General features: G+C 41.5%; 1 protein-coding gene and 1 non-coding gene across 2 annotated transcripts; both read left to right on the top strand.

Moving 5' to 3' along the window:
* The first annotated feature begins 13,546 nt into the window (after positions 1-13,546).
* On the top strand, positions 13,547-13,630 carry TRNAA-GGC. Its single transcript is given in 2 exon segments — positions 13,547-13,584; positions 13,595-13,630. It is a non-coding gene; the product is annotated as a tRNA-Ala (tRNA).
* A 6,085-nt stretch (positions 13,631-19,715) lies between these two features.
* On the top strand, positions 19,716-47,717 carry LOC104275051 (opsin-5-like). Its single transcript, XM_009870892.1, has 6 exons — positions 19,716-19,836; positions 28,093-28,298; positions 41,185-41,284; positions 43,347-43,451; positions 46,395-46,618; positions 47,277-47,717. The coding sequence occupies exons 1-6, from the start codon at positions 19,716-19,718 to the stop codon at positions 47,715-47,717; spliced, it is 1,197 nt and encodes a 398-aa protein (XP_009869194.1).
* The last annotated feature ends 20,664 nt before the right edge of the window (positions 47,718-68,381 follow it).

Raw genomic sequence — 68,381 nt, 5'->3', positions numbered from 1 at the left:
TCTCCAGCAGAATGCTGTGGGAAACGGTGTTGTTCAACAGCTCTGTTGGCTGCCTATAGACAATTCTGCACTCTTACAGATAACTCCCAGAACAAATTTTACCTATATAGCCAGTTGTGTTTTTTTCCAAAAGTTTTGAAAAGCCTATTTAAATAAGTATCTGAAGAATACAGAATGTATTTCAATGGACTCTCCGTTAATGTTATCTCTGAACTATTCACAAGCATATTTCAGTCATTAGAGCAGTACCAGGAATATGAGATGAGGATATACTATGTAAGCCGTACCTTCAGCATTCTGTTCTAGAAGCTTGTTCCCTGGAACAGAGAAGCATTCTCCTTCTCACAGCTGAAAGCAGTGACAGAGTGTAGACGTTGCAAGGTGTCCAAAGGTCAGGAAACAGCTATGTTCTTTTCCACTATGGAAGAGCTCAGGAGCAGGCAGAGATCAGCTGTGGATGGATGGACCTCAGAAGGTAAGACTAGGTAGACTCAGTATTATCAAGAGCAGGGACTGACTCAGGAGATGAAGCAGCAAGAGGAACTGGAAGATCTTTTCTGCTTCCATCTGGCCTGTACCTCTTGTGAGGCTGTTTCCTGGACAGGGTCGAGTCACGGTGGCCAACTTTCTCTGCCTTTGGCCATGGTCCTTTCCCTGTGGCCCTTCATGCCCCTTCCCTTGCCTGTACTCCCTCTCTCACCTGCTCCTGCCTGTGTGCCTGAGGCAATCTCTGTGGTAACCCTTATTCCCTGATTCTGGAAAAGGAACAGGATGGGCCAACTGTCTTTCTCCCAGCTTACTCCAAACCAGTGCTTTTTCTTTTCCCCCTTTCTCAGCCTGATGACTTGTCATTTGTGTTAGCAGCTGTAGGCCCCTTCTCCCTTTTAAATACCCCATGGAAGTTAAGACTCATATCCTTGAAGAGGGGAAATTCATGAGGGAGCTGAGTGTTGAGGAAATTGTGTCTGTGTAAGTAAAGAAGCATCTCAGAAACTGAGCAAGTATGTATTGGGGGTGTTGACAACACTAAAGACAAACAGAGTTGCAGGGCTGGCTGACTGTGGTGGGCTACTTGCTCAGGGGACCACTGTCTGAGCCAGAGGCAGCCTCTGACATGGTGGGCATGGGGCTGATGGGCAGAAACACTGGCTGCTGCGAACTACTGAGCACTGAGCCCAGAAGAAAGGAACATGCTGTTAAGAAGGAGCAGGTCCAGGTGGAAGAGAGGAGGTTGTCAGTGCATGACTAGAGGAGGTGTGCTGGGAGACTGAAACTCCCATTTTGTCTGTGTTGGTGTAAGATGGTTTGTGGAGGCTGTTACAGTCTAGTTCTCAGCTAGAACACTGTTTTTTCTGCCTGCTCTGTCATCACATGCTAAGGATAGAATGAAGCTGGGCTGCCTGTGTGTCTGTCCTGCTGCACAGTCCTGCTATACTCTGTAATAGCTTCTCACTATCTTCACATAGACTTAACAGTTCAGAGATGATGCATGTCTTGTCAACCTTCCTATTAGGTTTAACAATCCAGCTGAAAGCCTGTTTTACTGAGGTCTTGGGCAGCACAGGTGAAGTTAGTAGGAGGTAAGTGATATTTACTCTTCTGTGAATTGGACTTGGGCCCCCGCAGAACCTAGTACCTCCACAGTGGAAGAGACTGTGTCCTAACTCTTTGAAATTGGAGCATACGTGATCTGGCATCAAAGGCAGGAATCGTGCAGGTAACCTTGGTGCTTGTGAATTCTTCCTAGTGGTGTCTAAGGGCTTGTATTATGAAAGAGTGGGAGCCCACCTAGTCACAGGATGCAAAGGTTGCTAAATAGTGTTGTCACTCCTGCAGTGTGTTGCTTCATGGCTTCTTCAACAAGAGGATGCAATTTGGACTGTGAGGGGCACGTGAGTGTGGGAAGTATCTTGCTAGAGGAAACAGTGGGTGACAAGGTGCAAAGTCTCGCAGGGTCCACGCTGTCGCAGGACCCAGTCCAAGGACACAGCACGGTCTGCCATAAGAAACAGCAGCCTTGCATAGGATACCATCTAGTTTTCAGTCCCTGTGAAGTCTTTGGTTCTCCAACAAAAACACAGTTCCAGAAATCTGGGTCTCAGCTGTGGCCACGTTTGTCAGAGCCTGCAGAGTTTCAGACCTCTTGAAGCCTCTCTGCTTCTCTTTGTTCCAGTCTGGCTTGGTGTCTCAGTCCCACATCATGTTTAGTTTAAGCCAAGGGTGAGATTCTGCAGCTGTAGCTTCTCCAGGACTGGGCGATCACTCTACTATTTCAGAGGGTTGAAGTTGTGTTCAGGTTGGGATCTCTCAAGCCTTCAGTTTGCCTGTTTCTGAAGTCTCCAGCTTATCTGGAGTTAAAATTATGTTGCCTTAAGTCTACAAGTTCTCACATGTTTTCTCAGGTGCCTGGATCTCACAACTGTGTTAAAGAAAACTGTATTTCGCTCCCAAATACTAAAACTGGGGGCAAGATGTAAGAAAGATGTCAGAAAGGAACAGCCCATTGGTCATCCACCGATTTATTGATATTGCCCCCTTCCACTTTAGATTCCGTGCTAGTAGCAGTGCTAGGTGTTGTGTTTGGATGCAGTCTTTGCTGCAGAGGGCTTACATTATTTGAGCCACGTGATGGCTTCCTCAGTTGACGATACCAGCAGAATTAACCATCTGAAACAGGGAGATCTTTGTATTTACGTGCATTCTAGAACTGACAGTGTGATATAGTTAGAGTTATAGGTGAATTAAGGTTTTCATCCTTTCTGAAGTTAGACCACTGAACATGGAAATACCTTTGCATTGAAAAGAGGGACATGGACTCCTTCTCATCTGGTCCTTACTCTGCTTAGGAGAGAGTAGTTTCTGCTAGAGACGCTGTAACAGCCCATGGCTTTCTAAGATCTGAAGACTGCCGTTTACAGAAGTCTAACTTTCTTTCTGCGGCATTTGAGAATAATCTACTTTGGTAAGAATTCTTTCTAAAATGACACCTTTAAAAGAATCTTCTCTCTGGAAAATGTCAGTCTGAAATACATATGCCTGCCACAGGATGGCAGCAATCAGTCACCTTTGACTCCTGGTTTGATGTAATTCATCTCGAGATGAAGTGCGAAAGACAAACTAGATCACTCAGTGAAGATGTCATGAAAAACGCAGGAAAGCTTTTGTGTATTCTTATTAATTATTAATGAAAACTATGTTTTACAAAATTTATTATAATATGATAATTCTCTTAGCAACAAAATCTGATCCAGGGGATGAGCTCTGAATACCTTGTCATATAATAGTTTGCATGGGAGTTCATTCTTTGGGGGATTAGATACTGAGAGTGAGGTATACAATCTCTTCTTAATGCTCCCCAGTGAATATGTATTTAATTCTTACCAAAACCTAAAGGTGTTTCCACCCTTAGGTCTGAGTTTCCAGTGCCTATGGTCATCTAAATGATCCATCACTGGAGCATGACGGGGTCACTGCAGTGTGATGCCCAGCAGCGATGTATCTTCAGTCTCCCTAGAATTCAGCCCCTGTTTGAAGGCATTTAATGCCGGTAGCCAGTCACCAGCATTTTAATCTTTATATACATTTACTTACAGCTAGTTTGCTGTCATCACATCTGAAACTATAAATTACTTTTTTTTACATCCATGCTTCTTTTAAAGTCAGTTATAGTGGTCCCTGGTTGGTTCTGAGGCAATGTCAACAGCTGTTATCAGTGATGTGCCTCAGCACTGACTGGTAAAACCATTGTATTCTGTAAGATTGTATGTGACACCTAAAGGGGATTTATAGTCTTTATGTGTAAGAGATTTTGTGAAATTAAATTGGAAGTCCTACTTTGTGAAAGCTGAGCGTCTTTGTTAGGAAAGGCAGTTTTAAAAATCAAAAAGCTCAGAGGTAGAACAGCAAGTGTAGACAGCGAGCTCTCTGCCCCAGCGGGCAGTACATCCTGCTGCCTCCAGCCAGGGACTCGCATCCCCATCTCCACCACTGCAGGTGCATGGCCCAGAGCTAGAGTTCAGGGCCAGCCTCTCTTGACTCCAAGGCTAACAAGGTTCACAACTAAGAGTCGTGCTAATTGGGATGGTGCTGCTGAAGAGAGATTTTTGCTGCTCACAGAACCAGTGGGGGAGCAGCCAGAGATTCAGACTCACTTCTTACCAGCTTGGGTACTGACACTGCCAACTGCAGATGTGTGTTCATACAGGAGCAGTGGCATGCCGAAGGTGAGGCAGCCACAGTTGGGAACTGAAAACCAACCTGAGACATGTCCTCTGCGGGAAAGAAAAGAGGCTACCTGAAGCCTAGGGAGCACCAGAAACTCTCAACAGGGCATAAAATCAGGGATAAGACCATCAGCATGGTGGCTGATATGAAAGGGGATATGAGGAAGGCAAGTGACAGAGACAAAGCCCTGGACTTCTGGAGACCAGACTTGGGATCCTTCAGGCAACTTGTAGGTGGGGTGATCAGCTTCACAGCGATTACAGTAGCAAGGTGGAAGAGTAACATGAAGGAAAAATCTCAGCCTCACAATGGGGGGGGGGAAAAAAAAAAAAATGCTATAAATTTCAGATGTCTTGCTAACACAATGAACTAGTGTGACTCTGGAGAGCCTAGTACCAGACAAGACATGAGACTCTCTCAAAGCTGTTAATAGGCACTCTGGCAGGTAGACTTTCCTGGCTGCCTCTGCTAGCCCACATAGTGATGTATTAATTGCTGTTCCTGAGCAGTCCACCAAAAATATGCTTGTTTTTGTCCATTCTTTTTTCTGGATGGTGAACATCCTGAGTGTCTTTGCCCAGCTGTTTGACGTCATGGCCCTTTAGAATCTGGGAAGTCATTTGCAGTATTTCAAGGAAAATATCCTGAGACAGTATAATACTCTAATGTCACAGTTGAGGCTATGCCAGAGAGAGTACTGAGAGAAGAAGTGCCTCTGCTTGTTTTTACTGCAGAACCCTTTTTCCCATAGTGTAGGAGACAGACTCCTTCCCAAAGCTGGCTGCATATGATGGGGGTAGGTTGAGGCACGGCCACATCTAAAATGAGAGAAAGCATACCCTCTTGTGACTGGTGTGCAGGTGTTTGGTATTAGAAAACAAAACCACATGTGAAAAGCCCTGAAGGGGGTAGAAAAGGCACAGCCCATATCTACTGTCATTGAAGGTGTCACACCAGAGGTAGGATGAAGGACCTGTTTAATAAAGCATAGCTCCTGCTCATCCCTGAGCTTTCAGCAAGTATATGTAAAGAAAGGGAACAACTGAGCCATTTGCAAGATCTGCGTTATTTCATATGGGACACAGATTTAGATTACAGATTTAGTTTTAGGAAGATGATCCTGAATTAGATGTTTTCAGTCAGAGCTCTCCACTTGTCATTCCTGCATTGCCTGTGCAGGCATCTGAGCTGTGTGCTGTGTCAGAGGTATGGCTTGAGAAAGCATAAGAAAGACAATTTTCCTCTGCTGTTCACACAGGTCAGAAGATTTTCATTCTTGGCTAACAGCTCGTTGCAGTCTTTGTATTTATCCATTCTCGGTTTCCTGCTAGCAGTGGCTTTTCTTCCCAGAAACCCCAAACAGGGTGAAAAAATCCAGCATTTCTGCAGAGAGCCATCTCAGCTGCCATGCTGTGAATGCCTTGCCTTGCTGTTTTGCTGTGGAGGGAGAAGGAACGTCTTAGAGAACAGAGGCATACCCTTCTGTCTATGATCAATCGCTATAATTTCTTTTACTTGGAATAACCTGGATGTCTTTTACTGTGGTTTTATCTTGTCCCAAGTGGAACTGAACATTCAGAAGTAGTACTGCCACAGTATGGATAGCTCTGCCAGCTCCTCTTTCTAGCCGGGATCTTAAAGGATCAGTTCTTGTAGCCTTCTAAAGAAAACTCTAAATAGCCTTGAGCTTTACAATGCTCTTTCTCAAGCGACACAGTACGATTGAAAATGTTACAAGAAAGCAAATACATTTGATCTCTGACCTAGGATCAGAAAGGATCCCTAAAACTCACCATTAGGTGCAAACAAGGCTCATTCAGTTGATGTGTGACTAAGCTCTGAGTTTGGCAGGGATCCGTTGGGTTTCCCTGGGCAAATAAAATCTCTTTTGTGGAAAGCTTTGGCACCCTAATGGTGAAAAGTGCTGTTCAAATTTTAGGCTTTATTTTTCCAGTTTGCATTGGTAAAGTGACCCAAGGACTGGCTGACAGCTTTTTGAAAACTCACTTTTTGTGTGTCTATGAACAGTGATGGTCTCTGTTTTCCCCTGGCTGACCTGCTCAAAGGATTATGAGCAAAAGTGGGCAATGTGGTGCAGTGCCTGACTCCTTGTCCATGTTGTCAAGCTGAACAGTTTTGATGTGAGTAACCCCTCACCTCTTCTGACCTTGCTCAGTAATGTGTACTCTTGCCCAAATAAGCATCCTGTTTACTTATACACCAGGTAAACAGCCCTGAAAAGCTGTTACTGCTCCTTTTGAAGTGCTGAAGAACTTTGCCGTTCATTTGTAAGATCAGAGAGGCTGTATTTTTCAGGCAAGCCACTCTGAAATCCCTATCAGAGTTGTTTGTTCCTGTTTCTTTGAGAACTCATCCATTTCCATCCTTTCCCTAAAGTCCTGTTAAAGCAGAGTCCTTGCAAAAAGTACTGGTATTTTAAACTTTCCAGGGAAAGAAAAGATGATGTTTTCTCTTCTGTTGTGCTGAGTCTTTTTCTCTTGTAAGAATGCTACAAAGCTCTTCGTAGCTGGTATGGTTCTTCAGCAGAAAATACTGATATCTATTACCTATCCATTGTTGTCATCCTTTTGATTTAAAGTTGCAGTGTCCGTAACATTTTGTAAAGTAGATCAATTTAGAAATGTGAAATGCTTCAAAGTTTTTAAAAACTATGAATACTTTTGTCTTTAGGTATGTCTTGCCTCAATGTTTACCATGAGAAAGGCTGTCATCTATAGCCATCCTCTGTACTCCCGTGGCATTTGAAGGTTGCTGAGGTGATGATGTGTCTGTCTTCTGTAAAACTGTTGCTCTTAACCTTGCAGTGAAGACACAGGCAGACGCCACTATTGCTGTTTCTTAACATCCTTTTAACAGAAGAGGTTAGGAAAGCATGTTAGTAACTCTCACCTGGTGTTATTAAAGGCTGAGAAAGCTTTTCCTGAAACCTTTTGTAATCCATACATTTGAAACTACTTCTTTGTTACAGGTGGTTGGCACATAGCTTTAGATTTGGCAGGGAGGAGCAGGCTGGTAGATTGATGCCACGCATGTGTCTTCTTTAGGAAACAGTGCTGAAAAGCAGTCAGCTTCCAAAAAATCCAATGAAGTGAGAGAATCTGCCCTGTGGTTTTGTACAAGCCCTGGATTTTGCATGGGAAAGAAAATACATAATATTTCAGCTCTGTTAAATCTTCACAGAAGAAACTGAAAGCAGAATCAGCCTTTCTGTACATGCAAAAGGCTTGGAAAGAGAGAGTGGGGCAGGCAGTAGTGATGGGGGAGATACAGGCTGAAGTGCTACAGACACAGGTGTCTGCCTCTGTGCCCTCATCATCCCAACATCATCTGCGTACTTTGGCAATGTGGGTACATTTTACCCATCTTTAAGTAAAGTCTGGAGCTCTTGTACTGAAAATTCAAGAGGCATGAGATGTTTGTTGGAGATTTTTGAGGTGTTTTGTGGCTGGCGGTGGCAATGGGGCTCGGGTGTTAGAAAGTCAGTGGAGCAGCAGTGCTGCTTCTCCTCCTCTGACTCTGAGTTGCGCTGGTTTGAAATCATCAACTGGTTGTGTTTTATCTATAGAGTAACCGAAAATGTGTCTATAGTGCTTCCAAAATGTTCTTAAGCAGAGGTAGGGAAGCCTAAACACTAACATTTGACAGAGTTTTCTGGCATTGCAAAACATACAGAGATCATGACATTTTTCATTTTCTCTCACTCGTCTTTTTTCAAATGAGCCTGAGTAAACAGAAATTTAATGAGGTCAAAGTTTCTACTGTAAAATCCCACTTCTTATATGGATGTGCAAATTCTTTCTCTCTAATAGAGTGAATATACAGTAATTTGGTTATAAAATATTGTATACACAGTATATTGGCAGAAAGCTGTCTGCTATAAAATGCCAACTTAAATTCTGAGCCAGAATGGAGTCCCTGCACAAGACGCTTGTATTCTGTGACATAATGATGTTTCTGTTAAAACTGTTCATGTAAGGAAATAATATCTGTGATGAAACTCATGTTCTGTACTGCATGGCCCAGATACATGATTTATACAGAATTCCTCTGGCAGTCACACAAAAGAGCCAGCAAGTACCTAGTAGTAATCTAAATCTCAGTTTACTTTTCCAGAAATTGCACTTCTGATTTCTTACCCAAGTTTGGAAGAGAAACTGAAGTGGCTTGTCCAAGAATAGTAGTCCTACTAACTTTCCAGAACATGGCCATTGATTTTATATTCATATATCCTGCTCAACAAGGGACCTTTACCATTGTTAAGTAACAGAACAATGTTTGGATCTTTTTAATATATTTTTTATATATGGAAAAGTACTATCCCAAAGTAAACTAATTCATATAATGGGAAGGAGATTTCTATTTTGCTCTTTCTTGGGAGTTAAGACATAAAGACTTTTCTGGGTGCCGATATTTTAATTTATAAATCAAAACCTAGCATAGGAAAAAAATAAAAGGTAATATTTGATGGTAAGGAACAATTCATGGGAAGTAAGGAAAATTGTCTTGTTTGCCATAAAAACTTTATACTCCTGATTTGATTGTGTATAGCTTGATTTTGACTTGATTGTATGTAGCTTGCGAGTAATTCTCTGACTGCTTGTAACTGTTTTCGAGTGATCTCATAACATGTTAGAAGCTTTCCAAGCTCTGATCTCATTTGAGGGAGTGACAATCTTGGTGCTCTGGAAATGTCCATTAGTTCTCTTAGTCCATGGGATGTGCAGGAGGATGAAGTATATATCAGGGAAAAAAACCCACATTTTCCCTTGTCATTATCCTGAGAGGATGTGTTTTTTGTGATTTCCGAAAGAAAAACAGTAAACGTATTACAGGAAGTCCAGAAAGAGCAAGAGCAGAGGAAACCACCACTCTGTCTAGGATTCCTCTGCTGTAACAGTCTCCTAAACTGGTTGTTGTGAGACACTTCTATTATCTGCTCCCACACCTGCTGGAATGCTAGTATTAAAGGCTTCATATAAGTCTATGGTATATTCATAATAGCAACTGGCACCTGGGAACAATTAAGTGTGAATCCACACTGATGGAAACATAAAGCCAGGTTAAGATTATCTATGTTTTCAGTGATTTCCTTCTCCAGTGTTTTGTTCTTTTAATCCAGGATTAAATTCTAATTGTGGCTAAATCCTTGGAAAGCTCATCAAATTGAAGGGAAGTTTTAGTAAGCCAACATATCTGAGGTTTGAATGGGAAGTTGTAGGGTATGAATCTTACTACCTTGTAATTCCCAGATATTTTGTGCAAGGCAAGCACAAATTAAACAAAAAGAATGAAGAGAGAATCCTTGCAGGCTTTGTTCTCAGATATAATGGCAAAAGCAGTGGAATGAATGCACAGTGCCTTGAGTTTTGCCTCCATTTATGCTGCCTGCACATAATCTCATATGAACACGTCAAGATAAAATTCTGTGTTGTTTTGCTAGTTTGGATGTTGGAGCTGAGCATATAAAGCAAAAGCGTTGTCAAAAAGGAAACTCACACTTTTTTCAAAGTGGTCAGAATCAATCCATGCATAATTTGATGCAGGACATGAATAGAGGGAATTATGCAGGAATTTTGCTTTGTTCTCTAATTTTTATAGGAATGAACAAAACTTTACTGAAGCCAATGCAGCTCCATCCAGTCACTGCCTGATCTGTGTAACCTGTAGCTCCACAAATACAGTTATTGCTATTGCTAGTTCTACGCCACAGGCTATGTACTAACATTGCAGTGTTAAGGCACGTCAGGTTTGCTTTGCCTCATATTGCCTTGGCCTGCCTGGAACTTTGTTTTTAGCTGGCTTAGCTGTGACAGCATTTTTTTTTTTTAATTGCCAGGTGACTATTTCCTGATTTGTTTTACTTGTTTGTTTTTTTTATAATCAAGGGATATAACCACGATTTCTGTATACCCAGGAGTAGCAAGTAGTTATTTGGCACAGAATGAAATAGTTAGGACTCCATCTAATGTTTTAATGTAAGAGAATATAGGCTGGCCTGGCAGTGGAGGGCTTGCCTATGGGTGCAGGGGAGAGGAGTGCAGACATGAGGGATAAGAGAAGAGAATACAGAATGTCAGTTCAGGGCTAGGAACAGCTCAGAAGCAAGCAGTTAAATGTAAATCTGGGAGCAGGACAAAACAAGCTTATAGGTAGCAGAGAAAATAGGTAAGTATGCAATGTATGTAAGATGTTTTTTACAGAGGACATTCAGACACAATGTGGAGTTGCAGACCAAATAAAAAGAGCAAGGTCTAAAGCATGAAAGAAAACGTACAAAAATAGCCCCAAGTGGACCTTTGAAAAAGAAGGAAGAAATCAGCAGCTTCAACAACATGCTCCTCCTGGCAAAGAGGAGAGAGAAGCCTCTACCACCACCATCATACTCCTCTCAGCAAAAAACAGGGAAAACCGATTACGCTCTAACCATTCCCTCCTCCTGACTGAAGCCAACAACCCAGAGACTTCAAGAGAAAGAGTGAAGGGTAAGTGTAACACCGGGGAGAAGGGCAGATGCTAGGAAGTGTGTGTTTTATTGAATTATTATTGAGACTTTTTGCCATGTTAGTGTTACTTATTTATTTTCTTTTGTCATAAACTAAACACCTTTTGAGATGTGTTATGTTTCCCTTTTTTCCCCCTGTATAGTTCCCTAATTTGCTGAATTTGCAATAGCTTGCTTAGTCCCTAGAATGCAACTTTTAAGATTCTTCTGACATTAAAGTCCTGCTGACACATGACATGTTGGGGTTTTTTCCTGCCTTTTCTGCAGAGAGTGATTTCTTCACATGAATCAAAGTGACAGTTCATTTAGTACACCTGCCTCTTATAGTGTACTTCAGAGTTTGGTAAGCAGAAAAAAACCACAGTACAGTACATTTTGTCTTTCTGAACCAACACCCACGGAATTAATTTCACATCCTAAAAAAAAAAAAAATGTTTGTTCCAAATAATTTGTAATTAGCAACCAGCAAACATGCTCTGTATTAAACTTACCTGACTGTGAAGGGCAGCTTGGGGTCTGATCCTGTTTGTAGGTGGTAGCACCTTCAGTTTTCATGGTTCACGATATTTGCAATGTCCATCAATTCTGCGTGAGATTGTGTTGCACATAGAGTAACACACTTGACTTGTAAGAGAGAAACAGCAGTATGTTTGTTGATATAAAAGAGTGATTTCATGAAATTTTATAGTAAATGCAACACTCAATAGCAAGGTACACTTGATTATTTACTGCAGAGAGGACAGGGACAGACAAAACTGTCAGGGAGAACCTCTGTTGAGTCACGAGGTTTAGAGAGGACTCTGTTGTGTTCTAAACCCCTTCTCAGAGGGGAGTTGAGGTGCTGCTGAATTCAGACTTAGTCCCAGACTTGTTCAGCTGTTTATGTCTGAAGGGTTCCATGTTCTAATCTTTTATATCACTTAAGATTTCAAAGTTTCAGCGCAATTATTCCCAATTCACTTCCCGAGTACCTGGCATGATAAGGACTCTCTCAGCTTCAAGAGGTACCCTTGAGAGGTGTCCCTACTCAAGGGGCTATCTTGAGATGCTGGCATGCAGCCTGCTGCTGTGCTGGAGAGCTCAGCGGGCCCTGGGCTCTCTGCTATTTACAGAGTAAGATAATTGACTTATAGTCGTATATAAATACTGGCTACAGATGTTAGTTTCTTTCAGATTTGGCTTGAGTGGGGCACTGACCAGCACCGTGGTTAGGTGGCTGCATTGCTCAAGTTAGCCTTCGGCTGTTGTGTTATACCTGTCTCCCTGGATTCCACTTTGAGCCGGATGCAGCCATCGTGACCAGACGAATCCATTACGATCGCCACAGGTGATTAGCACTTGAGCAGGGTTACAGGGAAATACAGGTCAGGTTGGGGCAGGGGGATGCAGGAAGAACGTTGCCATAGATTGTAGGTGTGTGATATGATCAAGCCCATATTCGGGGGAAAATTATACTCTAGCTGGGTTTCCCTCTCAGTGCTGCTGCAACAGAGAGAGTAAAAGTGTCACAGTGGCAGAACACTGTAGAAGTGTCACAGTGGCAGAACACCAAGTCAGCTGCTGCTTTGAAATAGGTTTTTCTAAACCTGCTTCTATAATGGCTTGCCAAGGATGACCAGAAAGCTTTTAAAACCAAAAAGACAAGTTTTGCTAGAGCAGGAAGTACAATAACTTTTTTAACACAAAAAAATTCAGTGCAATTCATGAAGATAAGTTGGGATAATAGTGCTCAAATCTTGAGCTCCCCAGTGCCACAGAGAGGGTCCTGCCTTCTGCGGAATTTCTCTTTCTCGGGAGTTCCTGATCTCCACTCTTCTTTAGAAAATTCTTCCTGTTTTTTTCAGAAGATGAACTTCCCACTCTTCACAGTGACCTCTCATGAACTGATTCATCTGTCCAGAGGGTTTTAGTTTTCTTTAGCATCACCTGCCCTACTCAGTGTAGGTTCATCTCAGAGCAAGGAGTTCAAACGCTACGAAGCCTCAGCCACCTAATCTGCACAAGCCAATTTTCCCTTCTCCTGAATCATCTCTCGATACGAAATTATATATTTGAAACATATATTTGAAGCTGCAAGATAGTCTATTTTCATATTAGCATCAATCTAAACATAGTATTCCCTGAGAAATTGTTAATTTCAAAATGTATATTGCAATAATAAGCATCAACCAAGCATTTTTTCTGACAGGTAATTTTCTAGATCTGTCAAAAGCTACCAAACATGATTCCTCAGAAAAACATTAGCTTTCAAGATAGATGACAATAAAAGTAAATCTACTCTGCTTCATACCTAAAACCCTTTAAAATCATGGCAGAAGCCATGATGTAATCATTTTCTTAAACTGAATTTGGCAAGTAACCTAACACAGGAGCTGAAACATGGTTTGGACCTTCAACTAGAAAATGCATTGAGACCATTTGTTCTTATGCTAAAATGTCACAGCAAGGGAACAGTGTAGGGTTAAATGGGCATGGTTTGAAACATATGTTGTTGAACATGTTCTATATTATGATCACTCTTCAGTTTAAATATTTCAGATATGGTTTCTCTGCTCTAAAACTGGAGATCACTCTGTTACCATCAGTTGAATCTCAGCAACAAGAGAGCAGGTTCAAGTTTGCTTTTGTAAGAAAGGTAAGCTATTCCAAGTGACACACAGCTAGCACAGTCATTCCCATTCATCCATTGATATATTTTAAGCATTACTGACCTTATCTGTTTGTAGGACTATTTTCTTTTAATTCAGTGGTCAGTTAGAAAAGACCTTGTGCATATAGTTTCAACAAGTGTATTTTGGGGGGCCGGTTAGCTCAGTGGTTTGAGCGCGGTGCTGGCAACAAGGACTAACACCGAGGTCGCGGGTTCGATTCCCGCTCGGTCCCCATATGTTGCCAGGTCTAGTCGAGAGGTGGCGTCCCTGCCCAAAACAGGGAGGTTGGACTAGATGATCTCCAAGGTCCCTTCCAGCCTATGCCATTCTATGATTCTATGATTCTATGATTCTGAGAAGCAGTGAACAAATATGTGATCTGATTTTGGAAAAATCATGTTACTGATATAAAATACATTTTCTGACTACCTCAATGAAATCCATAGGCATAACCGAGCGTTGCATGATTATTCTTTGCAAGATTAAGTGATGCCTTGTCAGATATTGGCAGTTTTCTCATTTTATATTGGCAGTTTTCTCATTTTATATTGGCAGTTTTCTCATTTTATAATGAATAATCTAACAAAAAACGTGAAGTGGCTGGTTGACATGAGAAAAGCCACTGATGTCATTTACCTGGACTTGTGCGAGGCGTTTGACACTGTCCCACATGACATCTTTGTCTCTAAGGTGGAGAGACATGGACTTGGTGGCTGGACCACGCGGTGGATAAAGAACTGGCTAGAAGGTCACACTCAAAGAGTTGTGGTCAATGGCTCAATGTTCACGTGGAGACCAGTAACAATTGTAGTTGCTCAGGGGTCTGTTCTGGGTCCAGTGCTGTTCAACATCTTTATCAGTGACATGGACAATGGCATCAAGTGCATCCTCAGCAAGTTTGCCGATTACACCAAACTGTGTAGTACAACGGACTCACTTGAGGGAAGAGATGCCATCCAAAGGGACCTTGATAGGCTTGAGAAATGGGCCAGTGCAAACTGCATGAGCTTCAACAAGTCAAAACGCAAGGTCCTGCACCTGGGTCAAGCTAATCCCAGGCACAAATACAAGCTGGGCACTGAGTGGGTTGAGAGTAGTCCTAGAGAGAAGGACTTCGGGGTGTTGGTAGATGAGAAGCTCAACATGAGCCGGCAGTGTGCTCATGCAGCCCAGAAGGCCAACCGCATCCTGGGATGTATCAAGAGAAGCGTGGTCAGCAGGTCAAGAGAGGTGATTCTCCCCCTATACTCTGCTCTTGTGAGACCCAACCTCGAATATGGTGTCCAGTTCTGGTGTCCCCATCATAAGAGGAACATAGATCTGTTGCAGTGTGTTCAGAGGATGGCCGCAGGGGTTGGAACACCTCTGCGACAAGGACAGACTGCGGGAGCTGGGGTTGTTCAGACTTGAAAAGAGAAAACTCCGGAGGCACCTTATAACTGCCTTCCAATACCTGAAGGGAACATACAGGAAGGCTGGGGAGGGACTTTTTACAAGAGTGTCCACTGATAGGACAAGGGGAAATGGGTTTCAGTTAAAGGAGAATAGATTTAGATTGGGTCTTAGGAAAAAATTCTTCAGTATGAGGGCGACAAGACTCTAGAATAAATTGCCCAGAGAAGCTGTGGATGCCCCCTCCCTTGAGGTGTTCAAGGCCAGGTTGGATGAGGCCTTGAGCAACCTGGTCTAGCTGAGAGGCGTGGAGGTTGGATTAGATGATCTCTAAGGTCCCTTCCAACCTAGGCCATTCTACAAGTATATGAAAATAATTTATTTTTTAAAATCAGTGTGAAGATGTAGCATACCACTGGATTTGCCTCAAAATGCCCCTGATTAATTTTTCTGTAAAATTTCACAAAATTGTATGCCTTCCAGATATGAAAATGTGTTTTTATTCCACAGAGCCAATTTCTATCTGCTTATGGTTTATTTTGACTATTCCCTTCTGCATGTTTTTCCTGTTGCCTCCTCCCTCTTTTGTCCCTTTCTTTAATCCATGTGTAACAGGTATCATGCAAAAATAGTGCTATGAGAACATATGCCAACTTTCTGACAAAACCATTCCTTTGGCAACTGCCAAATTCTTGATGCTCCTCGGGGGAAACAGGTGCTTGTTAGGGACATGTTTCCTGTCACACACAAATTTTAATTCTTAGGATTTTTCTGTTACAATGTAGTGGAAATAGTCATTAAACTGAACTCTAATGTAACTAGCTCAAGTGTCTCAGGCCAGTTAATGCAGCTGTGATACTTGCCTTATTGTGCTGGTGTATATGTCACTTTGAAAGCATTCACAGAGGTGGATAGGAATTAAAAGGTAGTTGTATATTTTTAGCAGCCCAAACAGGGGTTACATGCTGGCTCATATCCACTCTAAACCGGCTTTGCCTGACACCTCAGAGACCACCGCTCGGTTTGGAGTGTTCATAAAATGGACTTTATAACCTGTTGTGTCATAACCTGGTCATTTCATCACTTGCTTTAGTCAGGCATCCTGAGGTACCAGTGGTTTCAGGGGGTTTCTTTCTTCATGAAGCTGCCAGTAACAGCTGCATTAAACTCTCAAGTGCAGCCATGAGTATTAATTTCTTATATTTTTTATATGTAGCATAGAAGTTTTGGCTTCTGTTGGACTTGGAACCATGCCTTACTGATGGTCTTAAAATCCAAATTCTGCTTTTACTGGCTATGGTGAGGTCACTAGATTTCAGCTGGCAGGGTGGTGTGTGGGGTTGACCCCAGCCGGCTCATGCCAGTCCCTTCCTCAGAGGTCTGTGGAGTGCAGGTGGCGGGAGGACTGACACATCTGCCTACCTATTTAGGAAAGAGGTGATTTAGGGTCCTTTCATATTCAAATAATATTTTTCCACATGCCTTCCCACAGTCATAGCTATGCCAAACACGGTAATTTCTCCATACCACCAGAGCATTTTAGTTTTCTCCTCCTTTTTATAGAACTGCCTGCAGCATACACTGCTATAATCTTTTCAAAGCATTTTGCAGAAAGTAGAGGCACCCGGAGATGGTCTCAGTGAGGCCAAAAATTTGTTCACCACTGAAGCACTGGGAGACATGAAACGAGAAGACTGTAATCTGCAGAGGGAACCTTCCTCTTGTTTGGAAGTACAGTGACTTGCGGACACATGAAACAAACCACCAGTTTGCAAAGCCTCTGTCATTTATTGAAAGATGCCACTGATGGGAGTAAGGAGAAAACTGCAAGCAGGCCTAAGTTATCAGTCACACAGTTGTGTGTGAAGACCAGAAGGAGAAAAATGCTATCAAAGGTGGTACTTGACCACGGAGAACCGTTCACCCTGATAAATTTCTTTTTTTTTCCTTGATATCTAAAGGCTCTATTTTCTTTTTTATTTTTTAATAATTATTATTGCAAGGTGCAAATCTTGGCAGAAGACTTTCTCATTGAAATGGAAAGTTAAATTGAAATGTCTGTGGACCTGTGGTATTTATGTGAAACCAAAAAAACTGGCAGCTGGGTAAAGTCGAGATTCAGGTTCAGTATATTAAGGCAAATGCTATGATTTGTATTTTACTGTAGCCAAAAAAAAAGGAAATAATTATCATTTTTATGTCATTACTGTTTAAAGTGTTTATGCTCAAAGAGGTCACATGCACGTAAATCATACAGCTTCCTTGAATGACCCACGTGGAAAATACTCTCCACTGGCTGTCGTATTTAATCAAGTCATGGGCACTGGCATTTCTGTGACAACAAATGCCAAACTCAGACTTGGAAGATCAGGTCTGTGCCAAATGCCATAGCAAAACTGCTTGTGCAGTGAAGGGAAGAGGTTAGCAAGCATGCTCTGTCACTTCTACACTGCCAGTGGTGTAGCAGAGCAGCCTTCCCTATACTTTCTGTGAGCATGACTTCCTGAGAGGTGTGGACCAACACTCGGTTCATGGACACCAGGTCCCAGTTACACAGAAGAAGTGACCTGCATGGGGTCACTCAGTGATGGTGTCACTGTGATGATACGTGCCTCGCTGCAGGAGGAAACTCATCCAGGAGGTGTTCTCTTCCCTCTTACAAGGCTGAGGGACCTTGCCCAGAGGCTTTGGGCTTGTCCCATGAGCGGGCTTTTGGATGGCTGATTCATTTTCAATGAGAGAGTAGAGGGAGACACTTTTTGTCCCAATGTAAAGTGTCATCCTTTTCCACATCTTTCTCTTGGTAGGTTGTGAAACAGACTCCAATATTAGCATCCACAGACAGAGACTTTGTGATGAGCTTGCAGCTGAGGACCTCTTCTTTGACCCAAGTCCCATGTCCTGAAGAGCAGATGATATTACTGGGCTTTGTTGTGGAGCTTCTTGAGCATTTGTGAGTGTCCCTGAGCACTGTCTCCCAACTGCCTCCTAACTGCCTCCCAACTCTCCATCTGAACAGGCAGTCTTCTTAGAGACAGGTGGATAACTGGCTAGAAAAGGTTGCTGTAGCTCAGTGTTGGAAAGTCTGATTGTGCACATAGTCCCTATGAAAGCTGATGCACGTCCAGGGCTTTCCTGGGGACCACAGGATGCTTAAATGGCAGCCTCAGAGAGCAGCACTAGGGCACAGAAATGTGCACGTGCTGGGCATGACGGAGAGCCTTGTGAAGGGTGTGTGCATGGCCAAGCAATGCCTGAAGCTGGGGTGGTGGTGGGAATGCTGGGGGGCAATGTGGGACTGTCACAGGAGCCCAGCAATGAAGGACTTTGGACTTGAGAGTACTGCTTTTAATTCCCAGAGTGGTAAGTCCCAGGTCTCTGTGTCACAGTCTGCTAAGGAGAGTGTTTTAAGAGGCTTGTCAATGTTAAACTCCAGCTTTCTATAGACAGACTTTGGAAGAGGTCTCCACAAAAAAGTCTATAGGAGGTGGGTTGTGGCTAATGGTTGGGAAAGCCAGGGCACTGAGCTGCTTACATGGGATCTGTGGGAGCTGCCAGACCCATGCTGCAGACTTCAGCTTGGAGAAAGGGAGAGCAGCACTCCAGAGACCGGCACGAGAGCCAGATGGCTGGAGACAATTCAAGCCTAACACCCTTGCAAGAGGCTTCAGTGACACAAGTGGGTGGGTCACTGTCCGCACCACCAGCAGGAAGGTGAGAAGCTTCTGTCTTTCACCGCAGTGCAGCTATTTTCCCCTTCTTCTCAGTGCGAAGTATTGCTCTCCTTTTACTCTCCTCAAATTGCCATTATTCCTCCTCTTGTGGTGAGGCTATCATAACAAACAAGCTTGATAGGAGGAATTAATCCACCTCAGGAGGGATAAAACTAGACAATTGTGGTCCTCAGTTGAGATGCTTTGCCTCCTTTGGCCAGCTGCCACCACCAGGGCTGATTTGCTGCCCAGGGTGGGATGGGACAAGCCAGTCAGGGAGCCCAGAGGAGCACGGGATTTCAGTGTGGTCAGAGTGTGTTGCTCACCAGTAAAACTTTGCTGCTCAAGATGAATTAATTTGAATACAATTTTTTTTTAATTATGACTACAGCCTGATTGGCAAGAAAGACCGTATCTGAAATCATAGAATCATCTGCACTCCAGACAGACTGATTTAAATCACATGTAACATGTCTTCACAGCCAGATAAGAGCTCATTTCTTCAGCACTTTGTGAAAATCCAACTATACTTGGACCATACTAGATTGGAGGGTGCTTAGCTCTCTAAAAATATGATTCAAAGGACTTTTTGTTTTTCAGCCTGTACTGGAAATTATCATCCTTTCTTTTTAAATTAGCAAATATCCTGCTAGTAAAGTAACATTGTAGCTGATCTCTTCCTCTATGTTAAAATCACATTCTCCTGTGGTGTCAGCTCCCCATTGTTTTTTATGATGCCTTTTCTTTTTTTAGTCTCTGTGAGATTTTTTCTCAATTTCATTTGAACTAAAATTCTGTCAGTCTTAAGTGAAGCCAGAATCATGAAAGTACTGCTGTTTTAGCAATGTAACAGTATGCACTATGTTTGTGGGTAGGCCTGTGAGCCTGCAGGTTGTGTGGTATCACCCTATTTTAAAGAAAGTTGCATTTTTGTCAGATACACGCTCTTCATTAAAGAATTCTGCAGTAATAAGGATATGAGGAAACCTGCTGTCTTGGGCTGGCCACAGATTCACAGGCTGTATTAGTAGATAGGATTAGTGAAGAAGAACAGGTCAGAAGGCTGCAAAGCTCCTGTCCTTTCAGATTTCCGTCTTTAGATCGTTAGTCTCACTGAAGAGCTCCCGCAAATACAGGGAGCAGAAAGCGGGGAAAAGGCTGGAACGATTTTATTTGAAAAGGACAATTTCTGGGTCAGAAGCTCCACTGAAAATGTCTGTCCAGTTTTCTTCACAGGCACCCTGGAGGAACAACAACATCAGTTATCTGAGCAGAGAGGCAGCTGTAACAGAGCAAGGAGAGACTATCATAGGTTTCTACCTACTGGCTTTAGGTATGTACTTGGCTTGGATGTGAAAGGAAGCTCCTACTTAGAGTTTGCCATAAAGTTCAAAGTGATTAATTTGGGTTTCGTCTCTAATGGAATAGCATGTTGGAGAGTGCAACTTTTTTTTGGCTATTACAAGATCAAAGAAGTGCAGCTTTCTTTTGTTAAGAAGAGATTAATAATCAGTGCAGAAATCTTGAGGAAAAAAAAATAGTCAAGTCTGTAAACTTTCAGCTAATGTTCACTGAACTTAATATGTGGGAAGATGGAAAAGTACCTCATCAGAAGTACAAAATATTTTGCTGGTTCTGTGATTTCCAGAGTTTCGACTGCCAACAGTCAGTTGGCATTGTACAATTATCTCCTATAGAGACTGAAAATATGGTTCTTTAATTTTCAATTTTTTTTTCAGTTTTTTGCAGTCCTCTTGCTTTAGATGTTTGGTGCACGTAGAAATTAACTTTTTCAAACAAGATCTGTGAAAGATCTAAGTATTAGAACATCATCCTATGCTAGCTGTCACAATATCTTGTGTTTACTTTGATTCTGCTGCAAGACAGCTATTGTAAGCATGTAACAAGAATTTGAAAATAGAACCCAATATGAACTCACTTTGATGCTAGTGTAATTTCATTTTGTTTATTTAAATATTGTCTGTTTATGAAATTTCAAATAATGCAAGTCTGCTAGGTAATCAAAATTTCTAACTGTAAAACCTCACAGGAAAACACAAGAAAATATAACTTTTATTTATCTATTCTTCAAACAGCACATACAAAAATGTTTCTGTTTCTAAATAATTGATCTAAACAGATTTTTTCTTTTTCTAACACTGTCACATACTGAAAGCGGCCTATTAGCCCTTAGGGTATGCTTGAGAAAGGTCTATGGAAGTTACAATGTAAAAAGCAGAGTATTTTAATATGTTTGCATGCGACTATTTTTTTTTTTTACCTATAGGAACTAGGGAGGAAAAAGTTGTGTTTAGAATAAAAACAGAGATTCTAGTAGAAAAATGTGTCTCTTCTGTCTTAGGAGACTTAATTAGCCAAGTGGCCATGAGCTAAACCAGAGTTATTCCAATTTATCCCCAATCTGTTCACATCTGCGAATCCCTTCATGAATGGCTGGGAAATGGCCGCATCATCAGCTAATGAATTAAGCAGTTGCACTTAAGACTAGAAAGAACGTCTAAGGCCAGTCCTCTGCTATGACAACGTATAATCTCATTTACAAAGCTATCATGCTCCCTCATGTAACTGGCTAGGGCCTTTTTGGTGTTGCTGTCACTCTTCTAAATGACTGCTTGTTCCTGATTTCATTTCTCTGTTGGGTAGGAGCCTTTCCCTAAATCCTTAGAGAAAATGGTCACACCAACTTTATAGCCATTTTGTCACTCTCTTTAATTGAAATATTTTCTTTGCCTGAAGTTAAGTCTTGCAGCCAGTCTATGTTCCTGAAGGAAAGATCAAATGCTTTCCCCTTTTCCCCTTTTCCCCTTTCTTTCCCTTTTCTTTTTTTTTTCTTTTTAAAAAAGCAACTTATAACCAGAACTGAATACAGAATCTAAGAAAGGTCTTGCCATCACTATTCACATTAATATTTATACTTCCCCAGCTCTACTGATCCCTTCTAGTGTTGTCTCTTCATCACGCTGGTAGTTCAAACTCTTTTACCAATCAAAACATAGAGAGGTTTTCCTCTGCTGCTTCCTAATAGTGACCCTACACGCAAATACTTTTTAAAGTAGCTAGGTGCCTGAGCTTTTAGGTTATATGTCTGTTGGGTTTTGATTGCTCAAGAACCTTCTGCCAAGCTTACAAGTGCTTGGCATGTCACAGCTACTCTTCTTGAAACCTCCAAATTCAAAACTCAAGTTGCATTTCCTGCAGAGTATATATAACCAGTAATAGCAGTACTCCACGTTAAGTGTAGTGTGGATCTGGTTAAAACATGATGGAAGTAGATACATCTTTTGCAATAGGAACTTTTGAAAAAAGTTTGTAATGCATAAATCAGAAAATTCCTTACATGTTTTTCTCCTCAAAGGTCTACTGCCACACTTCAAGCACTAGCCATAATTATTTACAGCTATTAGGTTTTTCTCACACCAATTACTCAAGCCTATTTGAGGAGCAATGATGTGGCAGAACAAAGCCCTCTGTTATGCAGACACCCTCTTGCCCTTATGGCAGCAGAGGACAAAGGCCACTCCCTACTTTACCTTCCCATGCCTGTGTTTTGTTAGGGATCTGGAAAGGCAATCTCCATTTGCAGGAGTCTATATATACTTCCTTAAACGAAGTCCAAATGATGTAAATATTTCATAGTTTGGGGGTTTGTCTGGTTTTTTTGATGCCTTGGAAAATGCCTTAATCATTTACACTTCATTAACTGCTACATATTTTCTTCTCTTTCGAATCTAAGTACACCAGTGCAGCTTTTTGCAAATTCAGATGAATATTTCCAGCACCAAAGGGTTGTATGTTATTGGTGCTACCACTTACCCAGAAGAAGGGGTTCTATTGAATCTCTTCACCTTTGTGGGATAACTTCTGAAAAACCTAACTGTCTTTGGCCAAGCCTTCCCACAGCCACACATCTTGACAGAGGATGTGCATATCCAAAAACCACGACCTAACATATTTTGCTGAGATGAGGCCTCTTTGCACACCTCTTCTGCAAGTTCACCACTCCATCGTTCTCCTTGCTCCCATAGTGGTGAGCCATTATAGTGTGCTTAGAAGGATTATCTGCTGGTGACCACAGCCACCACTACCTTTTGTCAGGTCAGCTGTGTCAGCATCCCCTTTCCGAAGGCAGCACTCTGTTTCCAGCTTTCCCTTCTGTGAGCTGAGAACTGTCTTTGACAGGCAGGTGGGAGCTTGTCACCTTGCTAGCATTACATCTGATCCCTTTTTGTCTATGCCCTGAGTGGAAAACTCTTGTATGATTTAAATTATTAGGTGTAATTTAAAATTGCTGTCTGTAGTTGCTAGCTAAGTCAGACTCAGACCTGGTGGGAAAAGAAATGAAGTATTTTTTCATTGTAATTATTAATTGGAATTCTTAAGTAAATTGTTCTTTTCTGTATTTATACGCAATTTATTCAGTGCTCGTTTTCCCTAGTTTCACAGTTAACTAGGACTGCTAGAGTGAATGCTTGACATAAAAGGAAGTTTTAAGTCAGTAGGAGAGAATATTTGTTAGAGAATAAATTCTGGCTTTTTGTGACTGCTTATATCAGAAAGGCATGCTGAGAGCATTACCAATCCCGTGAGAAAACTGGAACAGACTGCAAAACCCAAACGTGCCTTTTTAATGGCACGCACTTACTAATAGTGATAGTAAACTGTTGTTTGAAAAGTGACAGAATGAGCATTATTCTAGGACATAGTCTGACAGATAAATCTGGGAAAGGAAACAATCTGTTCACAAAATATTCATCCACAAACTGATCATGTTTATTGAACAAGTGATTTCTCCACACTTCATCAAGTCTAAAACATGATAACTCTTCTTCTTTATGCCAAAATTGGCAATGTGCCCTGGATATTGTGTATGTGTTATTAGGAGCAAAAACTCAAAACAAAGAAGGGTCACTTCACGGTTGCAGTCGTTGATAACAGCTTTGCAAGTTCTCCAGATTTTGTCACTGTTTTAAATAAAGTTTTTTGTCTGAAAATCTTTTACAGTAAAACCTCTCCAGCTAGACATTTATGCTTCTGTATAGGTAACTGAGTCAGTAATAGACTTCACTCATGCCTGCTCTATATCTAGATGCTGAATCCAACATCTGTCCCAGAGATAAGGTTATTTGCTGAAGGGAAAAGAGCAGCTTGTCTTGTGACACTAAGCCTTCATCTTTTGCTCTCATTTCTTGAATTCTTCCATTTAAGGCTCCCTGTATATTATTAAACTGCAGATGAGTGAGTTTTAACACCTATTTCTCTAATTTGTTCTTGTCAGATTTTGCAGGTAAAGGCCATGCAACAATGTCTAATAAGAACAAGTCTATGTGCAAAGTGTAATAACCTATCTTAGCAGGGCACAGATGCAATCATCTGTTGGAAATGTGGATGACTACCTCAGAGCTATTTGTTTTCTTGTACTAAATTTAACTCTGCAAAAACATAAATTGAATGTTAACAATGAAATTGCATGCAACCTCAGGTGTTCATTGCTTTTCAAAGACCACCTTGGCTATATGAGAGAGAAATAGGGTGTACCTGGATGCTCAGGCTTGAACAATTTGGCAGAAATTTTTGTAAAATTGTGTTCTCTCTTAGCTATTCCTAGAGCTAAAAAATCTCTTTGTTCTCAGTTGCTTTCAGCAGAGAGATTTTCAATATCCTTAGTCACTCTTGCTGCCTGCTTTTTCAGTGCTTTCTCTGCACAAGCTGGAAGACAATAAACTGATACCTGCTGATAGAGGAGTTTGTTGATGGGGTTTCATTTCCCGACTACCATCAGCTTGCTTTGCGGTATTCCTGTGCCTCCCCCAGAAATAGTGGATAGCAGCACCAGCCTCCTGCATGGAGCACTTTTGACATCTGTGGATTAAAATGCTCTATTGATGGGGTATTATTCCAGGGAAAAAATTTCTAATGAATTATATAAGGGCACTACGACTTTTTTTTAATATTGCCTTCTGTCCTGATCCTCCTATCTCCCAATGTTCATAAATGTGGTACAAGTGCTTTTCTGTGAGTGACTGAGGAGTAAAGGTAACTCCTTAGCTATTCAATATTTAGCTTTTATCAATACTCATTTAACCTACTCTATTTCGATACTGGCAGTCTCACAGCAACTGATCTCAGTCCTGCCCTGTGTTAATGAACTTGGGTAACTGTATATTGAAATATGTATCTTGCCACTTCAGAAGGGCCAGCATCTCTCATTGATGAGCAGCCCGTATCACACAGCATTACAGCTTATGGGGGAAATGCACTGATTCCTCTCTGAACCTTTTGTCAGGTGGAAGTACTCAGTTTCCTCCCATCTGCTATTCTTTTCCTCTCTCAGCCACATGTGCTTTCTCACCAGGATTACCTTAGGGTGCTAGGTTTGGATTTTGGGTTTGGAGTGGGGGTTTTTTATCCCCTACACTCTTTCGAGTGGATATTGCTGGCAGTTTGAAAAAAATGCAACTAGTTCCCTCAGCTGTTTCTTTTCTATCCTCTGTTTTATTGAGATGCCACCCTTTGACATTGAGGCTTTTTCAGCATTTCAAAGTTCAGAGGTTTCTTTCTGGGCTCTTGATCTACCCATGACGTACCCTGAGACACACACCACCTGCAAAGCAGCTGAGGAGATCCCTGCCCTCACCCAGAGCTTCAGAGCTATGGCTGTGCTTCCTAAGCATTGCATTTTCAACCTTTTTCCCTGCTGTGCTTTCAGGGTTTGGGGGAGCAGGGAAGGGATATTGTTTGGTTTGAGGTATTCTTTTGGTTGAGATTGGTTGGGTTTTTTTGTTTTGGAGTTGCTTTGGATTAGCAACCCCAGACCAGAACCTTCTGTCTGATGGTGCAGAGTGTCCCATAGTCACTGCTCTAGTTCATAACACTTTTGTCTGACCACAGCTTTTGTTCCTCTGTAGTTTGCTGAGAATCGAGTTCCTCCATTTTTTATCATGGTATCAATATGGCCTACTACCCAGATAGATCAGGCATTTTAGGGACTGGATATGCCAGTGCACTTGCTTTGGTTAAAAGGACTGTGCCTGCCTGCAGAAGTCATATTCACTCTGTAGCTTTATCTCCCTTAACGCTTCCCCCATTCTCACCCTCAGAGTGTGAATCTATTTCCAAATAAAATGATCACATAGTGTTTCTGTCACCTCTATTGTTATTCTACATGACAGTTTGTTCAATATCTTCCTTATTTTAGCTGAAGAATCCCTTAACCTTCAGGCTTGGAGGGTTTTGCTCTATATAATCCCAGGAAGTGAGCTTAAAGGGTAGCCCTCCCATCTAGTAGACTGAGTTGACAAAATTTCACTATCTACAAAAGAGGTCCCATTTTATTTTGTCTATGATTTTAGCACTATGTCTTCATATTGACATGGAAAATATTTCTGTGCCTACTGCCTTGAAAACTATCTTACTTTACAGAAGGTAGAGGTGAAAAACAACACAGCTACCACATTTGCATTGCAGACTATCCTGATGCATTCACAAAGCCATCCTCCTCCAGTGCCCTGCTGTGCCTACTGAAAACACCCAGGCTCAGACAAAAGACAGAAACAATTTCTGACTTTAAGTCCATGCAGCCATTGGAACTGAGATGCGATTAAGAAACATTGTCATCTAGTGGCCAGAACAATGTATTTAATGTTATTGATCCTATCCTTAAAACAAGATATATAGAAAATATACATATGTATCTCAGTGTATCCTCGCACCAGTGACTATTTCTGGTTAATACCATATACCGACATGTCAGCTCTTCCCAGATCAAAAATTCTTTAGTAAACCACGTGCATTTGCTAAGCAAGCCAGAGCAGCAGCAGCCTGGCAATTTTGGAAACAGAAGTTACTGAAAGGAGATAAGAAGCAGTTGATAGTGCTGCACAGAGACTGTCCCATCACCCACCTCCCCTCCCACTCCAGACTATGCAACACCTCACCAGAAAGTAAGTACCCAACCTCCCTATCTGGAGAACAAGCGCCTGGCTCTTTGGCATTTCAGTTCTTGATACTCCCAGATGGCCTGGGGATTTAGAGGCAATTTTGTCCCCTCCCTTCCCAGCCGAAGCATCCCGGCAGCAAAGTGCTGAGTTCCTGGCATATGGGGTTGTTGATGCTTTCTGAAGGAAGGCAGCTGCCCTCTTGCTATGACATTAAACCCATCAGCTATCTTTCATCTCATTAGCTCTCCTTTGAATACCCAGAGATGCTGTGCAACATCATCATTTCACGTCCCTCTTCAGTGCATACAGTCACCTCTTGCTGTGTCAATATACAGCATCCTTACTCTGGGATATCCAGGCATTGCTTATGCCTGGATAGAGGGCTATGGACCAACTCTTTTCTTCCTTACCTGGTAGTTAACGTTGTACCCTGGCATCGCTTGTGGGGAACAAAACCACCAGCTTCTGGGTTCCTAAACCTGTCCTAGGGTGTAGGCACACAAATAGGTGGCGTTTTTCTCCACATTGCCAAGGCAAAGTGAGGCCACCTATGTCAGCAGTGGCAGAGCTGGTTTGGTGGGTGAAAACAGGAGCCAACTGGGAGCTGGGTGCTGCCTGACCTGCTGCTCAGCCGCATGGCTCCAGCGGCTGCCCTGGAGCCATCCTTTTCAATGGCTAATCTTCATTTTGAACACTGAGCCTGACAGTTATGAGTAAACGTTTTGTTCATTTCTACATGTGTACATCATTCCAAAAAGTGGGACACAAACTACCAAGGTCTTGTACTGACTGCCAGGGTCTTGCACAGTAGCCTTGCATGTTTGGAAGCTCTAGGTCTCTCCAGCTGAGTGACTGAAATTCACTGATCATCTCCCTTGCATTTTCCTCATGTAAGTAGACATGTACAAGTCAAGCTCTTACGTTTCTGGAAAGTAAGACAGGGCACAATCTTTTTTCTTTTTTTTTTTAATATTAATTTAAAAAGACTTTAAAGCTTCTGAAATATCTGTTCTCTTCATATAGGTTGTCAGGTGTATTACTGAAAAATACTCCCATCTGGGACAGACTTTGCTGCAAGGAGATCCTAGACTATTCTAAGAGAAGAAACTTAATCATATTAGCTGCACTTCTCAAGAGAGGACTGGTGAGCAGCTCTCTGGCTATGGGTTTAGATTGGATCTATGATTAAGAAAGGAAGAGTAAAACCTTAGTTCATTATTGTACACAATGTGCCTAAACAGCTGCAGCTTTTGGCAGATGGTAGTCTCTGCTCCACGCTACCAATGTCCTCCTTCCTTTTGTTCCCCCAGGTGGTACGTTTCATGATTTTCCTCTGTCCACTTCGGAAAAAAAATTCTCTAGGCCCTTAAATGGTGAATCTTTGACAGATGCAGCAGCAGCTCTTTGTGTTTGCGTTGTTTACTGCCAATTCTTCATTTGTTCCTGTTTCTGAAGAGTACCCAGCTACTTAAAAAGGCTTTGTGCATAGATTTACTAATGGATAATCTGGTATCATTTGTTTATAATGGAACAAAAGCAAAATTTTTTAAGAGATATTGTACCTTTACACACTGAACGGCTTCTTGCTTTATGTGCTTTTTGATTTCATGAATTTAATTTATTTTTTCCAGGTTGGCTGTCTTGGTTTGGAAACAGCATTGTCATTTTTGTCCTGTATAAACAAAGACATCTTCTGCAGCCCACCGACTACCTCACATTTAACTTGGCAGTATCGGATGCTAGTATCTCTGTGTTTGGTTATTCACGGGGAATCATTGAAATCTTCAATGTCTTCAGAGATGATGGATTCATTATCACATCGATATGGACTTGCCAGGTAAGACTGGATTACACTTAATTAGACAAAGTAGGTGCAGCTATTTCTGTGTATATGCTGTATGTAAATAACCAGACAGACCCAAAAGAGTGAAAAGAAATACTGACTAACCTTCTAAAAGGACAGTGTTCTCTTTTGTTACACCCATAATTCTATGCATTTGATCAGCATTTGACCAATTTTAAGTGATTTTTTTTCTATCTATTCACAATAGTTCCTACGAGTTCGGATTTTTTACTTCATGTCATAGTTCCCACTCATGTTGGAAAGCTAAGGTGTAGGCTGTTCTTGTCTTCAGCTCCCCTGAAGTCAACCTCGTTGCTGGCACTTTAACACTTATTTTAAAGCAACGTAGATTCTTACTCAACACGACACGTAGAGCCTCCACACAGCACCTGGGTATACCAATATATTTTAACACATAAATTCTCGTACTAAATCAGTCATAACTTTGCTGTCTTACCACTAAATTCTTCATTGGTTTATTGCCTGTGGTAGGATCAGTGGTGTAACTTTATAGCACAGTCACCCCTGAACTTGGTAGCAGCTTTTTGCTGGAGAACTTGGAAAATGTTATTATTGTTAATTCTGAAGCACACCTGTGTAAAGAGAATACAAATACATCCCATGGATAGATAGGCACAAGCCTGGCTCCGTGATGATTTCAGTAACATCTGTGAGAAAGATTAAACTTAGTGCGTCTGCTTCACAAGGGAATCAAAAATCTGAAAATGACAGGATAGCCTACGGCAAGGTGTAAGAAAGAGCGTGATAAAGAAGAAAAGAGAGAGAAATAATCCTCTTTTCTTCGGTTTTGGGTTGGGTTTTTTTTTTTTATAATTTAATATTTTTTGAAGAGGAAGTTGAGTTATTGTACAACATAGATGAAATAACTTTTACAGCTCACATCCCCTCCCTTTCAATACAAAGGTTCAGTTTACCCAGAGAGGAAGTCTTCCCACAGAATACTGTTTAACTTAGGAACTGTAGCTTGATCTAAAAAAAATATTTACTTGTTTAAAAGGTGTGTCTATAGCCATTTGGCAGGAAATGATTTATCAAAATGAAGCTAATTAGTTCCTCAACAAAATCCTATTTCTCTAACCTACGACTGCAATCGAAGGTCTGTTGAGGAGAAACCTTTTTTTTTTTTTTTTATTAATGGAAACCTTCTTTGGAGTCATCCTATAAACAAAGACAGGCCTACAAATTGTAAAATTCACACCCGCACTCAGAATGAAACAGATTCGTATTTTTCCATGTTTCAAGGAAGATTGGATCTATAATTAAGAAAGGAAAAGTAAAACCTGGATTTCCAGGTTCAGATGGAGCTTTGTTGCAGACTTCCTAAGACAGGGTAAGCCATTTGATGTGAAATCTCAAACCAAGATCTGTTGCATAACTTTTGCAATCCAGCAGGTTGAAAGAGGTAACATTAAATAACCTTTCATTATCCCCAGTCCAGGCTCTTCCAGAGCCCCATCTATGCTCAAACTCCTTTTTGGAGTTGTAAAAACCAAAACACAGGAGTTGGAACAGCATGGCACACAGTGTCCCTACCTCCTGATTTGCACGGGAGTCTTCTGCTGGCAGCCTGTCAGCTTTCTTCCACGACGCCACTGCCTGGGAGTCCCTCTTTGGCTGGCTTTGAGTTATTTCAAGTCTCATTATGATTATTTGGCTTTTTTCCTAAGAGGTAAAAAGACTCGGATGGAGGTGTGCTTAATCTTGCTGTGCTTTTACAAAGAGAGAAGAGATCCGTAATGTTTTGGGGTATGCATATGGTTAGTTGGTCATGGTGTGTTAAGCAAACTTATTTGTATCTTATGGGTTTAAACAGTATTCAGTTCTAAAATATGGATATCAAGCAAAGTTTTAAGGTACTGGGATACAAAGATTTCATTCAGGACATTAATAATGCATTGGCTTTTCTAAATTCTCTGATTTGCCAAATATTTCTGCTTTGATAATCCTCTGTAGGCTCTAAAAGTTAACATTTATAATTTCAAATAGAAATTGATACTACATTAATGCTAAATAAAATTCCATGGTAACCTGGAAAAGTAAATTTGTACTCTAAATTAATAGTTAGAATTGGTTGTGACTTGTTAAGCTGTTGAGCTGTTCATGGCTTGCTGAGAGAAAATAATGGAGGACTCCTGTTGCCGTTAAGATTTTGTTCTGTATCAGGGGGTGGGTGGGCATCTCAAAAACATGTTTAAACCCTGATAGCTATCTTCTTGATTATTAAGCTTGACAAAACAGAATCCAGTGATGAAAAAGTAACTTACAGAAGTAGAGTGGCTGGTATTAGAAGGAATATTGTGCAGAAATAACAGGAAGTTTCTGTGCATAAAAGATGCAAACATTTATCTGTGTGTGTGGACAGCATAAATGTCATTCTAGAAGTGTTCAATGTTGAACACCAGTGGGGTTTTGATTGCTTTGCTTTGGTATTTATAAAATGTGATGACAATTTGACCTGTTGCACACATGAATGTGGCTCTTTCCTTAGCATGGCCCGTGTGTTTCCCTGACTTGATTTGTTTTCCCGAGTCCAGAGGACAGCCTTACTTGGCCGTCGTCATCCGTTTCACTGCACATTTGCTCCTTTTTAATCAAGTCAGCTTCTGCTGTCAGGTATGCTTAGGAAAACTTTACTTTCCCAAGCTAGCCTGTCATTTCTGTTTATGAACAAATTTCATGAGCTCACCTCACTTAATCCACCCAACTATTTTCCTTTCCTCTGACTTGGGCCTCCTTCTGTGCCCTTGGGTAATATTTTTCAAAATTAAGACTCACCATTGTTGGCTGTCCTGGTTTGAGGGAATATGGAGAAGACAGACAGTTACTACTTCTCTTTCAAAACAGCAAAGTCTGTGAAAACTCTCTGTAATGAAAGATGCATCTCCAGATAAAATGACCATCCTGTGGCAGGACAGATATGTGTGTTCTTGTTCTCCTCCTCGTATGGAAGAAACACCACTGTTCTTCCCCATGCCAAATGTTATTTTTCTTTTTGGAAGTCTGACAGATCTCCCCTCTCAGAAATGAGGTTGCATGGTAGGTCTGTATCCAAATGCTGCCCCTGCTGAATGCTGTGTTATGGATATGGTTGCCCAAGGGTGGCTTTTGGACTCTGCTTTCAATTCTTGTTTATCCCTTCCCTACTCTAGTACTGTGTCTTAGTTCTCATCCGGGCAGAGGGAGGACAGTCAGTCTTCAGCACATTCATTTTTTAGCCTCTTACATTATCCGTAAGTAAACTAGTTCATATATAAAAATTCAGGTCAGCGAATGTAAGCCAGTGACCATATTTCTAGTGAAAATCTACCTCAGGATATATATTTGTCCTTCCCATATGTTTTTTATTTGTATGTTCTGCTGAATTAAAATTGCACTGAAGCCTCTAAATAACACTGCATGGAAGTGTTCTTATGTGTGGGGAGTAGATGAACATTAATTCTCTGCAGGGTAAACATCACAGTTTTTTCTAAACCTTCATAATCAACCAACAAAAAGTTTTTCTTGTATCTGTTAATCATGTGGTGGATACAAAAGATGCAAGCTTCAAGAAACCTAAATATAGTGGAAAGATTACAACCTGTCTCATCCCCATAGATGCACTGCAGTCATGTCAAAAACCAAGGATGGGCTGTGGGGTGCCTTGAAATTTGAAATCTTTCATAACCTTACTACTTCAGTTTAAATTTGTTTGTTTCTACTAACTCTTCTAATTTTTTTTTTTGAGAATATGGTTTGGTTATTTTGACATTAATTTTATAAATAAGAATTTTACTATGAGGGCCAAGAAAAGTTACTGCTCTTATCATGTGCTCATTCTATTTCTCCGAAAAAAAATTACATCTTATAGGTAAGAAACAGTCGTAAGTAAGTATCTCGTCTGTGTGCAACGAGCACAATGTAGTTATTTCCAGGTCACAGTACCATCTCAGACATACACACTGCTACTGACATGCTGACTGACATTATTATTACAGAAGCACTCACCTTGCTGTCAGTCTAGGCATCCCCAGTCCATCTGGCCAGCCAGATGGTGCCAGAGCATCTTCAGCAGATCTGTCTCTCCACAGAAACAGCCTCAGGAGGAACCAAAAAAAAAAAAAAAAAGTTCAGCTCCACAGTAGCCTACCTGATAGGACTCAAGTCTCACCCTCTCTGTCCCTGCAGCCTGCCCTCACTGTCCCACCAAGGGCCAGCCTGGGACAACTTGCCTTCACCTTCTTCTGATGAAGCTACTGTGTGTTGTGCAGAATAATAAAGCCACAGAGGGCAGCAGGAGAGAGAGAGAAATGGCTGTCTTACCCTGTGGTTGGGTTTACTACATAGCAGCGCGGAAACTTGGTTTTTAATCCTGCACTGCTTAATGTTTTGATGCTTGATACATCACTTCTGTATTTCTGTCTTGCATACCCTGGACAGAAACACCTGGCAGTGCACAGCAGTAAGTGCCACATCGCATGCATGTGTTGCTTAAGCTTCCAGTCACTGCCTCTTGCTAACAGTTAACAAATCCAGTGGTTTTGGTGTTATTGAGTGTTTAGAGGTCTAGGATGACATTTCTGAAAAGAAATGATGTCCATCTTTTGTAGAAATTAGAAGTGGAGGTCTGAAACAGCAAAAGGAAAATCACCACAGTAGGAAATTCTGAGATCAGTAAGATGAAAATTTATGAGGTCTTTTCAGAACTTTTGAGGAGAGGACTTGTAATCTTGAATACTATTGTATTTCATTGGTGGCATTTACCTCCTTTTCTGTACACAGACTGTAAAATATTGCTAAATCTTGTCTGAGGAGGAAACAGAAGATTAATACCTTCTTCTCTTAACAAAATGTTCTGTAAATTCTCTGGTAAATCAAAAACCCTAAAGGCATTTAGATTTTTTTATAAATAGAATAGATCTGAAGGACATCGGTTTCTGTCCATGTAATATAACTGCTAAAACCAGCCGATTGTTGACTTAGATTGTTGACTCAGTTTGTGATTTTATGTATTTGTAAATGCCAAGACATTGTTTACATAATACCATATGCAGTATGGTATTCCTCATAATCTGGGTGAGATTACTGATCAGTGGTAGCTCAGCAGTCAGCATGACCAGGTGATAAAAGCAATGGCAGATGGAAAGGACCAAAACAAAAGCGTGCAGGCTTCCCTTCTCCTTCCATTCCCTCTCTCTCCAGTGGGGAACTGTCTGTGCAGACACACCTCAGCTTCGGTAGTGATTGCATGCAGTGGAGCCTGAACACAAGCTGCACGGACACCTTCATCCTCAGCACAGCTTTCTGCAGCATCTGACTTTGGCAGCGCTTTCCTATCCAAAGACTGAGCAAGCTCAACCTTGCTTGGAGTAAAATAATCTTGCAATGTTACTGTGTATGCCAGGGGCCAGACATGTAGCTCTAAGACTGAGGCTGGGACAGAAGAAAACAGAGATTTTTCTCAAACCATAATAGCAGAGGAATGTGGTCAGATGCATGCTTAACTGAAAAAAGTCTAGCAATTTACCTACTGGATGTTAAAAGAAATTAAACCAAACATGTAAAGGGAGAGTAAAATAGTTATTGAGTATCCTAGCACAGTACTGTGGTGTAATACTGCTGGGATTTTACTTATATATAGTTTATCATTCCTGACATTTTTGTAAAACGAAAATAACCCAAAGTCAAATCATGAAACTGGCACTAAGAGCATTAACAGATAAAGCAGGTGTTAAAGGTGCTGAAGAAAAGCTGTGTAACATACGCTCTCTATTCAACTCACCTTAACATGATGTTCCACTGTGAAAGGTAGGATGTGGGGACTGATCTACAAAGTAAATTTTTTTTTTAAAGAGTGTCCTTTAATTTGTCTGTGCTGTGCTGCACAAACCTTCCTCTCCCAGATATTTCTTTCTCAACAATTTTAGTATCTCAAATACTAAGAATATTAGAATGTTTCCTTGAATAGCTGAGTTTGGATACTGAAAAAAAAGTTGCAGAGATATTAGTCTTCCCAATTCCTTTATTTCAGGTCCTCCTTGATAAAATCTGAAGAGTGTGCACATTGCAGTCAAAGAGGTAAAAGCAACTCATGTAGGACATCTGTGAGCTAAATTTTAATGAGAAACATAATTTATCTGCAGAGAAGGGGGAGAAATTGTGCCTTTGCACAAACAGAATCATTAGCAACGTAGAAGATCATTTCAGTGTAACTACTGCTACTGCAGGGAAGTTATGCCAGGTTTTGTTAGCCGTGAATTCTTCTTCATTTTCTGCTAAATCATGACTTCTGCAGCCAACTGCAACAAATCCAGGAACTCATATATTTGTTACTTGAATTATTGTGAATGCTCAAACTATCTGTTTCCTTATGTGATGAGTCTGATGTGGTCCCTTCTGTGTCACCCAAGGATTGCATCCAACCACACACTGCTGCTGCTGCCTGGAAAGGGCGTTCGTCATCTGACAGTGCCCATACAGAACCAGAAATTTCCAAAGCCTGAGTTTGGATTCTTGTACTAGCTTTTCCTCTCAAAAGCTTTGAAACATCTTTTTCTTGTTTCCTTATGTGGAAAATAGTACTCTTTTCCATTCTTCTGTGCTGATGTTTGTTTCTAAGAGATGAAATGTCTTCTTTCCAAAAATGCTGTCTATCACTTACCTTTACTGTTCAAGATCTTCGTACCTTGGGCCTCAATGATTTATGTTCTTCTGGCTCCTCCCTGTGTGTCACATCCTCTCACTTACTTTTAAGCAAAATTTCATATGAAACTTAAAAATCACTCTCAGAATATCTGCAAGTATCTTAAATATTCCTACCTGACATCCACTCATCTTGTTTCATAAATACATATTCCACTAAGTCAGTACACCACTAGTATGTAGGAAGCAATTCCTGCTTAAACGCTGACCAGTTCCTGTCCTGACTCAATAAATGGTGAAATAACCGTTGCTTACAATGGGCAGTATGTGAATGACATTCCTTATTTCCGTACCACTGTCCCTGCAGAAGGGATGAAGTTGCACTTGGTGTCTTTCCAGACATCTCTTTAAGGCCAACAGCCCATATGCATTTTCGGACTGCAAGCATTTTCTTTGGATAAATTGCTTATCTTCTGTTCCTACCCAGAGGAGCCAAGAGTATTAACCTAAGAGGAGATCTCCTAGTAGCCATGCAGCCTTTTCAGGCTTTCAGGAACGTAGCATGTTCTTGTCTTGGCCACTGAATGGCTGATCTGGTACAACCTGGTATTAATCTGATGATAGCTAATAAGAAGATTCCTTCTTGCTGGCAAACAGCACAGGCAATTCTTCTTTGAAGAATGTGGAGGGTCACTTGTGATCTCTGGGCCATGCTGGTAGAGCTCTTGAACAGTCTGTGGGACTTCTCCTTCCCTTGAGACATGCATAAACTGCGAGATACATCTACCACCATATTCTGACAAGAGAAAGATACAACTTCTTTACTTTTAAAATAAAAGCGTCACTTTAATCTGATGTTAATGGATCTTAGTTATTGGGGTAGGATCATCACAGGCCACAAAGTCAAGCCTTGGTTTTTGTGGAAATGTAAAGATGAGACAGGTGACCGAGGTTGCTTTCTTCTTTTGTCTGTCTGTGTATTTGTTTGTTTACATTAATGGTGCTGCTAGCAATAAAAAAGTAGCCTCTGAATTAACGTCACTGAAGTGGAGTTTCGGCTCAGGCCCACTGAGAAGAGATTTATACAGTGTAGCTTGGATGTTCCCAGAGGGCAATGCTAGAGTTTCCTATCTAGTTCTTCCTAATTTCCCTGTAAAATAATTCACAGACAGACAATGGCAATACAGCACTTAACCTGAAGATGGAAATCTTTCCACTGTATCTGGACAACTGGGTGGTATGAGCCGCATGCTTAGTCGCTTCCACCTCGTTCATTCTTTATGGGTGAATGGGAGAAACATGAAACCTGCCATGGTCCCAACCTGCCATGGCACCAACACAGAGTTAGAAAGAAGGTGCTCCCAGGCATGGGGGGATGGGATACTTGAAGTCATCTGATGAGGCCGTGTAAGGAAATTCTGAAAGAAATTTCTGCCTTCTTGTTAAACGATGTGCACTTAGTGGGTTTGTTATGTTCATAGCCATGCTCATTGACAGGGGCATGTGCTGCTACGGGTATAAATTGTGACCTGAAAGGACTATAACTCTAATAGCTAAAAGTCAGCCCGAAGGAAGTATATGTTGAATTTAACTTGATTAACTCAGTATATAAACCTAAAATAATGAGAAGCAAACAACTAGATTTATTCTGGATTCCCTAACATTACTAAAGCCAAAACTTGACATGCATATATTAATAACTGGCACTAAATGTATATTTAGCTATATAGTATAGTTAATATAATTACATAGCTGTACATATAATTGTATAGCCTAAATATTATATTCATATTTTCCTATCTTTAAAATATATGCCATTAAGAGAAAGACACAATCTCTTGGTAAATGCAAAATACCAGGTGTCTGATGCTCTCACTTACTGGTTTAAACGATCTCAGCCTGCAGCATATCAGTTCTATTATTTATTAGTAAATGAAGTGTTGTTTGTGTCAGAGACCCATAATGGCTTGGGTTAATGCAGTCATCTCTAAGAAGATCTACCCTTGGAGCCTGCTGAGACATTTTTAAAAACAGAATGTAACCATAGCAGAGCAATGTCCCATGAGCAAAAGACCTTGTAGAAACTGTTGGTAAATTACTTTCTGTTGGTAAATCTCTTTCACTTTCTGTACTGTAGTAGATCTTCAATAAACAATTTGAGTTCTTTAGGAGCATGATGCAGTGGGAGTTTTAAGTAGTCTCCTGGGAAGCCTGAATTTGATTACTAACCTTGGTAGTTCTTCCATTTGACAGAAGAGTTACTATAGTTTGGTTGACACGTTATTGATATATTGGAGGAATGGGAGAATTACATTGTCATCATACACAAGTGGATTATTTTCTCATTACAAACTTTAAGACCTTGTTGAATTTTAAAACATACTCTATTCAGAGGTACCTACAATTGTTTTTCCAAATGTATTTCTTAAAGATTGATTTGGGGAGGGAGTGTCTCTTGAGGTTGAAGGAGGTTTATTGCCATTATCTATTTGCATTATGATCTTGGAATAATCTGATCTGTATTCAACAAAATATTCTGAGAGAGTATATTGCTATTACTTTAAACATATGCCATGGAAAAATAATCTCTGCTTAAAGTTTATCTTTTTCTTTATGCACTTATCATCTCATATTTAATAGAACAGGAAAACAGGACATTGTGGTTCTGAAGGGAAACAAACTTCAGGAAATTGCAATAGGTTCACGAGTTGGCCAGGGGAGGGAGTGATGCAGCCTTTCTGGCTTGTGAGATCAATGTTTCAGCCTAAATTGCTATTCCAGCAATCTGCTTTCGTGCCATTAAACCTCGATTAAACCAATAATAAGAACAACAGATCATATTTTACTCTGCCTGCTTTAAATGAAGACAACCATTAACAATTCAGAAGGGATGCATAAGTATTAGAGGTAGTAGAAGTGTGACACACCCCAGCTCATAGCTAAAAATTTGATAGTACACAGGGGATTCCTGACTCCCTCTGTGTTGAAGAAAAGCTTAAGAAACGAACTTTCATGCAGTAGGAGCTTTATGTGTTGTAGGTTCTAAATAGTAGACCAAGAACATTAGTGAGATTTAAAATCACACACAAATACAAAGCAGAAAAAAATACAGCCTTTTTCTTCAGTCATGTCTTAGCTTCCAGGCAACATAAAGATAATGAGCAAGTTCTGAGAGTAACTGTATAGCCAAGGGAGTAATACTGGTATAGCACTGGGAGAAAAGCTTTTAAAACTGCTAATCTACCCCTGTTTCTTAATGGGTAAAAAGAAAAGCGGGTGGATCAAAATTATCATGCAATCAACTTTGTGTTTATGTCAGAATTCATTACTGCCTATTAACATTGCTATTTTATCATAATTAATAATAAGATAGGCAAAATTGCATGACTCAATAATGGAGGAAATATTATGACTACGGAAAGAAGGAGCCGGCTGGTGGGTAGGATAAAATAAAAAGAAAACCAGAACTGGGGAGAGGGAAGAGCTTCAATGTTCCAAAGCATTTAAATGTTACCTACTATTCTAGTATTTCCTTGTCTGACATTCCATTTATCCTTAATGATGCAGAAAACTGAGAATATCATGTATTTTTGTTACCTACAGATATGAATATCTCTGCCTATAGCAATCGGGACTCTGCTCAGGCAGTTCGTCTGTTGCTAACTACTTTGGGTTCCAAGCAGTTGCTTTGGTTGCTAGCTACAGTCAGTGCTGTCTGTTCAGAAGCAGAAAAAAGTAGCAGAGCTCTTTCTTCCATATTCAGTAGGTCTTTGCTTGAAGTAGGCTACAGCTAGAGTAAGAACCCTTTATTTCTTCTGAAGACTTATGTCTAAGTGACACCAATACAGAAGTACTGCAGAATCAATGGACTTGCTGGGAAATGGCATATGCACAGCTAGGTTCAAGAGCTAACTCATTGCCTCTAGAAGTTTGGCAGAGACAATACTGGTCTGAGGATCCTACTCTCAAAGCAGCCCTAATCCAGTTGGATGCTCCCTTGTGTTTTAATGTTCTGAATGTGGCCTCTGTAGCAACCATTCCGCAGCTTGAGAGCGACCACATTTAACAACTTTATTCATTTTATCCCAGTGCTCGTCACCCCCAGAGATTCCTCCTCTTTGCATTTCACGCTGTCTCCTGCTTCTGTGGCTATGAGCACAGGAGTAGTCGGCACAGCCAGCCCTGGGAGATGGCTGTTACTAGCCATATGGCCCTGGTCAAATCTCTGATGATATCCTCTGCACTAGCAGAAGCAACAGTATTCTGAACTGCTGAAATGCTGTTATGAAATAGTACAAAAACAAGACATGGTGCTAATGGTGGCTTGATCCTATGAACTGTGTTGTTTTAGGTAAAACTGCACTTTTTTTTTGGCAAGGCACCACTCCAAAGAAAATATTTTGGCTTATTCTTCTTACAGTGACAATTTCATCTCAGATGGTAAAGGGCAAGAGTGTATTTTTAGATCCACTTTTCTCCCTTGTAATTGGGCTCAAGGGTTGTTTGATCTGATCACTTAATATAATTGTCTTTCTTTGGTCTGACGTCAGGAAGGGGGGATGGGAGAATAATGATCACATCTGCAGGTGATAAAATATGTTTCAGAATAACTCAACCAATCTCAGCATAGGAGCACTACCAAACACACTGAACAGCTTGTCCTAATGCTTTAGTATTCAGCCTCATAGCTCTTTAGACTTAATTTCAAAGTATTTATTTGTATTGTTGCTGGAATACTGCTTTCTAATCTAATAATTAATGCAATTGCTTAAGCTTATGTAGCCTGATTTCTCAGTGGTCCTTGGCCACACTGTCTATGCAGCATCATTTGAAAAAAATGGAGAAGTGGCAGCTCTTTGTAATCTCTACAGCACACAGCTGGTTGCATTCAGCCAAGCACAGGTTCTAGCAAGTAGCTGGAACACCCAAGCAAATCTGTTTTCTGCTGTAAATATATTTGCATTTGTACAGCAAGAATAAGCTGATTGTAAGTGGCACATAGGTATATGTAGATTGTTGTATTAGCAAGTCTTTCATGCATTTAAAATGTGGTGAGTCTGTAAAAGTTGGCATTCAGAAGTATATAAAACATATATATATATAATATAAGGGCGTTGGTAGCAAGAAAACCCACCAGTGAAAGACACAATGAAGCAGACCTTTCTTAACCCTTCACCCAATTTAATTTGTACAATCTGCCATGGGCTCGGCTTTAAACCTGGATTAAAGCCCCAGATTCCGTGCTGGGATAAACTAAATTCCACAGAGGTTTTGCCCATTTACACAATGATAGAGTTTGTTCCCACAGAATAATGACATACTTTCCCGTCAATAATTTCACCCCTTGAATGCCAAGTTACAGTTCAGAGACACTTATTCCTGCTTCACTGGGTGTACAATTGGCACCAAGAGCTCCAAGAGCTCCTCTGCTCTGTCCGGTGGCGTTCATCCTTGTGAGATTTCAGAAAAAGGATTTGCCTTCAGCTTTTTGCCTGGATCATTTCCCAGTCACACAGTGCACCCTAGCAGATGGCTACATCCATCTCCACTACAGTTGTACAACGACTTCCTTCCTATACCCGTTAGCAAAGCTTAGCAGTTTTAACCCTCCCGTGCATGTATCGCCAAGATGCTGACGTCAGTGGGAGCCTGCCCAGCCACACGGCTCTGCCTGCGTCAATCAGCAGCAGTGAGGATCAGGGCTTAATAAATCACAGGCAATCAGTACCACCAACATTGAGACTCACTCTATAGGAATGATTTAGCTATATCTGGGTTTTAATTAATTTTTTTAAAGCTTTTCTCACTCAGCCAAGCCCATTACCTCCTACATTCTTCCTCCTTGGGCCCAAATGTCATGGGTTCAATTTTCGTGTTCACTCTGCCTAAATGAGGCAGCTACATCAAATGCATTTTTTGCCTATTCAGGGCTTTTCTTCTTTTCAGTTCAACCTTTTTCTCCTTCATTTGGCAAGTCATTTCAGGGAAGCTTAGATATAGGGGTGTGTTTGCTTGTTTCTTTTATGTACATGACAGGGCACTTATATAATTGTTGAACATTTACTTGCTCACTGATCCTATAGAAGATAACTGCACCTGACATTCTACATTTTCCTGCTAGTTAGGTTCCTGCAAAAACTTTCAAGAGCATTAACACGAAACCAAGAGGAGCAATCCCTGTGGTTGTTTTCCCCTTGAGCTCTCTGCAGTGAAGAACATCCTGCGCTCCTTTGTTTTTCAGGTTGATGGCTTCCTGACACTTCTGTTTGGCCTGGCTAGCATTAATACCCTTACAGTAATCAGTGTGACTCGCTACATCAAGGGCTGCCATCCTGAGAGAGGTAAGGAGTAAAGCCAAGTCCAGTTCTGTCTTTACTGATCCTGGCTCAAACCTGTATTTCTTTCAGTCACAGGCTATATTGAATGTAAATTAGATGTGTTCATAACCAGAAGGTAATGCAATGATTTAGATTACAAATATGTTTGCATAGAGTCCTTCAGGGTTAACCCAAATAAAAGCCAAATTTTACTAGTACACTTTGGTCACCATGGGTTAAATTCACTCATTTGCCAAAGATACCATAGGTCCTGCTGACCCTCTTGTTCAAAATGCAACTTAAATGACTCCTAAGTGATGCGTACATCGTTGTCTGGATCTCACTGTAAGAAACAAATCTCATCTTCTATGAGATGATATTCAGGAAGTTTCCAGTCATTGATAAGAACCTTGGTTCAGTAGGCTGCCCTGCATGCAAGCATCATCACTCCAGAGTGTTTTGCCAGGGTTTGCACGCAGCAGGCATCATGGATTGCTTTAGATGGCACTGGGAACTTTCAGTCAGCAGATCTTGCCTCCAGCTTCTGTAGCACTGCGCAGCCTGCCATCCTCACGCACCTCTTCACCCTCTCCTCAGTAGACAATTTCACACCACAGGAGATGAAAATTACTCCTACCATCCCCAGAACGGACCATGACCTGACTCTGCTGGATGGTCCCATCTCCCAGATCGACAAAAGCATCATCACCGCATTCTCACACTCACACTTCTTCCTTGCCCTGTTGTAGCCTGAATATCTCACACAGTGACTGTTCATTACTCTCTCCAGCGCTAGGAGCCCTTAAAAACCCCCACTCTGTGCTTTTTTGAATTTGATTTTTTTATTAACGTTTGTTTAAAATGCCTCTGTAAAGTATCCCACTGTACAAATCTGGTCTGAAATCCTTTACACTTTTCCTGCCCTGCGAAACCCCCACCAACAAGTCCATATAAACGTGCTGTCATCTACTCTTTTCCTTTAATGTCTCTTTACATCACGACACTCACCCCAGGCACTCCATTTCATGAGATCAGTAGAAACCTTTCCATACCATTCATGCTGGATCTCCTGTCTGCTGAAAACTTTTACTTCCACTGAGACCCTTATATAATTTCTCTTCATACCTACATAAATTCTCTCCTTTCACTTATCTTTAGATAATGTATTAACAATTTTGATGCCCTTGCTGTGACTGGCTTGCACCATATTTCAGACAGGAACTTATTAATGTCCACAGGTAAAGCACACACAAATACACTGGATGTATCGTATGAGTTTTTCTCTCTAATCGCATGAGCAGTATTAGCTGTGCGAAGAACTTCTTCAGGGAGGTCTTTTTTCCACCAGAAATCCTCCTGCAATTTATTGTAATGATAGATTTTTTGAAGACAATTTTCAGCACAAACTGCCGTTGGACCTGCTGGAATTTGGCTTTGATGTATTTTACATTTTATATTCATTGTGTATTATGAAGTCATATTTAAAACCCACATTTCTCTTCTGCAAAGCTGAATTGCATGTTCATCTGAGGGTGTGCATAATTTTTTTGCCTCTTGAGGAAATCTGAGTAAGTGCCCGGTATAACTTTACAGAAATGTTGAGGAACAGAGATTGGTGGATGCATAAATATTTCCCATGCAAATGAAAAAATAACCACAATGTGTGGCAACAGCAGGACAGATTTGTATTGCAAGGCTAATGTAGTTTCAGCGTCAGGGAAAACCTTGACGTAAATAAGAAAATCATCTGAATTCATAATTATTTTGTTTGTTTCTGTGTAAAACAACATACAATTTTTTCCTGGGTTTTACAAAATTGCAAAACGTGAGTTAAATGTAAAACTTTCTAATTTTGTAGTGCTCAAGAAAAACATTGTCTCCTGCTTAAAAGCTATTTACAAATGGCCTTGAAGACACGCCTGACATGCTTTCAAATTTAAGCTTTTCTTACAAATATGATTTTTTTCTTACTATTTTTTAATAGCAGTATTTTCCTTATTAGCTGTCAGTATATGAGTCCATTTAGATTTCAGAGACATGTTTGCATTTCCAGATATTATTTTCTGACTAAACCATTCCACTGCAGGTCATTGCATTAGCAACAGCAGTATGACGGTGTCTCTGGTTCTCATTTGGATAGCAGCTTTCTTCTGGTCAGCAGCTCCATTACTTGGCTGGGGCAGTTATACAGGTAACAGATGTCTTTCAGTTGTATTTATTTGGTATCTCTCCACTTAACTGAACAAAGATAATTATCGTCCTTTCTTGCTGTTTGTGATAAACCAGACCAATTACCAATGGAACTGAGAAAATTATTCATCATGTATGATTTATGTGCAGAGTGTTGCCTGCTGTAGTGTCAGCTATAAAGAGATATTTTTTTTAAGATATCACAGGAAAGACTTGGACCAAATGTATATTACCTATGAAAAAAAGAGAAGCCAGAAATATTTGGCGTGGTTAAGCAATGAGATAAAGGGAACTATCAAAAGACATCCTTCAAAAACTGTCAAGATTAGGAAGCTAGAAAAGAACACAAGTTCCAGCAAGTTAAACTTGAAACTATAATAAGATAAGCCAGAAAGATTTGGTGAAACAGTTTGTTGAAAATATGAAAACTAACATAGCAGAAGAAGAAAAAGTCTGTCAGTCCAAGAATTGATTAGGGTGCAAGATAAGGCTATAGAAAAAAAAATGAGTAAGAAAAATGAAATATTTGGAATATATTTTGAAATTTTTCGAACACTGTGGTAATTCAACAGCTAAGGGATATTCCCTAACCAGAATTTTTTTTTCATGGAGATAAGTTGGAGAAATTGTCTCAACAAAACAAATCTCTAGGTAATGATACAGGAGTCCTAACAACTGAAAATGAACTGAAATGGTCCAGCTGTTGCCTGCCTGGATTCTGTAGGCATCTGCATCCTTCCAGAAGTCATGCAATCTATCAAGACTTATTACAGCAGCTATGAGACTACATCCTCTTACTTATTAAATATATAAGCCTGGAGATGTCTCTAGCCCCTTGAAGTATGAATGTGAGAAGATCATCCATTTCTATGATTGGTTGAATCTTCTATCCTTCCCAAATCAAAACGTTATTAGGATATTAGGCTTAATGGATCTTTTATTCAAGTCAAAATCAAACTATTCATTTGACTCTTCTAATTCCATGTCACGTTTTTGCATTCTGGTTATGTCACAAACATGGGGAGTTTGGACTGGTCATTTTCTGTGTATCTTCTGGCTAGCTGTGTTTTCTTCCTACATTAATATTAATAGCTCTTCATTTTTAAAAGGATTTCTGATGTTCATTTTTCACTGTAAACTGGAGCCAGAGACATTTTGGGCATCACTGCCTTGTCAGGGCATCCAAGTGCCCCCATGGATCATCTCTGTACTTCGCATTCAATCCCTTGAGAGCAGTCTTCAAGATCATTTCTAGGAGCATCTTTCCCTGCTGAGAATCACAGTGGTTTCAGGGATATCTGACTCTAAACACATTTCCATTGAGGGCACCTGCGGAGATGTGGGAGCCCAACAATGGCAATCCCAGCAGCAGGCAGTGGAGCTGGCAGTAGATGCCATCAGACCATGTTGCATTACACCTGCCTGCCTCGGACCTCTCACTTCTACACAGCAGCTGCAGGGGTCCCCAGGACCCTGCTCGTTTTTGGAAATGCTACTTGCCCGTGTCCCTACCGAGTGGGGACAAACAGCTCTGAATTCTGACATGCAGAAAAACTTGGAGGATTTTCTTTTCATGTCATCTGGAGGCTGCTTTAGTTTTGCAGTCAAAAGTTTTCACAACCCAGAAATCTGGAATTAATCCAAATTAATGTCAAGGTCTAGTGATGAAAATTTCAAGGGAGATGAAAATCTGTTTCTATTACTGAACAAATATAGGAAGAAAAACCTTGAGCTTTTGGTGATAAAAATACTGAGCTTTCTTTTATGAGAATCATAAAGGAGATTTTAATCTTTTGCCCCTTTAATTCATTCTAGCTAAACCTCCTATCACCTGTGAGGAATTAAGGGATTTTTTTTTTTCCTTCAGAATTCTAACTGGATGTCAGGGAGAGGTCTGTTGCTAAATCCTGCAGGCTTCACCTGTATACTACCTTGAGGACTTGTTAACACTTGACTTAAATAATTTTGGTTCATGCTTCATCTATCTGTAATTCAACTTGCTGCCATAGCTGTCAAAAGAAAAACCCACAGCTTTTTCCACTTAAAAAGAAAAAATCAACAATTCACAATCCATAGAAAACTTGTAGTGCTATCGAATTCAAGTCTTCTATCAAGACACATTTGCAAACACGAGAAGGTCTAAAGAAATGAACTTATTCATAAAAGTGTGAAGCAGAGACTGCCCATTAGTCCCAGTGCCTTTCCCTTAAGTCACCTGATCAGCTAGTGTGCTCTTGTAAATCCCACCAGCTGCAAATCCTGCAATCTGCCTGACTTCATTTTTAAGATCCTGCAGCTTCTCCGTATTTGCAGAATGTATGCTTCCCATCTAGCAAAGGTCTTTCTAAGTATATACATGTTTCAACTTCCCATAAACTTTATCATTAGCTGTATTAGCTTTCATGGCTCTCACTAGAGTAGAAAATTCATTGCATTTTTGTTTCTATTAAAAAAACCCACTCAACATTTTTATTTTATACTTTGCTATGTAAGTAGTGATGTTTTACATTTGGCATATTGTGTCCTTATGATTGCTTGTTATGCTGTTATAGTGCTCATCTTAGGAAGTTATTATGTAGAAGATTTTGAGAAATTAGAATAGATAACATTCCAGAGCATCAAAACTACTGAATGATTATTCCTTTTTTTTTTTTTTTCTAAATGAGGTATCACAATTTCCTTTCCTGAAAAAACAGTTTGTACATTATGGATTTACACTGGAAATCTAAACTGGACAAAACAGTAATATGCTAGAACTTGTTACAGTCTACTAGACTTGAAAAAATGTTTACTTAGGAAATTGTCACAGCTTATTAAATCAGAAAGATCAATCTATTCTTTAGTGCTAAAAGAAGAAAAATAGAGCATTTGAACTGAGAAATTAATTGCTCAAAAGCAGATAAATGTTCTAAAACTGCTAACCAACTTATTTTTTGTTTTCCAGATCGCATGTATGGCACATGTGAGATAGACTGGGCAAAAGCCAACTTCTCTACAATCTACAAATCCTACATTGTCTCCATTTTTATCTGCTGTTTTTTCCTACCTGTCTCAGTCATGATCTTCTCATATGTGTCAATTATCAATACTGTCAAACTAAGTCATGCATTAACAGGACTGAGTGATCCCACAGACAGACAGAGGAGAATAGAGCGGGACGTCACCAGGGTGAGTTTGGGTTTCATGTTGGATGGGATTTATCTCAATGAAATCAGTTTCCCCAAAATTGTTCTCATCAGAAACAGAAAGGAATAAAACCAATCAGTTGCACTTCATTTCTAAATAATATCTAGTGACAGAGTCTTAACTCAGTGAAGAATATGAGACATTTGTTTGAAATTCCTGCCCCATCAGTTGGCTAATACTGGTGCTACATCACATGTGAAAAATAATCTAAATCTAATCAGAGTCAGTTATACAGCACAAAACCAAAAATTTGCTTTGGTGTATGCTCTTTTCTTTCAGAAATTATGTTACTTTTGAGCACACAGAAGAGTTACAGTAGAATTTTCAATTTACTTGACTTAGGCCTATTTGAAACCTTTTGAATTCGTATAAACATACAGGAGAGAGTAGCTATTTTCATTCCATTAGATGAGGCAATGCTCAAGCACACCACCGTGCCAAAATTCAATATACAGTTTCTAGGTATGCCTGGCTCCATCAAAGCAAACGTTTTGCTTCCCTGAATTCTCCTGTGAGCCATACACTAAGGACAATCTGAGTGTTTCCCTCCCAGCCAAGTGTCCAAGTTCCTATTCCCAGCTTACTGCTTCCCTGATGGAGTCTTCCAGAGTAGATTTATTATTAGTCTTCTGTCTTTTAGGTTTCTATTGTCATTTGCACAGCCTTCATTATTGCGTGGTCACCGTATGCTGTCATCTCTATATGGTCTGCCTATGGTCACCCTGTGCCCAACCTTACCAGCATCCTTGCCAGTTTATTTGCTAAGTCTGCCAGCTTCTACAATCCCATTATCTACTTTGGAATGAGCTCCAAATTTCGGAGGGACATTTTCATCTTATTCCGTTGTGCCAAGGAAGTGAAGGACCCTGTGAAGCTCAAACGTTTCAAAAACCTCAAGCAAAAACAACAAGAGCCCTCTCAGAAAGGAGAGAAGTATGCAGGAGAAATGCACCCTGCACCAAGCCCTGATTCCGGGGTGGGAAGTCCAACCAACACCCCACCTCCAGCAAACAAGGAAGTGTATTTTGGTATTCTCGACACACCATCTAATAATCCTGATATTGAATGTGACAGACTGTAAGTCCTGTGGCCACTTAACACATGCATCCACCTTGTGTTCAGGACAACCCTCTTCAGATCAGTGCTTGAGTGATTTCCTAATTCCCAGTCCATCTGCTTCTTGCTGTAGCACTGATGACTATACAACTCAAGCAAATCCAATGGTAAAGTGATATTTTTCCTTCTGTGTAGGTACCTAACACTACAAAGCACATTACAACGTGGACAGCACATCCAGTGCCAGAAGCACCCGATTTTTAGGTGCATGCAGGAAAAAGAAGACTGACTTGTGAAGAGCAGGCATTAGCTAGCAAAAATAATTCATACATTCCTATCTGAATTTTATTAATTAGGAGATTGCATTTCCAAATACGCTTTTCTTCTTCAGCAGTCCCAGCCATAGAGAATCATTTTAGCTCTGCGGTGCTGCACAGCCCAGGCTGTAGAAGAAGACTGCAGGGCCCCGCTGAGGTTGCTGCTGAGCTGCTGCAGCTCCAAGGGCTGCGAGCTAGTGGGCAAAGCTGTCTGATCACCATGGGGCACCACGCCCCCCATGGGGCCCAAAGCCGTACCCTCTGTGGGGATCCCAAGCCCTGTGCATCCATGGGTATGCGTCTGATCACTTCTGCCTGACCCTGTGCAAGTGCTAGGAGTTGTAGATCTTGGTGTTTTCTAGCCACTGTAGTCCAAACAGTGGTTTCATTCTTTTCCTTCTTTGTCTGCAGAATTATTTCTGCCTTCCCAGACCTTCCCAGTGAGCAGGGCCTGACTGTAGCATTTAGATTCGTGAAAGCTCATTTTACTGATCTGTTTCCCAACCGGTTGTTTTTCTACCTGACTATAAAGGTGGAGCAAAACATGTTGTACAGGCAACAAAACCAAAAATGACGCTAAGGTTTTAAGAGTACTGATGAAGTGTGGCATCAGAGCTATCTGCAAAACACAATCCAATATTTCTCTGCTGCTTCTAAAGAAAATTTTTGTACCTGCCTATGGTTAAAAAATGACTTTTAGGTAAACATAACTAAGTAGCAATGAAGGATAGCAATTTAAATAAATAAGCTGTAGGCTTAAATCATTAGCAAGTCTATCAAGTATTATAATATCCAATTATTCCACCAAGTTTATTTTACAGAATCAAGGAGGTGTATCTTTGTAATTCCACATCTTGGAAATTAACTGCATACTCAGAGACTTCTATAAAAATGTCTCTGTACTAGCCATGGAAACTGTGGGTTCATTTAGTGCCATTTGCAAGTTAAAAAACAAAACCCAATAACATTGGTTGCTCACCTCACTGCTATTTAGAACTTTTTGGAATCTCACTGTTTGTGTGCATGAAAATGTAGTTGTTTTGCAAAAGTATACTTTTCCAGATGTGTTTCTTGGAAAAGACACAAAGAGAGTCTGCCTTCACTTCCCCCTTTACTCTATTTGTTTTGAGAAGATCACCTGTGTTTTGAATTTGAAAACAAATAAACATTATAAGCAACAGTGGAGAACAGTGTCTTCTTTCATGGCCACAGATGTAAACTTCAAGAGTATTCATTTTTGTGGAGGATTTTAAGATACGGGTGCTCTTTCATTACCATAACCAATTAAAGGCAAATAAGTAAACAGTTTGCTTCCAGATAAAAGCACATGCTGTAGCTGCAGAAACAGTTGAAATCATTTAGGGCAAAATCTCATCACAGCTGGATGAAGCCAGGCTGGGCTAGCCAAAGCTGGTGTGCAGTTTTGAAAACTTCTAGGTGTAGCACAAAATCCACCTTGGTAACCCAGCTGGCTGGGAGTGCTTGGGTTTTCCTCTAAAGAAAGAGGATGCATGCCTTCTGGATGTGGTTCTTGGAGGTACCTACAGCCACAGGTGTGCTGAACACCTGCCCATAGAGCTCCCACGCCCATAGATGCCAGGCTAGCCTTTAGTCTGTATAACCAATAATTTATAGCTAACTAGCAAAAATCTCTGCCCTGCTGCATTGTAGCAAAGATGTTGATCTGCAGGATTCAGACTCCGACATAGAAAGACGTGAAAAGGACAAGGGGGAAGGTGGAGAAACAAGGCCATTTCCAAGAGTGCCCCCAACCTCCAAATTAAATCTCTTCTGGTTCATAAGCTATTGAGCAGGTACAGTGAGGTTAGACTCAAGGAAGAGAGACTAGTAAAAATAAGCTCTAGAATAGGAGCAGAGCAGAGGAAAAATATGAGTGGGACAACAAGATAAGCAGGAGAGCAAGGGGCAGGAGCCAAAGGATCCATACCTGCTGAGACAACCAGAAACAGCCAACACCAAAAAAGCCTTGGCTGGACTACAACAGATCTCCCTCCTGCAAGGCCTATGGCTACAGTCCCTTGTGGATATATGGTAATACCAAGCACAAGAATAAATTTAAGATTCAAAGAATGTCCAGGTAGTACCACAATAAGAACACAAAACAAAATTACTAATGGAAAGTAATAATCCCATTGCTAATAAAAAAAAAAAATTCTAGCAGCACTGAATGATAAAAAAAAAAAGTACTTCCAGCTGTCTATGCCAATAACCATCACCTTTAATGCTCATTGAACGAGACAAAAGCCCTTTAGGAATAACAAAGACACAGCATTTAATTATGTAATAGGATATAACCTAGTAAAACAGGAATGGAAGGACTTATAGAAATCACTGCAATAAATGCCCTATCTCACTGATACCTGACAGCCTCCAGTAGCCTTTGACACCATCCACCAGCCAGCAGGCCTGCTGGAAAGAGCCACTGCTAGGACAAAGCTTGGATGGTCCTGGGGGGTGCGCCTGGGACTGGAGGCACATCCATTGGGTGCAGCACAAGGTCAGTGCGAACTGCTCGAGCAGAAGGTGCCCGTGTGCAACAAATCAACCACAGTAAATGCAAAAGGAAGTCAGGAATAATGTTTGGCAGCACAAATGACAACACAAGCATGTCTTGATGATGTCACCTGGCAAAGCCTTACCACATGCCAAAGATAAATTTCAAATGGATTCATATCATACAACATTCACACAGAGACGTGGGAGAAACTTAGTGAATTCAGGGCTTCACCTGGTAAACTGCTGAACAAAACTAACTTCTCTAAGAACAAGCTAGCTAATCCATGTGATAACATGTGGCCTATATGTGGTTTTAAAGGGAATGGAAAACAGGCTTTTACTCATTCATGATTGATGCCGTGTTACCTGACAATCCAGCCCTTAGTGTCCTTTGCTGAAAGGCCATCAAGTACAGCAGTGTTACCAAATGTGCTATCATAAAAAAAAAAAAATCATCCCAGGCAAATGAAAAGCCCAAGAATTTGAAAAAGAGGAGACTTGTATCTCCTCCCAATTTGGAGGAGCTATTATAAGACCATTCTCCATCCTTGGCATCGTGTCAAGGGAAACCATTCACTTTTGGAAGGCTCATAAACCTTATTCTTTGAAAGATGCTATACATTCTTGCAACGATAATACATCTTAATGTGATGGCACTGACAGGGAGTCCAAAGGAGGGAGAGAAGAGCATCATGAAAGTCACTGTTCACTGTCTGACTATCAAAGCACAAGAACACCTTGGAAAGTTGAGGATGATTCAGACCAACCGTGCAGCATATAAAAGGACAAAGAAAATGAGCTACCAGGACAGTGAAATTGCTATGTTTATGTCATATTTCTCTTTTTCCTGGGATGGTACAATCCAGCTGAGGCATGCAAACCAGCACTGTGGCACAGTGAATTTGCCCTGCAAATTGCTTTCATGGGTTGGCAAGCTGGGAGCACAAGTTAGATCCATGTCTGGAGAGCTGTTTCCTATTTTGGTGAGCTACAGTACTTGCTCGAGCTGGCAGTCTTCTCTCTGGGAGACAAATGTCACTGATAGACCTTAGCTAAATTCACCAGAAGGTCTTCTTAAACATTTCAGCTTCTAAAAGACTTCAGAGCTTTAATAAGAGGTGGAGCACACTGGCTCAGAAAGAGTGGGAAAAGGTGACTTTCCTTAAGAGGGCTGTGAGGAAAGACCAGGCTAGCACTAGGATAACTAGTCACATATACATGCAGATCAAGAAGCCAAAAAACCTGACATCACGACTTACAACCTAAGAAGAGAAAGGCTTTATCAACTTCTGGGATGCAGCAGTATTTAGCAGACTTGAGTCTTCCCGCAGTCAGTTTAGACCTCCTCTTTGCTTATGCCTCACTCACTGGCTCTGTGTAATGGTTGCTGGTGCCCACCCCTATCTCTGTTGATCCAGTGAGACCTTGAGGAGAAATGGTATCCCAGTTTCACATTTCTAGTCTAACAGAAACCTCATGTTTCAAGTTCTGTGTTTGCAGTTTGTTTTATTGCTCCATCCCATATCATACCCAATACACACTACTGGTAGGGGATTTGACAACAGATAAGGAAGAGCACAGCCAACAACCTGAACGTTATTACAGGGGAACACAACATCAAAGCACTTTCTAATAAGAATTCTTATTGCAAAGCAGGCACAGTTTTTCCCAATTGCTTTTCTTCATCCAGCCTACTATGAAAGTAAAGCATCACCATGGAACAGTGAAACATGGGGAGTTTCCAGTGTCGGCCCTTACCTGTTCTGCCTATAAAGAGCCCAATAAGCATCCACCAAACTAACAGCAAAGAACAGGCTTAGCATATGCACCAAAAAAACAAGACAGAAAGTGATCCTCCTGAAGTCCTCCTGCAAAGACAACACGGATTTGGGGTCATTTCCCCTTTATAATCATATGCAACAGAAACAAGGTTAGCAAAGTTATATTGCCACAATATATACCTGGGACACCACTTCTGGCCTCAGAAAATTATATTCTCCAAATAAGATGCACTGAGTGAATCTGCTCAGTAATCTAAAGACTTTTCCATAATGTCTCCATCTGCAAAATCTGGAATTGTACTTCACTCAGCAAGTTCAGTTGCAGTTCAGTGGGCACAGTCAGGTCTAGGGATGCTCAACATATGGTCTCTCAGCTGTAGATCCCAAAGATTACTAATGAAGATGACATGCCTCAGCTGGCTCTGATCCTGAAGAATCAGATTGCTTTCTGAATAGCAGAATGCACCCAAAGCATTTCTGCCATGAAAAAGTTACACCTATCTTATTTTTTTAATATGGGATCTTGCACAGTAAGTAAAGTTAAAACTAGCTGTAGTCTGGCCAATCACAGTCATTAACAGTTCTGAAATTATATCATCTGCTTTATCACAACAGCAGGTTTACTGCATCCTCTGATCCTGTGGACTTGCAGAATTTCACTTATCTAATCTTGAAAGAACAAAAGTGTCCTGCCATCCTAACTGACAGCTGACCACAGGAAGCTCCCATTTTGAAATTACCATTTTCATTCCATAGGATAAGGACAAGACAGCAAAGCAAGCTTTTCCAGACTCTCCACAAGAAAACCAGCTCATCCCCATTGGTCTGTAGATGTCTCTATTAGCCCAGGTTACAAAGAGAGGACAAAAGAACAGACCATTGGGCAGCAAGAAGGGACACTCCCAGCCTCTGGCTGCCATTCAAGCCCTTCCTTGACACCTGGATAAACCCAGCAAGGATTAAATATACTCAGCAGGGCTGGGAAACTAGCCTGGTCTGTGTGGCTGGTCTCCCCCTTCAGCACTGCTTTGACTTAGTCACAATTATTTCAGGCTTTGTTAACCAGGCGTGGGTCGATTTGACTTACTCAGCAACAAGCTTAAAAAACAAATAATCCAATTAATGAAAGAAGCAGAGTGTAAAAGTGTTTGGAAAGGGTTGGGAAAGCCAGGAGGAGCAGCTGGCATGTCCCCGGTGGGACGTCTTCCTCCAAACAAGGGCACACAGAGGCCCCTTGTTAGCTCTGCAGGGACAGCAGCTTGGCTGCTCTTTGAACCCCGCAGTCCTCGGGACCATGACATTTCACTGGGACTCATAAAACCAAGGTGGGGGTGGGACAAAGCCCCTACACCATGCAGACATTCAGGCTTGCAGTTAAATAAACTGCAGAGACAAATCCTAACATTTGCAGCTACTGCCCACTTCCGATCCTACAACGATGTCTCAGCAAGGGCTTATATAAAAGTTCCCTCCAGCCCATCAACTCAGCCTTCATTAGGCAACAACAAAGAAATGTCAGAAATGATTTAAGAGTATATCTTTAGCCCTGAAATGAGTGTTTGTGCTTAGCCTAAGGGAGGAGAGAGGAGTGGGAAGAGGAAGGCTGAGGAGCATTCACAATTATTCACATTACAGATGAGAAATATATGTATGGGCTATTCATTCAAAATGTTGTCATTGATAATGGCATTCAGCTGCAGAAATCTCTAAATATCATTGAGGGGCAGGGGAAGAGAGAGAGAGAAAGAGAGAGAGATACAACTCCTCTCCCTGCTCGGAGTGATGAAAATTCAGGACTTTGGCTTAAATTCCACTGCTCCAGTCCTGACCCTCACTGTCTAAAACCTTGTGATTAAGAAGCCGTGTGACTGCAACAAACCCCACCATTGGTGCTCTCCTTCAGAAAGGGTCATTACAAACATTATGCCTTGCAAATTCAGGGCGAAATCCTCCCAGCCCTGAGTAATAGCTCAACTTTGCTGTTCGTGGCCTCAGCAGTTTTGAGACATGCTCAGGACTGTAAGATCAGCTGCTGAGGCACTGAGGAAAATCCAAGAGCTTCCCCAACAACTACATTTGTTCCCAAGCCTGTCTCAGCCAGGATCACATCTGCATCTTCCCTACAGCTTTTCCCCACAGTGCTGAGTAAAGGAAAAACAGAGGGCATCAGCAGGGATTCTCTGTCATTCCCTTGCTTGTGTGCTTATGTCTGTCCCTTGGAGCAGGGGCAGGAAAGGTCATCCCTTTTTATCCCAGAGATACAGGACAGAAACACTATTCCTTTGCAAGCAACAGCAAACTGACTAATTGTAACTCCCAAAGATTTCATCCACAGTGTCTCGAGATGAGGCCAAGTCAGAGAACAAGTGAAATGTTTAGAGACAGAAGGACACCAAGGCCAAGTGCTTGGGTGCTGCAGAGTAAGGTGAGTCACTCTTATACACCCTTGTACATAAAACTGATTTCAAACTTTTCAAAGTTTTGTAGGTTAGAAACAATAGCCACACCAATAGCAGTAAATGACATACTCTTCGTCAAATGTTTATGGCATAGAAACTCATGAAACAAGAACAAACCACCTCTGCCATCCCACTGAGTGGTCTCTGGGACTGGGCTTGGTCCAACCTGTTTAGCTACACTCTATACAATGTTTTACGGCTGAAATAACGATGTTGCAATGTTATTCTGAAATACCAGCCCAAGCACTAACACCTAGATTCTAGGAACCATCTTCTTAGCAACTGATTCCATGGAGATTAATTTGCACTGTCACAGTTTCCTACAGATGAAACATCAAAGAATGTCTTCAAAAACTCTTCCAAAAAAAGAAAGAAAAATAGAGGCAATAATGAAATCTAGCATTTATACCAGTTTTCTCAGCTACAGGTGCTCCTGCATTCTTAATCACCCATTTCCTGAATACTGCTTGTTTGCATTTCATCATGTGCATGCACCGCCCTTGTAGAAGAGCAGACATGATGATGGAAAAAGCTGGTCTGCAGAGGGCCATATTCAGTTTTCTTTTGAAGTACATTTATCTACTGTCTTTCATTTCTTGGATCTCTTAGCAAGCATAAACCTGATTTTATGCTCCTGATTTTGTGACCTTCAGAAAGTCCAACCTTGGAAATGTGAAACCAACTAAACACGGAGTTTCCTCAAAACTTCCCATAACCAGGCAGAGTTGTTTGACAAGCTGCATCCCTCACAGTAACATCAATTCTTTTCCCACACCACCAGGGCAAAAGAAACAAACAGTGCAACAGACTAAAAGCAAACAATTATTCACTGCAAATTAACCCAGCTTGTTATGTGCAAATCAGCGCTTGTTTCAATTTTCTTGCTCATTCTTGCAAACTGACTTTTGGCTAGATGATGAAAGATATTCACTTATTGAAAGAAAAGAAGAAAAAAGAAACTGTAAAGGATTAATGTTGTGATGACCAAAGAAATTCACTTTTTTATAGCAGCAGAAGCTTTAAAATATAATTTCCCTCAAAACCACTGTCTGTTTAGCTGGACAAGAGCAGCTGGATGGAAACAGTTATCGTTAGTGCTTGCAGGTTTCTCTACAGGCTTTCCCATGAAATGCAACAAAGGAGACAAAGTGAGCTCCTGATGGCACCCAATTGGGCATCTGAGCTCCTTTAACTAATGCAGAGTATATAACATATGTATATATACATACACGTATACAAACTATCCCAATCTATGGCAAATACAGCTCAAAGACAGAAAGCCCCCGAGGAGGACATGGTGAGAGGGGAGCTCAGCAAACACAGCCGGGGCTGAACGCAGAACCACGGCACGATGCGCTAGCCAACAGCCACCATTCACAACTCACTCCAGCTGTCAGCAGCCCAAGCCAGTGCTGTGGTGTCACCACACCAAAGCAAACAGCCAAGGCAATCAGTGAGCTGTAACATAGGTTAGCAGGGTAGCATTTAACATCGTAGCTAACACAGCGTGGTTACGTACTTTATTAGCTCACTCAGGAGGGGAACACATCATTTTACACAGCTCTGTGGGCCTAACACCTCCTTCTCTTATGCCAGCATAAATCGGGGTCATCTCTGTTCTCCCTGTAAGTACGATACACAAGCACAACATGCTGGATGCATTTCTCACTGAGCAGGAGTGGCTTTCACTTTATGGTATGGAACTCATGGAAACCACCACCACCACTGACCAGCCTAAGAAAACTCACCACGAAGAGTTTAAAGCAGCTGCTTTAGGCTGCTCTATCTCGGTGAGCCATCAGTGGATACACAGAAGCTGAAACATTCTCCGGACACACCAGGGTATGGCTGTAGCCCTGACTTACAAAATTAACACAACAGTTGCCTCACTCAGCCTTCCTCTGACCCTAGTTATTCCCTGGCCTTCTCCCTGGTACACACAAACCTTTACCAGGATGCAACAGAAACCATTAGGATTTTGCAACCAAACCAAAGTCCAAGCACTGACCTCAGTGCACAGGGTGGTGTCACAGGGCTGTGGCTGCAGCAGCAGGACACATTTCCCTTCTGCCTGGTCCTGAGCGACTCCTTCTGCAGCACACACATCTTCATAGCACGTATCTGCAGAGCCCTGGATGTCTCTAGGAGCCTTGAGGACTACTGGCATTCCTCACAGAAGCAGGAAACCCCAAACGTGTCTGTAGCACCTTGTTTTGTTGTTGCTGGATTAAAAGAAGGCAATGGCTTCATACATCCCTACCTCTTCTGACAGAAGCCACCAGTTTTCAAAGCTACTTGTTGAGCCATTTGAAGAAGAGCTCCCCTACTACCACCAATTCAAATAAAGCAGGCCAGGTTAAAGGACAAGGCTCTCCTTCAGCAGCTCCCTTTGCTGGGATTCAGGGAAGCAAGGGCTGGCCAGGCCAGCTGCAGGGTGGTAATTAGCAGCTGGAGAGGGCAGAAAGCAGCTACAGGTGATAATCACCTCTTAGATGCCTTTTGTGGACCAAGCCCTAGGAGATAGGCTCCTGGTGTTTGTACAGACACATGTCCTCCTCTGTATGTTCAGTAATCCAGGCACCTTTTCAAGCTCAGTTCTGTAAGCTCTGGGCTTCTCAGCTTTTCTGCAAAAGCTGCTGGCCTTTCTTTTCTTACAATACTTTACAAGAATATGCATGTGATTTGATTTTTTCTCTCCCCAAACTATATTTCACTTTCTTTCATTGAAGAGAGCTTTGAGAACTTAAGCTGGAAAATGTCAATTATTGAAGGACTTTGAAACCATTTACAGTATTTTCCATAGTAGAAAGTACTCTGAGGAGTAGCAAGCATAAAATGTAGAGGCTTTCCTCTTATAATTCTTATGGAGATTTAATGCTGGCAATTAGAAGAATGCAAATGGTATTTCCAGCTTAACTGTGCTTGTGACTAAGCAATTTATTAGAAGTAATTTACTTAATTTGGGGATCAAAATGCAGCACTCACTTTATAATATATGACTGTGGCACTGGAGGTAAGGAACAGAGGATAGAGCTTATTCAGATAGATTTATTTTCTAATAAGATTTGAAGAGTTGTTTTTTTTCTTTTAAATGTAACAAAAGAGCAGAATTTCTTCTCGGGGCTTGATTTCAAAGAAGGATTTAAAATTGCATTGGATCTTTCTGTGGCCCTTAAAGGCATCATAGAAGGCAGATGGGTCTCCTTTGCTGTTCTATTTCTACACTACCGAGTTTATAGTTAATTGAATTGCTACAGTGTGGAGTGAGGCTTATGCATACTGTTTTCTGGGTTTTTAAGTGGAAATGAATCATGAGAAATTACTGGCTTACAAAAAGTATAGATATAGGCTACAGCACTGCAGAAACTCATATCTACATCTTATGTCCCTCCAGGTACAGCTCATTGCTCTGTATGTCTGGAAATGCCCCAAATGACTTGATGCCTGGATAAAATGGTGGCAATGGGCTGCACAAAGGCTCACAGCAGTTCTTCACAGCCTGCACTCCCCAACCCTGACCTGTTTGTACATATATTACAGTAAAAGCAGTAAAAGCTTAGTCACAAATATCCTGAGCAGGAGGAAGGAGTGTGAGTTTCCGGCTCGCAGCCCTGCCCTGCAGCCTTTCCAACCAGCAGAGCTACTGCCAGCTCAGCTGCCCTGAGCAGACAACAGCATTCCCAAAGTCAGGATGTCCCTACACACAGCAGAGTGACTTTTTGAATGTGTTTTAGTGACTGGCACTAGTCTGGAGCTTCAATACCTTCACAGGGCAATGAACACCTTGGTGGTGTGAACAGTTCAAGAAACACCAGGAACACCATCTCTCCCGTAGGTGAGAGGGGGGCAGAGGGACCGGCTGGGGACAAGGGCAAACGCTGGCATTTCTGCCAGTCCACTGAGGTCTGCGTGCAAAGGGAGGCTCTTGCATGACTCTACATCCCTCTTGTATCCAAATCATGCGGCCCCCAGCTGAACCCACCAGCACCTTCCCCCCACCCCATCCCACCAGCAGGATCCTGATTTTCCTCTCCTGGTTCCCCGTTGCCTTCCCCCACGCCACTAGCCATCAGCACCAGGACCCTGCAATCTCCCTCCTTTCCTTCCCAACTAAACTTGACCTTGCTGAATCACTGCACGATCTGTCTCCACAACATACACTGCTGCCCAAACAAGGTATTGCCAGCACCTGGATCCACGCAAAGAGAATTTTATATAGATGCAGCACCACACAGGAGTTTGGGGGGACCCTGTGTATTCCCACCCCATGCTGAGATCCCCCATTGCTACACAGGCACATGGGCGTGCAACCCCATTCCCCCTTCCACCAGCTGGATCCCTCCTGGAAACGTGACCTCCCTGGAGGCAAATGAGTCTCCACAAGATTGGTGGGCAAGGAGACTCTAGAGATGGACCAAGCCACCAATGTTCAACTGGGAGAGAGCGATACCAGCCCTTACATGGTATGCACAGGGGCACATGCAGCGGGGCTTTTCATGAACTCTGGCAAATACCTATTTTGAAAGATACATACCCATAAATAAAATACATTAATCCACTCACTAAACACACTGGTAGTTCTGGCCATGCTGAATGTTTGGATGCTTGTGCTTGCCAGAGCAGCACTCTGATTTCTGCCCCTTGCCTCCAGAAACAACCTGCATTTTGAGCAGTCTTCAGTGCCAAGAGCCAAAGCTGGATAAGGGCACCACAGAGGGAATGCATTCAGTTGCTGGGAGGCAGCCACGAGCTCTCTACTGTGAAGTGGCTTTTACTGGCATCACCTACTTGCTCTGACACCTGATGCCCTACAGAGCGTAAATAGAAAACACATCGGGAAAACGGTCAGGAAGAACAGATGGAAGATTGTTATTACTGGGTTTACATTTTCCAGGCCTGATTTGCAGTGAATAGTTGAGCTTTACTGCCAAGGTAAGGGGCACTGCGATCCAGAGTGAGATCTAGTATTTTTGGCAAACTGAATTAAGAGTGGCAGTGATAGCACATGGCTCGCACTGGAAGTATGTAGATAGGGAAAGCATGCTTAAAAAAGCCATTTGTACTTTCTGAGACCTGGGGTCCTCAACTGCAAATTTCAGCACTAAATCCAGCACTGCTGAAACTTTTGATTAACAAAGAGCAATCTCCCAGGCAGATGACTTCTCATACAAGGAGCTTTATGCAGATGAATCGGGTTTTATATGAGGTAGCAGAGCAATGAAACATATCCCACTTACCCTGGGAAGACTCAGTCCCCACCTACACTGTTTGAAATCAACAAAATCAATATGCTGCTCTTCCTAGAGACCCAGTTTTTTCAGGCACCATATATTTTTGTTCACAATAATTTTAAGTTCTGCCAAAAAAGTTTCTGAAAATTGATTTCCATTGTGGCAACCTCTTGGTTTCTGATAGCAGACTAGTGAGATACAAACATCACAGCCCACCTCCATAATGTCAGTTTTACAGCTGGTTACACCCCTTCAGATACAAAGGCCTGTGGCCACAATCAAGGCAAACTCCTCCCAAGCAGCCACCCTTGGCATTTCCAGATCCCAAATGTGAGGGAGGGTGGCTGCTCCAGTCTCTGCATTTGCTGTTCGCTTTATTTATGTTTCAACACAGCATTTGTGGCAGCCTCTGTTCTAAATCTGGCGTTGGTAATACAAGGCATAGGAGGTACGGGTAGATTCAGCTGCATGGCAAAAATAATGAAGACTTCTTGGTGCCCATGGTAGTCCCCTGTTGCATTTCAAGAGCAAGTGCACCCTCCATCTATTTTCTTTTTTCCTACAGAGATATATCTTGAAATAATTAAAGCATAATTGAGCATTATTTCTTTCTGCTACAGTCCAAGATCTATAAGCAAACACAAATGAATTCTTGGTCCGATCTAGTATTGTCTATAAGTCCATAGCTAATGCACTACACGTTAAATCACTCTCAGAGCACACAAACACTCCTTACAGATAGCAGTAACTTCTGAGTTTGCTCAAATGCCTTATTAGATTCCCTTTCCAAGCTTCTTTATATCTGTCCATTATTATAGAGGCCGATGAGGTCAAAAGTTTCCAAAAGCGACTACTCGGAACTTAAAAAAAACCCTATTCTAATCCATGACAGTTAAAATGGTTACTGCTGGATTGGAAGGCTCAAGATCTCCAGGTATCAGTCACAAAAAAAAGGATTTCTTTCCCAGTTTTCTCACTATGAATCCTCATTTTCTGAGCGTGCCCACTTGAGATGGCGGGCTCCCAAGCAGACCCCATTCCTACACTGCAGGATATCCATGGCAAGGGGCTTATCAGGTCTGGCTTGAACATTGCCTCCTGGCAAGCCTGAAAAGCCTGATTTTGTCACTTTTCATCCCTTCCTTCCCTGTGGGGTGAACAAACGACCCTGTGCCTTGGGGCTTACTGATAGAGCCCAGCTTCTCTACAGTCTCAGATAACGTGGCCATTGCCATCTTTGCAGAGAAACTCAGTGGGTCAAATTTACACAGTGTAAGTTTGGTATCCATCCATTTAAGCCAAGCATGCCAACATTATGCATTCATTTGGCCCATTAGGTCTCCTCATTCATAAAAAGAAAAAACAGATGCCTGGCTACCCGATTGCTCTAATTATTTAAAGAAGTTTCTGATGCTGGCAAGGGCTACAGCATACATAATTCAGCCCCCACACCTTTCTCAAACACAAGACAAGCACATCAGTGTATTTTACTTAAGCCTTCCAAGCCATTGGTTATTTTACTTACCTGAGGTCAGTTTGGATGTAAGTGCTTTAAGTAGCTAAGGCCAAACAATGTTAACCCCTAGCTACCTTGCAAACCCAATTATACTTGCAACTTTTTACTGTGTTCTCCCCTGTTTTCTTTTTGTATAAATGGTTTTCAAGCACAGATTACCTTAAGGATAATAAGGCATAAGTTAATATTTTATTTCACAGAGCTTGAGAAACATGTAAAAACTACAGAATTTTAACTCCACTGCCACTTGTTAGGAGCTAACACTGGCACGTGCAATTGTACCATCTTTGAACAGAGTCAGCACTACCAGGCTGTGCATGACATCTTGAGGTGTTATAATTTGGAGAAGATTCTGCTCTCTGATTCACATGGCAGGATTTGTTGGAAAAGCCCCAAGGGTAATTGTTTGAGAGCAGAAAACTTGTTCCTTTCTGGTTAAGCACTTGAATGGGATTAGATGTGACATAGCTCCATGTGATCTTGCAGAAATCGTTTAATTTGTGTGTGCTTTCTGCCTTTATATGCAGAGTCAGAACTCCACAGTATGGGCTTACTAAGCCTGCAGTGGTCACCTGAGAAGATACATTCAACAGTTTCTGTGTAATGATCACAGGACAGTTAGCTCAGCCCTGGATCACTTTGATTCCTTATACATTACCTACTTGCAACCTGGAGAGAAAATTATGTCCCTCCTGAGTGCTGGGGAGATGAGCAGGATGAGCTGTGCTGCTCCACAGGACACGTATACCCATCAGCAGCTTGCACAGACCTCTTGGAAGCAATTTATGGCCTTCGATGCCATCCTCTGTTATCACTTGGGTGCTGACCCACTATGTGAACCTATTATATGGTAAAAACTTCCTCTCTTCCTTTCTATAAAAGTTTGCCCTCCCCACGTAAATCACTATAGAAAGGGCAGCTACAATCAACAGATATAGTCCAAGTCAGTGATAATCTTAAACTCAATTTGGACACTTAACTGACAAACTACTCCTGCCTCTGACCATTGCATACTATCATGTTGCTGCTTGCCCTCAGTTCAGGGGCCATATCAGCTGGTGAGCATCAAGCCCAGAAGAAATGAATTTATTTGCCATTTCCAACTAAGTGAGGTTTCCTCTATTTCATTTACCTGTGCAGCAAAGCATGCAGAGGGAGGGAAAGCTTTGTAAAAAAATATTGGAGACAAATTCAAAGTGAGGATTAGATGTAGCGAGCTTCCCTTCACTGAAGTGAGATTTTCAGCTGTTATCAAAAGCAATATTTCTTAAACAAAAACTGTGTACCTTGAAAATTCTGCACGATACCTGAACTCAGAAGGAAGTTTAACAGGCTGTGACTAAGGTCTATCAGCAAGTGCCTGGTCTTCCAGGTCTGCGTTCCATTGCTTTCAGGCTTCTTAGTACAGTGGAAAAAAAGCTACTCCACATATTGGTGTTACCATGACTCAGAAACGAACAGAAGCAGCAATTTTGCTGAAATATTTTAGTGATGGAAGTTACTAAACCACTGCTGCTGGGGTAGAGTAAGGCTGCAATACGCATCAGCCTTACTTATTATGTACATGCATGTATGGACGTATCTATGCCAAGCAGTAGTAAAGACTATATCCCCAAAATTTGTCCCCTGCCCTAAGCATGCATTCATTCATTTAATAACATTTGCTATGGATCTGTTATATCTGTCTATAGCTAACAAACCAGTTGTCAAAATTTAAGGCTGGATCAGCCACTAAACTTTGACAAATGATCTCTGTGATCCCCCACAACCCTCCCTGGTGAGGATAACAGGGGAACTAGCAAGAGACACTTGAGGTTGGAAAAAACTTGAAGCAGTTTAATGAAAAAAGAAAGAATGATACTAACAGTAACAACCAAGATGTCAAACTACATACAGACATACACAAGTATGCAAATATGCTCAAAGATAACAAGAGAATATATTAATCCAACCACACGCCCTCCTGATGACAACAAGGTCCCAAGCAGAAAAAAAAGTCCCAGACTGGACTCAGCAGCAGATGGAAGGCCCCAAGCACAAAGTCCCAATGACAGTCCCAAAAAAACCAGAAAAGGAGCTGTGCCGCTCCCACCCGTGGTGTGGGCGGTGGAAGGGAACCTGTCCTGATGAACGGTGCTCCTCTGCAGCACAGAAACAGGAGGCAGGAGCACCAGCAGTGCAGAGGGAGATGACAGCCAGCCCATAGCACAAAAAGATATGACAACCAATAACCCTTCCAGCACAGCTCTTCTCAGGGGCCCTTTTATACTGAGCACCATGGGAAGGAGCACTGTGATTGGTCCATTTGGGTCACCTGACCCAGCCTCTCCTCCCCACAGGCACAGCTGTCCCATCTGCCCCACTGTGATTGCCCCCAGTGCCAGCAGCCCCAGAGAACTCCTGTCCTGGTGCTCTCAAACCAGGACAGAGTGAAAACACAGTATAATAAAACTAAAAAGCTACCACCACAAACAGTGCTACCAGTCAGCAGAAAACTCAAATCCACTTGTCTGGAAGCAGTGAGGGGGGGCATGAACACACACATGTGCAGAACATTTGTCCACCCCTTGGACAATTGTGTTTGATACTTCTTGTCTTCAAACTAGTGGCTTTCTGACTCCGTGGTCACCTCTTTTGCAAACAGATCTTTCCCTGTGGCAAATCCCAGCACCAATGGGTTCACCATTGCTCCCATACTTGGAGTTGCCAGCTCTTGGGTGGCTGGAAGTTGCTTCTGTCAGGGAAGAGCACAGGCAGCAGCACTTGTAAATGTTGTGATAAAAAGAGACAGCCTGTGCCCTCCTCAGGGTTTTGTTTTGATACTCCTCAGCTCTCCATTACACACGATAATGAGAGGCTGAATACCCTGGATAATGACAAACCTAGATAGCTTTTCTTTTTCTGCCCACTCAGTGTTTCTGCTACGTGGTTCCCGGGATGCTCATTTCCAGGAGGCCGTGTTAGCTCATAGGCAGCGATGCAGAAAGGTGCCAGCCCACTGGCAGCATCCTTGACCCCAAGCCCCATGTGGAGCCGGCCAGGCTGGGAGAGCTCAGGTGGGTGCAACATGGACGGGGCTGCACCACTGCTGGGTTCCTGGAAGCAACAGAGCTGTGTTCACACACCACTGCATTTGAGCTAAGTCCTGCCAGGTCCACGCTGGCTCTTTGCCCTTGATACAATTTACCCACAAATTGGATAATCAGCCCATGGAAAATGAGAGATGGATCTGTCAGCTGCCCCTTCCGTAAAACTGCCACCCTGCAGCAGCAACTAGGAAGCATGACCTTGGCGTAGGTGCTGTTGCCATTGGTTTGACACCTTGCCGATCATGTTCCACATGCCAACAGCTGCATCCCTCAGTGAGCTCACACGGGTAGCAGAACCTGAAGCTTAGAAGGATTTTTTGCCTGTGCCAGTTATTCTGATCATCTGCTGCTTCTGACATCACAGCTCCATCACTCAGCGTTAGTCCAGCTATTCCTACACAGTCCTGTCATGTGCTCTGTGGGCACAGCCTGAGCCTTTGCCATCCAGCCATGTCTTGGTTTCCCAGAAGCTCACTCTCCAGTACTCTCACTCACACTGGTTTAAGATCAACAGGCTTCTTTGAAAACCCACTGACCTGAGACTTTAAAGCCATATAGGCAACTCAGCATGTACATAGATGCCTGTGGTTTTATGAAAATAATCTACCTGAGTGGAAAATGAGGGACTAAATAAGAGTGAAAGCCTGTGCCCAAAAATTTTAGAGCATTTCCATCATAGTCTGCAGGTAAGGAGTTTTCATGGGGAATTCAGCCTTCCACCAGCACTGGGGAATGGCACATAACCACGTAGCTGCAAAGCCCCAGTGTATAGATACTCGGCCCCTAGCACCTCTGTACCTCTAAACTTCCAGTCCTAGAGTCTCAGTCCTTTTGCTCACAATTATCAGAATAAACAAACCTCACAAAACCTTGTGGAAAGGGTGACGATATTTTGAAACTGTTAACTTGAATTAATGAGACTTCTGGAGGTACTTTTTAGACAGTAGATCTGCAGATGTTCTATACTAAGAGAATTAAATGAATTATGGATCATTACATCTTACTAACATAGCGGGAACTTCTTGATAAACTTTTGATCTTGTACTGATACACTGAGCTGTTATAAAGTTTCCATAAGAACTAGAGATTCACAAATAACAGGTAATCACTTTCCCTCAAAGCAAATGCATTTATGGGATTGTTAGATTAGAAGTAGTCAGGAACTCTGCGTCTTTTACATTGTGACTTTTGAACTCAATCTCCTATATGTATACTAGATTATTTTTTTTTCACTAACCAGTGTGTTTTCTTACATATGTTATCTATAGACTTCCAAATACCTAGGTGGAATTGCAGATTATAGTTTGCACTCCAGCACCCTGGAGTATGATAGCACTTTTCCTGTGATGATCTTGTAAATGCTGTGATCTTGATTGTCTCAATAAAATTTTCTTCTTAAAGTTACCAAAGAATTTTAGGAGATATGTGTACAGATACTTTAAAAAAAAATGCCATTTTGTGTATCCCACTTGGCTGGGTTACAGTTGAAGGGTGCCCGTCTAGAAGGCTTTGAGAGTATTTTTTTTAAATTCCCAGACCTAATTTCATCAGAAAGAAGACCATGCTATTATCCATGTCATACTTCATCCTCTCTGTGCCCAGACTCACAGACTTGCTCTGTCACTAATCTTCTGACTTCAGGGAAACCGTTAAGGGAATATGATGCTATTCACATGAGTAAAGGCATCACAGTCTGTCTCTTCAGAAGCAGTTTTTCCTCTTTAAATCTGGCTTGCTCCTAAGCAATCTGCTATTTATAATCTTTAGAGATGTGTAGGTTACTCCCAGCTACTAGTTGTAGTCCTTCTACCACAATGCTGAACTTCTCAGGGAGACTGAAAAAAAATCCAGCCACACCATCAGTCAAGCAAAACTTTGCTTCCCAAAAGAGAAAAACTTGACAAATTTGACAGGCTAGTGCAAAAGGAGCAAAGAAATCCCTACCAAAAATATGTGGGAGGGAACATATATTTAAAATAGGACCGCCTAATTCGGCTGCTAAATCAATGTAAGGAGCTCTGTACTCTGTGTGTTCAGGAGGGAGAGGGAGAGACAGAGGGAGGGAGACACAGAGAGGGAGAGGGGAGCAGAGGGAGGGAGGGAGGGAGAGAAGGAGGGAGAGCAATGTGCCTTTCACAAAGCTGGGAGCTTGATGGGAATGTTTGATTAGCTCCTCTCTGAAAGAGAAAAGGTATCCAGGCCTCCCTTCACTGGCTGCCTCTCCTTCTGTAGAATAATGTTGGCTGGAGTTTGGGGTACAGAAAAGCTTGGAAAAAATAGCTCTTTCATACTGAGCGGAGAAAAGGAATAAAAAGTTGCACACCTCAAGCAAGGTAATTCTAATGTTATTTCTCTGCTATGTTTATTTGCGAGGGAGAGGGGGGAGTTGCTTTTTTGCCTATTGATAATAGTTAAATATTTTCACTGTTAAGAAATTGTGGGTATGTAATTTTTTGTTTAGCATTCCAGCTGTGTGCATAGGATCAAAGACCTAAGAAGATGAAGACATAGATGTAGAATGAAACTGTACTTTAAATTATATATACTTCATTAGGTATTTATAAAAGCATTAAACTCCTCCTGTTACAGTGGACACATATGCTCACTGCCTGAACAGCAAGGGCTTAACTACTTGATAAAGAACTGTGTATATTAGTCACACATCAGTAGACATATACTGTTCAAATAGTGTGTAATGGGAAATGCAACTAGTTCCCTAAGTTTAAACTGGTTTTGCTTTCAAGACGTTTTCTTTGTCTCTTTGATCAATAGGAAGGTGTGTGTTGTATCATTAATTAGTGTTACCTGACACGGGGGAACACTAATCTCTGAGATACAGAATGGAAAACGGTATTACTCCAGTGCCGTGCATTTATATGGTGTGAACTCTCTTGCTAGATGGATAGATACAGATGTATGATCAGTACAGTAGCAGAGACGCTATATATCCTTTTGTGCTGAGTGCTTGTTTTGCTGGTGAGGCTCCAAAAATGAATAGCATTGTCAAGCCTGCCACAGCCATTCAGCTCTCTGTGGAGAGATTAGTCTCGATAAGTCTCTTCAAAATGCGATTTCTCGCAGACTAGTACGAACATGAACCAAATGCCCCAAGCAAACTTATAACCCTAGTTAGTATTTTGCTCCTAGAGTTTATGGGAACTATGCCACATCTTGAGCAAAAAAAGAATTACAGTTACAGAGGCAGATCCTCCTTGGAGAACACTCCTTTTTCTCTAACCTCTCCACAGTTTAAACAGAACACCAAAGCCAATCAAGCACATGCAGAGAAAAAGTAGTTTAGATGGCTTTTTAAATACATTTGACTGAGAACAGCAATGGAGTTGTGTTTGTTTATAGTTTGTATTTTACCATATAAGTCCTGAAGTTAAAAAAACACTTTGAATTTTATTGTGTTCAAGGAATACCTATGTTTTTCTGTATCTGTAATACCGTGTTCTTCAGACTTTATTCAGTTCATCACTTGAATGACAGTCATGGCTGCAAGACTGGTTTCTTTCAGAGATGTAAAGAGAGCTCAAAGAGAAATAACTGTATTACATACACATTACTTTTGGAATATTAAATTCATATTTTAAACAGATTTATTTTGCGTGCAGATTTTATCTAATCTTTCAAGTTGCTAGAGTTGTTCTCACTAGGATGACAGAAAAGACTTCCTGTCTTTCTGTTATTCAAGACAAAAGAAATATTTTTTAAAAAAAGAAAACTTTATTGTCTTGCCAGTATACTGAATACTGCTTTCTGTTACCACCTGTAGC

Source organism: Apaloderma vittatum, unplaced genomic scaffold (genome assembly GCF_000703405.1).
Source record: "Apaloderma vittatum isolate BGI_N311 unplaced genomic scaffold, ASM70340v1 scaffold9916, whole genome shotgun sequence".
Taxonomy (NCBI): domain Eukaryota; kingdom Metazoa; phylum Chordata; class Aves; order Trogoniformes; family Trogonidae; genus Apaloderma; species Apaloderma vittatum.
The sequence above is the reverse complement of the archived record's forward strand: the minus strand, read 5'-3'. Positions and strand labels throughout refer to the sequence as shown.

Coding starts and splice junctions, on each gene's coding strand:
- LOC104275051 (XM_009870892.1), top strand. CDS start 19,716: ATGTCTGTCCAGTTTTCTTCACAGGCACCCTGGAGGAACAACAACATC. Junction 19,837..28,092: donor TTTCTACCTACTGGCTTTAG/GTATGTACTTGG, acceptor TATTTTTTCCAG/GTTGGCTGTCTTGGTTTGGA. Junction 41,285..43,346: donor GGGCTGCCATCCTGAGAGAG/GTAAGGAGTAAA, acceptor ATTCCACTGCAG/GTCATTGCATTAGCAACAGC.